Here is a 72,089-nt window from a genome sequence, read left to right as displayed (position 1 = left end):
TTATAATTAATCTAAATTAAGTATCCATTTCAGAATTAATTAAAATGATATCCAATTTTTTTGTTTTACCTTATCAATAATTTGTTTTTTTTTTTCAATTTTATTTTAATAATTATAGGCATGGAGAGTAAAAATGTATATATTGTTCACTTTTTTCGTGCTTTGATGTATGTGAACACTTTTAAAAAAAAAAATTATTATATAAAAAGAAAGTAAAAACACATTTACACTTTTTTAGGTGCATGACTGTATGTGAACACTTATCCAAAAACAAACGAGTTGGTCTTGGGTGAGGTCAACCTCACCCCATGAGACGGGTCGGGCGCGGGTCGAGTGGGTTTGGGCGCGGGTCTGGCGGGTTAAGGTGTGGGATGGGCGGGTCTGGGGTTGCATATAATATATAAAAACTGTTTCCTTCTTAATTACAAAATTAAATGTAGTGTAGTGGTTGAGGGAAGCTTTGCATTTATTGTCTACCAGAGTTCGACTCTTCACTACAGCATTTGGTAGTGTTTTATTTTTATGCGTTTTCTTTTCTTTCTTTTTTTTTTCATTTTTTCTATTTTCCTTTTTGCATTAGCGTTTTTTTTTTTCCTTTTTTTTCTTTTTTTTTCTGTTATAAATGATTCTTTTTGCATGAGCATTTTTTTTGTTTTTTTTTTCTGTTATTACGTTTATACTATATATATATTTTTTTCATATCAATGATTAAGTTTTTTACAATAATAATTACTTTAGTAAAGTGTTTTATTTATTTTCTTTTGCTTTTTCGTTTAATTTTTTCTTTTTAACATTTTATATATACTTTTTTTTCATTTATTTCATTTTTTTTAAATTACCTTTATTCATATCAATGGTTATTTTTTCTTACAACTGTAATTACTTGACCAAGTCATTAAAATTACAAATTTTCGTAAGTAAAAATAACATTTTTTTGAAAAAGTAATAGTTTTGAAATATTACATTTCTTCATATGAATAATTACTTTTTATTAAGACAATAGTTACTTTTAATAAGTATAAAATATACATTTGTTAGCAGCACAAATATATACTTATGTTAATATAAGTATTTCCTGTCATTCTATATTTTGTAATTACCTAAACACTGAATACTAAACCCTAAATAATGAATACTAATCCCTAAACCTTGAATACTAAACCCTAAATAATGAATACTAAACCCTAATGAAGATATTTACTTTTTGTAGTCTAACATATACATTTCTTTGAACAAATGTATACTTATGTTTCTATAAGTATTTTCTGTCATTCTATATTTTGTAATTACCTGAACACTGAATACTAAACCCTAAACCTTGAATACTAAACCCTAAATAATGAATACTAAACCCTAATCCTTGAATACTAAACCCTAATGGAAATATTTACTTTTATGTAGTCTAACATATACATTTCTTTGTACAAATGTATACTTATGTTTCTATAAGTATTTCCTGTGATTCTATATTTGTAATTACCTGAACACTGAATACTAAACCGTAAATAATGAATACTAAACCCTAACCCTTGAATGCTAAATCCTAACGGAAATATTTACTTTTATTTAGGCTAGTATATACATTTCTTTGTACAAATGTATACTTATGTTTCTATAAGTATTTCCTGTCATTCTATATTTTGTAATTACCTAAACACTGAATACTAAACCCTAAATAGTGAATACTAAACCCTAAACCTTGAATACTAAACCCTAAATAAATACAAAATATACATTTATTGGCACAAATATATACTTATGTTAATATAAATATTTATCTTCGTTTAATATAAAGTATTATATTTTCTAAACCTTAAACCCTGAACACTAAACCATAAACCCTGAACATTAAACCTTGAACACTAAATCCTAAACTCTAATGAGAATATTTACTTTTAATACGCATAAGATATACATTTGTGCTAACAAATGTATACTTATGTTAATATAAATATCTACTTTCATTCAATATAAAGTATTATATTTCCTAAACTCGAAACCCTAAAGACTAAATCATAATATGAATATTTATTTTTAATAACCATAAAATATACATTTGTTCTCACAAATATATACTTATGTTAATATAAGTATTTACCTTTATTCAATTTAAAGTATTATACATATCAATAATTACTTTTTTCTTATGAAAATGCTTAATTACTTGACAAAATAATTAAAAGTACAAGTTCTCGCGAATAAAAATAATATTATTTTTCAAGAAACTAATTATTTCACCAAATAAATAAAATTATTTATTTCTACATTATTTCAAACCAAAGTAAATATTGTTGTGATAAAAAGTAATAATCAACATGAAGAAAAGTATTGTTTTCGAAACATTACCTTTTTTATCTAATAATTTAGAAAATTTACATTTCTTCATATCAATAGTTACTTTTCTTTACGACAATGATTACTTGAATAATTTATTGATTATTTTTTCGCCATTCTATTATTTATTTCTACGTTATTCAAAATAACTATTGTTATTATAATGAAAAAAATATTGACATGAATAAATGTAACATTTTTGAAATGTTATTTTTTTATCATCAATATTTACTTTTTCTTACGATAATAATTACTTGACTGAATATACAAAATTACAAATTATAACGAGTAAAAATAACATTACTTATATATATATATATATATATATTAATAATTGCATTTTCTTACAATAATAATTATTTTATCAAATAACTAAAAGTATAAATTCACAAAAATAAAAGTAACAATAATAGTTAACAAATGTAATAATTTAGAAACATTACATTTCATTGTAATAATAATTATTTTTTATTCCGACAATAATTACTTGACCGAATAGCTAAGTTTAAAAATTCGAGCCAGTGAAAATAAAATTACTTTTCTTCACATCAATAATTTAGAAAAATTCACAATAATTGTTATTGTCACTCACGAGAACTTATACTTTTGGTTATTTGCTCAAGTAATTATTGTCGTCAGAAAAAGTAATTATTGTTATGAAGAAATGTAATATTTTAAAATTATTATATTTTCACAAAAATATATAAAAATGCAAAAGAAAAACAGTAAAATAAAAAAAAATGCAAATGAAAAGCAGTAAAAAGAAATGCTAAAAAGAAAAAAAAACTGAAAAAAAAAAATATATATATATATATATATATATATATAAATACAAAAAAAATAATGAAAATAGGAAGACAAAAAAAAGTAAAAACAAAAAGAAGAAAAAAGGAAACAAAAACCTAAAAAACGTAAAAAAAGAAAGGGAAAAGAAGAAGAAGAGATGGGGGGTAAAGGGGATTCGAACCCTGTACCTTTACGGCATAAGAAAGGTAGGTGACTATTACCACTGCACCAGCTCAAACTTTTATATTCATTTGTTAAAAACTCGATTATGTATATTAAATATCGCGGGTCGGGTCAAATGGGTCAAACCCGTCTCATAGGGTGAGGTTGAACTCACCCAAGTTTTTGCGAAAACAAAAAGAGTATCTCGTTCCGTACAACTTATAAGATGTTAGCTTATAAAATTTAAAGTTTCAAGAGTTTATAAGTTATTAAAGTGTTTGAATAGTTGAGTTTGAGCTCATAACTAAAGAGAGAATTTTGTGCTAGAGAGAAAGAATTTTGTTAGAAAGAAAAAATTGAATAAACATGAACTTGGAAGAATATATAATACAAATAACAAATCCTAATTGAAGAATATTTGTAAAATGATTGTTACATACTCCCTCCGTCCACGAAGTATAGTCTCGTTTAAAGGTGGACACGGATTTTAATAAAGTTGTTAAAATTGTTGTAAGTAGAATAAATGTATACTACAAGAATTTCGCTCATACATAACGGAGATTCTCCGTTATCTATACCTGAAAAAAACCGTTGCACGTACAATTTATAGGGGTAGTGTTAGTATAAAAAAATAGAATAAAAGTACAGTATTAGTTAAAAAAAAAAGGGAAAATTGCACCTAAATACACAAACTTTGCCAAAAATCCATATTTGACGCGAAGTTAGGATTTTACATTTTAATACACCAACTTTCGTTGTTGTCCAAATTTGACACGACTTAATTCTTAAAAATTCAAAAAACAACCCTTTTTTATAAATAATTATACAAAGACCCACTTATGTTATAATTTGGGACATTTAAACCAAAACAAGATATTTTCTTATGATATTTTCTTTTAAACAATTTTAGGCGCGGATGAAAGATTAAAAGAAAACATCATAAGGAAATATCTTGTTTTGGTTTAAATGTCCCAAATAATAACATAAGTGGGTCTTTGTATAATTATTTACAAAAAGGGGTTGTTTTTTGAATTTTTTAAGAATTAAGTCGTGTCAAATTTGGACAACAACGAAAGTTGGTGTATTAAAATGTAAAATCCTAACTTCGCGTCAAATATGGATTTTTGGCAAAGTTTGTGTATTTTCACGCAATTATCCCTTAAAAAAAATAGAATAAAAGTACAATTTATAGTTATATATAGGTCAAAATGTATGATTGATGGTTCAAAAAGTTAAATGTGACTCTTTTTTGTACAAAAAAAGGGTAAGACTCTTTTTTGTGGATGAATGAAGTATAAGATTATGAAAATATAAGTTGAGGTTGATGAACTTCAATTTTTACAGCTTATAAGTTGTTTATGAGTTTTTTTTTGTCAAACTGTACTTTGAACTAACTTATAAACTCTTAAACAACTTATAAGTTCGGCTAAATACCCTCTTAATTTAATTGAATAAATATTGTTTTATGGCCCATTATTAAAATATTTTTTTTAATGTCTCAACCTAAAGGTAATTACAAGACAATATCTAGCGTTGCATTTTTTTCTTGTTTTTGGCCTGCAAAAAAAAAATTTATGTTTGAGTTTTGATATGTTTGACGGATGTCCATCATTATTGGATTTGACCATGAGGCATTCACATGTTGTATTTATATAATTTCGATCTCTGGGTTTTGATTTGTTCTTTTTCTGTTCTTTTTTTCTTTTTCTTTTTCTTTGTTGCTCATGTATGCACGTTTTCGCGATGATTAATGATTTATTAATTAAAGTATAAGTTCATATTGTATATTGTATTTCAATTTTTAAATTTACGTTGTCTTTTGTGTTGTACATTTTCTTTAAATAAAAATAATTTTTATTATTAACTAACTTTTTAGTATATATTCCTTCTGTTTCATTTCACTTTTTGAACTATCACATCCTGCTTTCTCTTTAAATTATATAGTTATTTCATATTTTAACTAATAATGCACATTTATTCTACTTTTATTATTAAAATGAGGTTTATTATAAAGTGAAAAAGAAAAAACATCCCTTGAAAGCACAAGATGCAGACTAAGGGCACAAAACTAAAAAAGCGAAGGAGAACAACTCAAAAAGGAAAGTCAGGATCATTATCCAAATCATCCGACCAACGCCTATGGACGACATTATTCATTGCAATCATACTAGGCCTATTGGTGACGTCAACCACAAACTCCCTCGGCTTGTTACCCATTTCTTCCGCATTCCTGAGACGACTTTTAATACAACCTTCCGGAATTGCATGTATAGGCTCTCGTCCCTTTACCGAGCCCTTTGGACGACCACGTCCGCGCTTCTGGTCCGAGAGCAACTGCATCCCCTGATTAACTTGCTCCTCTAACCTAATAATACGACTCGCCATGTCATCCGGAGAAGAAATGAATTTATTATCAAAATCAACTTCCTTAATCGGCGAATTAACCCGCTGGCTCGCTGAATCTTCTGCCCCAACTACCGGTTGTTGCTCTACCACAGCTCCACTATTCGTTCCAGAATCCAACTCCAAAGTTCCCTCTACATTCGAGCCCTCCTTATCACTAGCCTTGTCCGTGTGAGGCGACCCATCATTTTCTTCCTCATGTAAAGGCTCTGCTTCATAATTGGAGTCCGCAATGATAGTCTCCTCCACTTCCTCTTCCTCATCCTCATCTAGCGCTTGATATCGGTTAGCATCCCCCGCCAGAGGGAGATCATTTTTCTTAAAAGGTACTGTAGCCGCGTCTTGAAGATCAGTACCTGATAGAGGTTTAAGAATATCAACTTTGGGCTGCCATGCAGGATTCGGACCCTCTCCCTTATCAAGATTCTTCACAACCACAGCAGGAGGCTCAGTGATCTTTTGCTTGCTCGTGGCCCTATCAGGTCTCCGGCATTTATCCGGTGAATGACCTGTAAGTTTACAACGCGAGCAAAAAAGGGGCATAGATTCAAAACCAAACTCAATGTAGAACGATCTATCGCCGTCATCAATGTACATTGAGTTGAGAATAGGCAAAGCCATGTCAAGTTCCACCAAAACCCGCGCAAAGTGTCCCACATGACCAGTTGCGGAGGCATTATCAATTCGCATAGGATGACCAAGCACTCGACCTATACCAGCAATAATCACCGGAGTCCATAACTCCACAAGGAGATAATATATCCGAACCCATACCTGAGCCAGAGACGACACTTCCTTATACGGATCGAAATACCTAGTCCATTCACGGAAGCGTACGTGGCCGATTGACAGTTGGAGAAAAGAACTCCCCTTAGCTTTCTTTTTCGCTTCCATCGTCAAAAATTTAACAACGAAGAATCCCTTAGCCATGGGCACCAGTTGACAGTCGGCGCACTGCCATATGGTTCGAAGTTCATGAGAGAGGTCGGCGAACGTGCGTGGCTTGTCCCCTTTACGTTGGATAAGTCTACCGATTAGTGCAAATTGAAACTCTTCCAACTTTGTTTGATATTCCGATTTGGGCACTGATAGGGTGACAACCTCTCCTTCTCGTTGTATTTGAAGGCCTCGGAGGCCATACGCTGCAACATCCGGCTTCTTAAGGGATTTGGGTAGGACTTTATCAGCTACTTTGGCAGCGAAAGAAACAGCCGGAGCAGAACCCGGGACCTTCGCTACTGAAGTAACAACAGACGGCAGCGGCTGTATCAAACCAGGGATGGCCTGGTTAGGATCACCGATCAAACTCTGCGCCGGTGAAAAACCCGACGAGCGCTGCCCAACAGCCACTGTGCCGGTAGAATAACCCGGCTTTACGAGAGGCAGGTGCTGAGACGGAACATTGACAGGGGACTTAGATCGAGACCTGTCAAAATTAGAAGAGACCAGGGGAAGATTGAGGCCCCCTTGTCACTATGGATTTCCGGCGAACTCGAATCCATCACCAGCAGCAGAGCCTTGAACGCCGGTGGATTTGGAGTCGCGGACGGCCGGAGAAGAGCATTCGCGGTGGGGAGTCTGGATCGGCAACTGGACGCCTGGAGTCGCGGCGTGCTCTCGGCGTCTGGTCGGGTGCACTGCGAACGGGGAGAGGCGCGACGGCGAGCGGCGGGGTGGCGCAGCTGAATGAATCAGAGATCTCAAAGGGATAATGCTCACAGAGCACATCTCTCTCTCCAGTCAAACCTCGATTATTCTGACAGCAGAGCCTTGAACGCCGGTGGCTGGAGTCGCGGAAAGCGACGTGAGACTGGAGCAGCGACGGGAGGAGCGATCGAAGCTTGCCGTTGCGAACTCGGTCAGCTGGAGCGAGTTGACTGCGCTTGCTGCGGAGGCGCGAGCGGCGGTGGTGGCCAGTGTCCGGCCAGCCAGCAACGGCGAGCGGAGCCAGGGTCCGGCCAGCCAGCAACGGCGAGCGGCCCGGCAGCGTCGAACGGTCTGGGGCGTGCTCAGTCAAACACGCGTGCTCTCAACTTTTCTTTGTCTCTCACGCGTCACATTTATTCTACTTTTAATTTTGTACTAACACAACCCTTACAAATTGTACTTTTGTTCTTCTTACATCAACTTTATTAAAATCAGTGTTCGACATAACATGTTTTTTTTTGTGAACAAATGGAGTAATATTTATGAAATAATTTAATTTTTTATATAAAAAAAATTAATAAGTTATTTTATATCCCTCGATCCTGGAAAATATTCTTAATTTTTCATTTTGAAACTTCTACAAAAAATAGTTTCATTCCATTTATAAATACCATCTCGATCACAACATATTATCGTCAATATATCAATTTATTTACCATATGATGGACCTTTTTTTCACTTACATTATAATTAATTATCATATACTCCATCCGTCCACGAAATGAGTACCCATATTTCCTTTTTTGTCCGTCCACGAAATGAGTACTCATTTCCCTTTTTGGCAAGTGTACCCCACACATCTCTTTAATTAATACACTCAAAAAGTGGGACCCTTAAACTATTCACACTACACTCCATACAATTCTTAAAACCCGTGCCGTCCACAAATGGATACTCATTTCGTGGACGGAGGGAGTACTATTATTAATACTAATTCTAAGATGTACAGTTTTTTTCACTTATGATATACTCAATTACTTTTATTAAAGCATCCACAGTGGTTGAGTAAGCTCCTTACTCAACAGAGTGAGGGACCACTTATGAGTAAGGAGCCCACATTGGGATGACTCATTCTCTTACTCATTCTTTTTAGTTTTGATTTTTGTATTTTTCATTTAACTTTAATTGCACAAACTTAAATAGCACTTTTTACTTCAAATTAAAAATTCATTAATTTTAAAAACCTACAAATTACATAAAAAAATTACATAAAATTTAAAAACATAGCCTAAAATAACTATTCCGGCCCTAGAGGTCCAAAACGTGCTCAAACGTGCTCGATCAAATCATGTTGGAGCTGGGCATGTATCTGCCTATCTCGGAGAATTGCATCTGTTTTCACGTATTCCTCGAAGTTAGGCGGGGTTGCTCAAGCACTCTTCGTCGAGTCACTACTAGACGCCCCGTGTTTTAAGTTGTCATCTCTACAGTGGGTAGCTCTTTCACATTCGTTCTCCACAATCATGTTGTGGAGAATAATACAAGCCATCATGATGTCCTTTAGATGCTCGACGTACCATTTCTGGGCCAAACTTCGAATGATTCCCCATCGAGCTTGAAGCACTCCAAAGGCATGTTCGACATCCTTTCGTGCCGATTCTTGCATCTTCTTAAACCTCGCCTCCTTTGGATTGGTAGCCATTGGTGGACTCTTGACGAACGTTGGCCACTCCGAATATATGCCATCACAGAAGTAGTAGCCCATCTGGTAGTAGTTCCGGTTGGCCCAAAGATCACCGGCGATGACGTTCCTCCCAAGGCGTCAGAGAATAGAGGCGACTGGTTCAGAACGTTGATGTCGTTGTTCGAGTCGGCGACATTGAAGAAGGCATGCCAAATCCACAAATCGTGGGATGCAACAGCCTCCAAGATCTAGGCGGGCTCCCCTTGATCACCGCGTGTAAATGAGACATGCCACGCTTTTGGGCAATTCTTCCACGCCCAATGCATACAATCTAGACTCCCGAGCATCCCAGGAAATCCATGTCGCGCCTCGTGCATCTGAAGAAGGCGTTGGACATCTGCCGCCGTAGGACATCGAAGATTCTTGGCACCGTATGCTCGGATGACAGCTTTGCAGAATTTCTTTAGGCATACACACCTCGTCGTGTCAGCGATCTTAAGATACTCGTCGAAAGTATCTGCACTAATGTCAGTGGCTAATTGACGAATAGCCACCGTGCATTTTTGCAAAGGTGTGATAGAGTCTCGGCCCGCAGCATCATGGCTCATCCGGAAGTAACCATCTTCACCTTGCACAGCATCGACGATGTGCAAGAATAACTCCTTATGCATCCAAAAACATCATTGAAAAAATGTTGGCCCGTAAGTCGGATTGTCGTTGAAGTAGTCTTGCATGAGACGTAGATGGGCAGCCTCACGATCATGATAAACGTAAGACCTGTTGTGAATAACGTCGTTCCGTCTCCGGTTGGGAGAAAAATTGAGCAACTACTTTTTTTGACTCGACGATGATATGCATGATTTCTTGGGCAATCTCGTCGGACGAAGACGACGAAGTATGCCATTCGACCATTTTTTATAGGAGGAGAATGAATTGAAGTAGAGAAAGAGAGAATGGATGTAGATGTGAATGTAGTTGGAGAAATGGGAGGTATAGGAAGAAATGAGGCTGTTTGAAAAAAAGAATAAAAAAAATTGAAAAATCGGCTAAAATAGCCGTTGCATTCAAAAGTTTCAAATTTAACTTTTTTTTTTTAACGCGCTCAAGAAATCAAAGAATGAGTCATACTCAATTAATCAAGTAAGACTTGAGCCGCCCACCACCCACAATGACTCATTCGATGGGTAATTTACTCGAGTAAGGTCCATCGAGTAAATCATTGTAAATGCTTTTAACACTCGTGTCATTTTCTTTTAACATATTTCTTTCTAAATTGACAGAGCATTAAGTTAAAGATAATAAATGATAAATTTAAATGAAACGTTAATAAATATTGCGTTGAAGGTGGATCTATAATAATATTGACTAAGAGCTGAATTTGAGAAAAACCGAGAGATGCTATGGAGATGTCCTATGAGCTGTGGTCGACAAAAATGCATGGGCAGAAGCAAATCACGAGATTTGACAACATATCATAGCATGCCAACATCCTATCCTAATACACCACATATCTTTTGCTATTTTATTAGTATTTCATTGTATTGAATATCAACAAATGAAAAGGAGATTTTAAAATCCAACAAAGTATCTATGTAATATACATATATAGGAAGAAGATCACATGAAAATGAAAAAATGTGCGTTTGCTTTTTTATCCCCTCTAAATAAAAAAAATAATATAATGATATAAACTTATCACTTAAAATAAGAATCATATTTGTTACTCCCTTCATCCCAATAATCTTGTCCCACTTTTTTTTTTTGGTTTGTCCCAATAATCTTGTTCCATTTCCTTTTTAGGTAAACTAGCATTTGCATCCCGTGCAATGCACAAAAAATATTTTTATATTTCTAAATTTATATAAAATTGATAACAACTCAATATCATATGTATACATATAATAAAAAAATTAACTTTAACTAATTAAATATATTTTATTTGAATATTGAAAAATAAAAAAAATAAAAAAAGAATCCACAATAATAAAAAAATGATATTATGTAAAAAAAAGTTAAAACATTAAAAATTTAAACAACTAAAAAATTATTAAAAAAAAGATGAGAGAGGAGAGATAATTTTTTAAAATTTTAATTTTTAAATAAATATAAATTTTATATTTAAAATAAAATATATCAAATTAAAGTTTTTATCACAATCTTTAATTTGATATGCATATTAAATATTTTATAATTAAACGAATTTCAAAATTTTAGAAAGGAAAAAACAAAGAAATAAGAAGATAAAGAAAAAGAAAATAAAAACCTTTTTATAGATTCAAGAATTGTAAATAAACGTTTGTTAGAAATGTGTGAGTTAGTGGACTTAAATATTTTAATATTTTTTTAAAAGAAAATTGAGAAATGCTTTATATAGTGAGAGATAGTGGAGTTGTGAATGGGATCATTCAATTCCTAACCTTCATATTAAATATATTTTGAAAATTACCATTGAAACTGAAAATTGTTGTTTTAATATAGTAAAGATTTTCACCCCATGCAATGCATGGGAAAATATTTTTAAATTTTGTATTTATATAAAATTAATACTGATTCAATTATCATACTTATAAATATAATAACAATAATAATTTTAACTGAATATATTTAAATTTAATATTAATAAAATAAAAGATAAAAAATAATTTACAATTATAAAATTTGATATTATGAATAGTAAAAAAAGTTTAAAAATAAAAAAAATAATAAAAATGAATTAAAGTATAGATTTAGTCAAAAAAAGATGAGAGAGGAGAGAAAATTTATAAAATTTTATTCCCTCCGTCCTACTCCAAATGTCCCATTTTCTATTTTGGGTTGTCCCACTCCAAATGTCCAATTTCCTTTTTTGGCAATACACTCTCTCTCTATACTTAATATTTAAACAATTTTCACCAACCCACTTTATCTACTTTATACCACTTTATCTACTTTATACACATTTCTTAATTTCCGTGCCCAAAAGAAAAGAGACATTTGGAGCGGGACGGAGGGAGTAATATTTAAACCAATATAATTTTTACATTTTAAATCTTATATTTACATAAACTATATCAAATTAAAGCTCTTAATGTGATTTTTAATTTGACAGGTATATTGAATATTTTATAATTAATCGAATTTCATAATTTTAGAGTTTATTTATGAAATAAATCTTCAATTTTGTCATTAACTATAGAATCGCCATTCAATTTTCAAATTGATTTGAAATCAATTTGAAATTGAGAACTCCCTTTTTTTAATATAGTATAGATTTTAAGGGCTAATTAATTTTTAATTACACATGATTTTAATTAATCTAATTAAACCAATCCCCCATTATTATATCGGCTCTCTCTCTAATCTCTATACTCCACCGGCGCCGCACCTCCCTCTCCTAGAAACCCTAAACTCCATTGGCGCTGCCTCCCTTCTTCCCCCTCTGTTCCGCCGACGCCGCCTCCCCCCTCTGTTCACCCGGCGCCGCTTCCCCCTTTCCCCCTCTGTAAATCTGCCTCCCCCTTTCCCCCTCTATTCCGGCGGCACCGCCTTCGCCTCTCGCCTCTTCGCCTCCACCTCCGCCCTCTCGCCTCCAACGTTCGAGCCGCCTCCGCCTCCGCCCTCTCGCCTCCACCGTTCGAGCCGCCTCCGCCCTCCTGCTTCATCTTATTCTGCCGAACAGCTAGAGCCACCACCTATAGAAATGAAGGTTTACAGAAGAAATGAGGGTTAGCAATTTGGGGGTTGGGGTTTACAGAGGGTCGCGTTGCCGCTTGTGTGTGTTGTTGTGAGGTGTTGCGCTGCTCTGAATCTGAGATCTGCGCGGCGGCGGGCGGTGGCGGCGTTGCTCCGCTGCGCTGAATTTGAGATCTATGTCGGTCTCTGAAGAATGATCAGTGAAGAATAATGGTGTGTTTCTTTAATTTCTTGAATTTCTATAAACACTTCTTGAATTTGGGGGAAATGATGTGTGTTAAATTTTTTTGTTGGTTGTTTGAATGATGGTGTGTAAGGGGTGGAGAGAGACAGACGAGGGGAAAGGAAGGATGCCGGCGCCGGCGCCGGCTTGCCGGAGTTGAGAGCGACGTCGGTAGCATAATTTTGAAGAATTAGTTGTTGCTTTGTTAACAATACTTAAATCAATTAACAATATAATTAAACATGTGGGTCATACAACTTAACCTCTAATACAACTCTCCTTAATACCCGTGCCGAAAAGAAACGAGACAAGATTACTGAGACGGAGGGAGTATATCTTATTTAGTTTGAAAGATAATATATTTATTCACCCCTTATAATGTGGTATAAAATTATATTACACTCTCTTAGGTATAAAATTATCCCTTTTTCAAGGGATAAGGGGCTGTCCGAAAAAATATACAATTTATCCGAATTTTTTTATACATAAAGCAAACGGAGTATAAGATGGTAAATGTACTTTATCCATCCCTTATACCTCAAAGCAAACACACATATATATCTTGCATAAGCTAATTGTAATTATTGCATAACAAAATTCAATTAATTAGATAAAATTTTCGCTCCCTTCAGGATTCGAACCCAGATAAAAATTTGTGCAGTATTATACTACAGCTTATGCAACACTATATACTGATTTATGCTACATTCTTTTTTTTATGAAAGATAGCATTTTTAGTATAATCCAACCCTATATATATACTCCCTCGATCTCATATGAGTGTGCATCACTTTTGGTGGCACATGTTTAATAAAATGTTAGATGAATGTATTAGGAGTGGAGAAAGTGATCCATTATAAAATAAGGGTGTGTTTGCTTTTTATCCTTCTAAATGGAGGGATAATATAATAAGGTATAAACTTATCACTTAAAGTGGGGACCATATTTTTTATATATTGTTTGGTTTGAAGGATAATATATTTATTCACTCCTTATAAGTTGTCCGGATTTTTTCATACATCAAAGCGAACGAGGTATAAGGTGGTAAATGTAGCATATCCCTTCCTTATACCTCAGAGCAAACACACCCTAAGAGTAAAAAATAAGGAGTTAGTGATAAGATAATGTCCAAAAATGATAGATGCACACTTTTATGGACGTCCCAAAATAGAAAGAAATGCACATTCTTATGGGACGGAAAGAGCATATATATTAGAGAGAGATAGAGAGATCCAATAATTGGCTTAAAAACATGCATGGACAATAGCACATGTTGAAATACGTTTATAGTAATTAACCTAATCTTCAACATAAACCAGTCTTTTATTTTTGGGCACTATCACATCACAAATCTCATATTTTTTTATTTTTATTTTATTAATCTTTTTTATAATTTTATCACACATAGTCTACCACAAATCTTTTTATCTCATTATCATAACATTATAAAAAAAATTAGCTTTTTCTTCCACTCATATAACACATTCACTTAATTTTTATTAAAATTTGTGTTACTAACAATCATGCACACTCTTATGGAAGAAGATAGTATATATTTCTTTTCTTCATTTAATTGAAAGTGCGCACCTACAAATACTAATTGCTCTCTTATAAAGATGGTTCATTTTTATAAATGATAGTAATATTTAAACTCTTGGAAAAATGAAAATTATAAAGCCTATTATTTTTATTTAATTTATAGTTTTTAATTAATTTTTATGTTTGAAATAAGTGAGTCATGATTCATGACGGTGAGATTATTATTTTCTGGGCATGAGAGGACCTGATGGAATGCAATAATTGATTGAGAAATGCAATACTAGGTGCTGTAGGCAGAAATGTATGCTCAAACTGGTCAATTGAGCTTATTTGAAAAAAAAAGAAAAAGAAATTGTCAGTGGGCCCGAATTAAGCTACAATCATGAAATTGATGATGGAAACAACTAGCTTATTAAAGTTGCTTGGACAGGGGACTTGATTTATATAAACGTCCCCACCTCAAAATATACTTTGTCCGTACCGATTATATAAATTAATTAATTGAACTTTTTATAAAGATTTCAAATATTATTGAAAACTAAAAATTATAGATATTTTAATATATTTATATTTTTTTAATAATGAATCAATGCTAAAGTTAATGTTAATTAAAGAATTATATATATATATATATATATATATATATTAATCAATGAATAAACTACTACTCCCTCTTTCCCGCCAAGTTTGAGCAATTTCTTTTCAGCACGGTAGTATTTTGTGTGTTTATGTGATAGGTGAAAAAGTGAAAAAAATGAATATAGGGGAAAAAAATTTGTCATATAAAAAAAGCGTCCAAGTTTCACGAGACAATCCAAAAATTAATACTGCTCAAACTTCGCAGGATAGAGAAAGTATTTTTATAGAAACTAATCTATATATTTGGGACATCTAATCCAATAGAGGAAAGCAAGTTATATAATTCAGATAGAGTGAGTATCAGGGGCGGAGCCAGGGGGCCCCAAATTTTGAGATTTTTAAAAAATATATATAAATATATGTCTATATTATAAATGAAATATGTTTTACAAAAGTTGATTTGCTTGTTTTATTCTTTCATATATAATTAATTTAAGGATAATTATGTTATTTATTATTATTAAATTGCGATTTTATTAAAGAAGAAAGAAAAAACCTAAGAACCCTTGAAAGCACAAGAGAGCAGACTAAGGGCCGAGCCTCATTAAAACCTCTCTAAAGAAAAACCCAAAGGGAAAACCTTAGAGAGGAAAAAGAGTACTCGTCTAAGACGAAACCAACAAAAGAGAAACAAGCGGGAATGGAACCGCTTCCAGAACTCCGGCCTAACCATCGTCCTGAAACAGCCCCGGCTTGTTTCCCTAACCAAAAAACGCAGCCCAGAGACACAGAGAACAAAGAAGAAAGAGATCATCTCAAGAAAGAGAAGAAAAAACAAGCACCGAAAAAAGAAGACGAACAACCTCAACAAAAAAGAAGACAACAGCAAAACAAACCAAAAGGCGGCTCCACCATCAGCAACGAAGGACACGGCAGAAGCAAAAGACCACACCAAGATCTTGCCAGAAAACTCATGTCGCTGTCTGAAACACGACGCAACCAAAGGAATCCGACTCCATATGGCCCAGTATCTAGCGCACCAGAAAACTGAAAAAGACCATATGGAACATTCCCACCACCAACCACCAACGCAAGCCATCAGCGCATACGAGTATGACTGTGAGAGGCCATATCAAGCCGCACAGCTTCCTTAATCTCCTCAATAGCATAAGGCCACCAGCCTTCCTCTCTACTATAGTTAGCCATAATATCAGCAACTTTGTTTCCTTCCCGATAGATGTGAGAAATCTGAAGATTAAAATTAGGAAGGAGACAAAGAACCTTACGCCATAACGCAATGAAACGCCAAGGCACCGCAGTAGAACGCTCCCCAAGCAGATGAACAATGTACATAGAATCAGACTCAACCCATAAATGAAGCCATCCCCGATCATGAGCAATGAGGATAGCTTTGATGACCGCAAGAAGCTCCGCTTCAAAGGCAAAACCAACTCCACCCTTATAATGAAAACAACCACGGACCCAATTAAAGTTATCACGGAAGACTCCACCAGCCGCGATTTTTCCCGGAACACCCATCGCAGAGCCGTCCGTATTAACTTTAATCCAGGGGGACGCAGGAGGCCACCAGTGCACGTCGATGAAAACCGGAGGAGGAGCAGCACGTGTAGCAACACCTATCGATCTGAGAATGGTATACTCTTTCCAAGAATTATTCATATGGCCAAGCCTAAAATTATCCTCCATCTCCTTAAAAGCAACTTTGACAACATGTATGATCCGTCTTTGTTCAAACCGTTTGTTATCAAAGATGCAAGCGTTCCTCTGAGTCCAAATCGCCCAAAGAATAGTGATAATGCCAGCACGCCAGAAACTGTCCAGCTGAGAACTCAACTTGTACCCCCATGCCCAAACCAAGAAACTATGCAAATCAGCAGCATCAACAGCCTCAGAAAAATGAAACCAACTCAAGAACTCGATCCAAATAGGTCTAATGCAACCATAAGACCATAAAACATGATCCATAGTTTCACCCGAGGAGAAACAAAGAACACAGTGATTGGGCATGATCATACCATATCTAATCAGGCGATCATAGGTAGGAAGACGATCATGGAGAATCCTCCAGCAAACTAAAGAACGTCTAACTGGAATATAATTCTTCCAAATCCAAGAACCCCAGCTAACACGAGGGAAACGATGACATTGATTCGAAAACGCAAGGGCAGCAGTGACCGTGCCATGCATAGAAGGCTTCCAGTAACGAGTGTCAGAATCCTCACCAATAGGAAGCACCAAAATATCACCAACAATCTCAGGGAAAGCATTAATAAAATCCTGGGTGAAATGCCACACCCCATCATAGAAGTAGTCAGCAACAGAATGTCTAACCAAATCTTGGACATAATGAGGAACCCTGCATTTCTCAGAGATTCTGTAACCCAGCCAGTCATCGCACCAGAAGTTCGTGCTCGTGCCATCACCAATATAGCTGTAGGAATTCTCAACCAAGTCACTCACCTCTTCATTGAGACCAAGCCAAACAGACGACGAGATCGAATCACATCTCACCTGTCTGAAATTGTCCAAGTACCTCTCCTGCAGAATCGAGAACCCGAAGCCCTTGCCACAAATAAGCTTCCACGCCATCTTCATCAAGAAACACTTGTTCATTAACGAAAAGGACCGGATACCCAGCCCCCCCTCCTCCTTGGTGGCGCAAACACGGTTCCAGCTCACCGAACAATAAGGTGTCTTTCTAACATCACCCGTCCAGATAAAATTGCAGCATTTCTCATCCAAATCTTTCAACAAGGATCTAGGCCATTTGTACACCATCATAGAGTGCGTGATAGAACTCTGAATGACCGACTTGACCAGACAAAGACGACCAGCCATAGAGAGAAGACGCCCACGCCATCTGGAAAACTTTGCTAAAATCCGGTCATGAATCGGCCTGAAAAAGGAAGCACGGACACGCCCATCAAAGATCGGAACCCCCAGATAAGTAAAGGGAGCCACTCCCTTCACAAAGTTCAAATCTCTCAGAACTGAACGCTGAGTCACAGCATGAACTTTAGTAGAAAAGTAGATATGAGACTTTTCACTGCTACAATTTTGCCCAGAGATCCAACTATAGTAGTCAAGAATCTTCTTAATCGTCCTCGCATTCCGAACAGAGGCTTTACAGAAGACCAGAATATCATCCGCATAAAGAAGATGCGTAGGAAAGGACCGCGAACGAGTCAAAGACATGGGAGTAAGATGGCCAGAGGTAACACAGTTGCGAAAAAGAGCACTAAGAACATCCTCAGCAATCCCAAAAAGAATAGGAGATAGAGGGTCTCCCTGCCTCACACCGCGCGAGCAACCAAAATAACCATAAAGCTTTCCATTATAAAGAATGGGGAGCCGGGCAGAAGTAAGAATGATCTTGATCCAATCAATAAAGCGCACATCAAACCCCATAACCTTAAGGACGTTCAAAAGAAAGCCCCAACGAAGAGTATCAAAGGCTTTGCGAATATCAATTTTGCAGGCCATATTTTGCCCTCTGCCCGTACGTTTCAAACGGTTAAAACCTTCAGATCCCATCAGAATGCAATCATGAATCGATCGACCACTAATAAACCCAAACTGATTCTGAGAAACATAAAGCGCAGCAATCCCGCTGATCCTTGTCGCCAACACCTTCGAAATGATCTTGAACAAGAAATTGGAAAGAACAATAGGCCTAAGATCAGAAACAGAAATGACATTCTCTTTCTTTGGAATAAGAATGAGAGTGCTGGAATTGCATCCCGACGGAAGGTAAGCCCTCAGAAAAAAAGTACGAACCGCCGCCCAAACATCATGCTTAATAATATCCCAACAAACCTGATAAAACTTCCCAGAAAAACCATCAGGTCCAGGCGAGCTATCAGCATCCATGCTAAAAACAGCAGCTGTAATCTCCTCGTCCGAAGGAGAAGCCGAAAGAACCGCATTATGATCATCAGAAATAACAGGGTCAATAACAGCCTCAATCGCCTCAATACCAATATCAGAGCCACTATCCTCAGTAAAAAGAGTGGTGAAATAATCCACAATATGCACACCGATTCTGTCCTGGTTCGAGTCTCTGGCCCCATTAATCATAAGCTGTGGTATCTCCCTGGGCTTGTGCTTATAGCGGAGCGTAGCATGAAAAAAAGTAGTGTTCCTGTCCCCATCCGTGAGCCACGAAATGCGGCTTTTTTGCTGGAGCAAACAGTTTTTGCGAGACAAGGCCACATTAATTTTAGCCTGGGCTTGAACCTCCTTGTCAAACAGCTCATCCGTATAACCATGAAGCGAAATACTCTTCTGAATATCCATCAAATCCCTCTGAGTGTCGTCCACCAGCGCATCAACGTTACCAAACACGTTCTTGTTCCAAATCTTCAGCTCCTTCTTAAGCCGTTTAAGCTTAAACATAACTTTATAAATCGGACACAGGACCCCAGTATCATGTCTCCAAGACTCCTCCACTAAAGCATGAAAATTCGGATGCATCGCCCACATGTTTAAAAATCTGAAAAATCTATGTCTGGTCTGGGGCGGTAAACTGCACTGAAACACAATCGGCGAGTGATCAGAAGTCAGTCTAGCCAAGTTCAGAGTATGCACAGAATGCAACAAAGAAGAGAACAAATCCGAGTATAAAGCACGATCAAGAAAAGACTCCACATGGCGAGGCATAAAGTGCCGACCCGACCAAGTAAACCGCAGTCCAGAAGTAGCCGACTCAATAAAACCAGTGTCATCAATAAAGTCACAGAACTCTCTGCAAGAAGTCTGATTAGGCGTACAACTACTGATCCTTTCGTGGGCACCTTTAACAGCATTAAAATCCCCTAAAATCACCATACTGTCAGCAGTAAAGTTAATAAGATCAGCCCACAAAGACCTCCTCTCGGTATGAGTAGAGGCACCGTGAACAATGGCCACCCGAAAATCAAAAGAATTCCAGTGACAATCAGCAATGACCGTCTGCTCCGAAGAAAAAACCAATCTGAACACCACATCAGGATGGTGTAAAACCCAAATGTTCGAACACCTGTCCTGTCGCTCATTCTGAAAAGCAGGGATCAAATTAAGGGAAGACCAAAAATTTTGGTTAGACTTTCTGAGATTTGACTTAGGCTCAATAATACCCACAACAATAGGTGAGAAATTGCGACAATGCTCCCAAAGGAGGCGCTTAGACTCGTCCGTCAGACCCCGGACGTTCCAAGCAATAACATTCATGAAGTTATGGAAAGAAGGCGGGGTTATTCCCCGCTTCCACTTCATCCGCCCAGCTTTGCGAAGCGATGTTACTCATGGATCTAGCACTGGATGATCCGCTTCTATCCACCACATAATCTCTAGGGTTATTGCCGGCATCAAAGGAAGCTTTAAGCTTATTTTGAATAATCTGTTCCGATCTGGCATTGGGCACCTCCGGAGGCTTCCTTAAACGTCCTTTAATACTATTCTCCACACAAGGCTTACGATTTTGGTCCGACTTGGGAGGTCTTCCTCTCGGCCTCTTAGGTTGCTCCGAAGAATTTTGCAAAACCGAAGAGGCAACTTTCTGAACCTTTATTTGATTAATCGTCCCCTGATCCTGTTGTCCAGCAGCTGCGCTCTGAACATCGAACACGTTCTGACCCTCGAGCTGATTTTGAGAGTGATCAGCCGTCACCTGCTGCTGCTTCTCGTACATAACCTGTTGCTGCTGATCGAAAACCCTCACTTGCGTCTGCTGCATTTCCATGCTCGGCATCTGACTATCAAGCTGAAGCTGATTTTGAGGCTGCTGATCGGGCCTCTCCAGCTGCTGCTGTTCGGACATCACCTGATGCTGCTGCTCGTACATAACCTGCTGCTGCGGATCAACAAACATCACCTGCTGCTGCTGCATTTCCTTGCTCGGCTGCTGCGTATCCAAGGGAGAAATAATGTTAGTCGCATGAGTCCGCTGCCTCTCCTCCCTCGGTTGTTGCCTATCAGAATTCCTCTCGCTGATAAGTTTCTCGGCCTTAGCATCAATGTCCTGGATTAAAGCTCCCTTCGGTGTGTGCTGTTCCGAAACTGGAGACGGCATCTGCTGCCGGTCGAAGACAGCAGGTTGAACTTCCACCTCCTGTTGGCCATCAGCATGCTCCAATAAATCCAGCCCTTGCTGCTCATCTTCATCAACACCGCTGTAGTGTATCTGTTGCCGCTGAAAGTGAGACACTTCTTCCTCATGATCCTCCTCGTCTGAAGAACAGTCCTCAACAAATCCCTCACTTTCCCTCCCGCAAGGTTTAATAACAGCATGGAGCAAATTCGGTCCCGACTCTTGCATCATATGCTCCTCCTCAGCGAGCGCGGTAAATCCATTATCCGCAGGTACATCATACGTTCCTCTAGGCTTCCAGTGCGAGATTTTCTTTGCCCTCCTGAAACCATCGTCCTTCGTCTTATCAAATTTTGTCAACTGACATTCCCCCTCAGGCATCTATATAATCTATAAAAAAAATATTATACATTATTATTACTATTATACTTGTCTTTTAATAGAAAATGCCTAAAATGTATGGAATGCCCAAAAAAAATTTGTTTGCTACTATTATTATGCTTGTCTTTTAAAATCAGTTCTCTCTCATTGACGAGAGCTTGTAGTAGGCGCAGCCCACGGGCTTTGACCTTCACGTGCTCCGGTTCCCATTAACCGGCGACCGGGCCGTCCCCACCGCCACTCGGCGTTCGACCCCTCCGCCTCCGACGTCTCTCTGCCGCCACTGGAGAAGGTCCGCTCCCGCCGCCGCCGCTGAAGAAGCTCCGCCGCTGCTGTCGCTGAAGAAGAGATCTGCTCCTCAGATCTCCTCCATCCAGCCTTGGATTCTCGTTGCCGGCAGTTGCCCAGCAAAGTAGCCGCCACCGTCTGGAACTGTTGCTGCTTCGCTGAGGTCGACGGATCTGACCTCCAGCAGTCCGTCTCGCTCGGAGCCGCCGCCGCCGTCACCAGCTGGAAGTCCGGCAGCCGCGACCACCCTGAAACGCCACCTGCTGCCACAGCTGCTGCCTGAGGTTGACGGTCAGCAGCTCGATGGATTGAGATCGGTTTTATCACTCTTGGCAGCGCCGCTTTTCGGCCTCTCCGTGCCGCCGTCCTCGCCGGCTTGCTCAACCATCTTCCGATGGTTTTGACAGCGGAGATCTCCGGCAACTCTCCACGAACGTCGGGTGCCTCTCCCCATCAGTTTCCGATGGTTTCGACGGCAGAGGTCTCCGGCAATGTTTCTCCACGAACATCGGGCGCGTCTCCCCAGCAGCGCCCCCCGACTGTTCTTTCTCCCCAGAAGTTCCCTCACCCTTCTGCTCTGCGTGAGGCTGAAGACTCAAGCGCCGTTGCTGCGCCGATTGCTTCCCCTCCGACATCAGACAGAGGGGCCCTCAATCTCCCTTCGGTTTCTGCAAATTTTGAACATCATTTGAAACCCTCGAATGGGGTTTCTAAGCAAAACTTTCAAGTTAATCTCAGGAGCACGGTGGATGTCCCTGCTGCACCTGTTTCTGTGAATTCGACTGAACAACAGAACGTTTCATACGCTCGGATTACTGCCCCTCAAAAGTTTCGACAGCCGGATTTACCAGCGCATAATTTTCGTGCCCTCCGTCCGGTTAGGCATGGTGATCAAGGTACTCTTGTTATACCACGTGATATTCAGGATTCTCAATTGAAGAAGTTTAAGCATGCTCTTATAGGCAGACTTTTGTTAAATAAAGGCGATAAGCCGAGGCAATCTCGTGAGTTAAAGGCGGAACTTCAATCACTTTGGAAAATTTCTTCTCCCTGGCACTTGATGCCGATGGGTAAGGGTTACTATACTCTTAGATTTCAGTCGAAAGAGGATAAAGCCACTGCAAAAGCTAATCTTTTATGGAATTTGTCTGTTGGATCGCTTCGGTTACGTGATTGGGTTCGTTACTTTAATCCCTACAAGGAATCTTCTTCTCTCGCTCAGATGTGGGTTCGGATTTATCATTTGCCTGTGGAGTTTTGGCATCCTGAAATTATTTCGGGTATTGGAAGTTGGCTTGGACAGCCGTTGAAAATTGATGGAAATTCTATGACTGAAGATGTAGGACACTTTGTGCGTATGTTGGTTGAAATTGATTTGGCACAGACTTTGCCGATGACGCTTAATATTGATGGAGGGGACTACGAGTTTTCGGTGGAGTTCAGTTATGAATATATACCTATTTTTTGTCATCGATGCAAGATTACGGGCCATTCGATGGAGAAATGTCGCAAGAGTGACAAATCACAGGGAAAGACAACAGATGAGGTGGAAAAGAGGAACAACGGACCGGAATGGCACGCTATCAGGAAGGCGGTGGTACAAGATTCGGTGTTGCATAACACTGAGGCTTTGGAAGCGGTAGATAATAATGACTCCTCGGATCATTTAAAAGTTACATCTGTTAAAGCTGTTGAGGTGAAGTCTGCTCTGACGGAGCGTGCTCAAGTGGAGCAGACCACGGTAGAGCAGAAGTCTGGGAATTCCTTTGCCCCTTTGGTGACGGCAGAGCAATCAAGCGAGATGGCTGACCATACAGTTTACGGGCCGGATACGGATGTTTTGAAGCAGATTATTCAGCCAGCTAATAGTGACGAGGAGGTGGACGAGGATCTTGAGATGGAGACCCCGTCTGGGAAGAATGTTAAGGACTCTCCTACTCCAGATTTTGCAAGTCGTATTAATCGGTTAGAGAAGCAGGTTAGCCAGGGAATACGATTACTTGTTGATCAAGCACCGACTAAACGACGGGGACATCCTCCAAAGGGTATGGAACGCCCGCGCGTCCCACAACCTTTGGAAGATAGCATAAAGAATCGACTCCGTCATGCGGAGGAAATGGGTTATAAGCCGAGGGAGTTTGTTTTCAATAAAAGCAGAAGTGATAGTATCTGTGTTATGAATAATATCTCCAAAGGACGTTGGTCGGATGAAATAGAGATGGACGACTTCTGCAACAATATGGATCATTGTTGAGATTGAGTTTCTGTACGCTGAAGTTTTAGGCTTTCTGCGTTTCCTATTCTGGTTTTTTTCTTTCTTTTGACGAGCTCCTTCTCGAGCCTCGGGGCCCTTGTTTGCGTACTTGTGCTTTCACTGGTTTTTCCTTTATCTTTTTAATAAACTTCAATTTAATAATTATGCTTGTCTTTTATTATTATTGATTCTAGCTTGTAATTTATTGAAACTATATAATCTATGAAAATGTTGTTCGTTATTATTGCTATCATGCTTGTATTTTAATTTAAAAAATGCCTAAAATGTACGAAATGACAAAAAAAAAAGTTTGTAATGTATTGAAATTTTTGTAATATATTGAAACTATATAATCTATGAAAATGTTGTTCTTTATTATTACTATTATGCTCGTCATTTAATAAAAAATGCCTTAAAATACAGAATGCCCAAAAAAAATTATAATGTATTGAAACTAATTTGTTATATATTGAAACTATATAATCTATCAAAATGTTGTTCTTTATTATTACTATTATACTCGTCTTTTAATAAAAAATGCCTTAAATATACAAAATGTCCAAAAATAAAATCTCGGGGGCGGCCCCTGTACAAATTCAGCCCCCTCCCAAATTAATTCCTGGCTCCGCCATTGGTGAGTATTAGACTTTATGACTGCATGTTAGATACTCCCTCCATCTCAGCTATCATGAGACCTTTTTTTGCACGAAAATTAAAAAAATAGTGTTTTGTGTGTAGGTGAAAAGGTGAATAAATGGTAAAACTTTTGTCAAATAATGAAATGTCTCAAGATAGGTGGGACGCTAAAAAAGGAAAATGTCTCAAAATAGGTGAGATGGAGACAGTATTAAGGAATCCGGTAAATATCACTTTAAATTTTAAATTATACTCATTTTATCAAAAAATATTCGAACTAAAGAAATATTTATTTAAACCTTAAATTATCAATTTTGTGTCAAAAATGCCCCGTGTTCGTTTCTTAGCTCCCGAAATCTTGATGTGTATTTTTTGCTTTTATTTTTTAAATAACATTGTGTGTTTGAAATTTTTCACGTTTTGATATGATCTTATTGTTGTATAGTTCTACAACTTATTTGCTATTTACGAAAAATTAGGTTGACTGTCAAGTTCCATATAAGCCACAGCTCAATCGATCCCCAACTTACAACAGAGCATTAGCTAAAGTGCAAGAAGAAGAGTCAATTATTTTATGAGCCAACCATAGAAAGAAGCAACCAAGGCGAATCACAAGTTTATAGAGTCAGTTAATAAAAAAGTAGCTAAGGATAAACCAGCTGAGTAACAGAATGTTACATATCAATCTACGAGAAATATTCTAGTGTAGTATCCCTTCTATCAAATAAGAATACTTGATTCGGTCCCATTATAAATGAGACTTTTTTTTGGGACACGAGAATTAAAGAATGTGTATTTTGTATGTAGGTGAAAAAAATAAAAAAAGTGTTTAAAGAGTAAAATTTTTATCCAACAAGGAAAGAGTCTCACTTTGGGACACCTAAAATAGAAAGAATCTCATTTATAGTGGGACGAAAGTTGTATTATTTATCTTAGAATTATATCTTAACTATCCAACACATAAATAATAACAATTTCACCTTGTCACTCTTGATCTTAACTTAAATACCAAACACATCCTTAAAAGTTTACTAATTATTTACACTCTTCGACTTAAAATCAAAACAATGTGGCCTTCTTGAATTTAATATTTTCATAAATGTGAAATTATCATGAATATTTTATATTATGAATATTAATTTTTTTAATCCTCAAAAGAAAACAAATATTTTTTTCCACGCTGTATCATATGTGTATGTACCAAAATCGAATTTATAATATATTAAAAATATAATATTCATTTCGACTAAAAAATATATAATTTTCAATTTGAATAATTTGAAATTGATTTGAATAATAATTTTGCCATTTCTTTGGAAATAACGGCTTATCTATACTATATTAAAAAGGGAGTTTCCAATTTAAAATCAATTTCAAATTAATTTCAAAATTGAGTGACAATTTTGTAGTTATAATAAAATTGAAGGTTTATGTTTAAACTATATATTTTTCTTCTTATTTTCATTTTCTTTAACTTCTTCTTTGTTGTTACATTTCTTTCCAAAATTGTGAAATTCAACTAATTATAAAATATTTAATATGCATACCAAATTAAAGATCACGATAAGAGCTTTAATATGAGATATTTATGAAAATATTTGAGTTAAAATGTAAAAATTAAATTTGTTTAAATATTAAAGTTTTATAAATTTCTCTCTCCTCTCTCATCTTTTTTGAATAAATATATTTTTAATTCTTTTTAATTACTATTATATTTTAATTTTTTAACTTATTTTTTTGTTTTTGTTTTTCATAATATCAAATTTTATAATTGTGAATTATTTTTTATTTTTCAATATCCAATTATTAATTTTTTTATTATATTTATAAGTATAATAATTGAATTAGTATTAATTTTATATAAATATAAAAATAGGGATGGAAATGCTAGTTATATGTATACACGGATTGGATTAAATTAACTTAATTAAAATTGCATCTAATTATTTGCATAGTCGCGATTCTTCTATGAAGCAAAAATTGCTCTATTCTTTTCCTTTCTTCTACTATAATTTATTTTTTTCAACATGCTATTTTGTATTGAAAATTATATGCAATATGCATTTTGAAATGAAGATTGCACCAGACACAAGCTTTAATTTAATATATAATATGTTCAAAATTGATTGATCACTACAAAAAAATATATCGGACACTGACGGAATTACCGACGAAAAATAATCCGTTGGTAATCACCGACGGAACAGCGATGGAATTTCGACGAAAATATTTTCAAAATATTACCGACGGATTCCCGACAGAATAGCGACTGAATAATTAGCGACGGATAATAATCCGTCGTTAAATATTATTCATTATTTTTCATTTATTTTTTTATTTTTTTTAATTTACACCGACGGAGTAATTAGCGACGGAAAATAATCCGTCGTTAAGTATTAGTTATTATTTTTCATTTATTTTTTATTATTTTTGTTAATTTAACGACGGAAATAGCGACGGAATTATTAGCGACGGAAAATATTCCGTCGCTAAATATGATTTATTAATTTTTTTAATTTTTTTTAAAAATATATATATTTTTATTATTTTTCGTAAAAAAATAGCGACGGAAAATATTCCGTCGCTAAATATAATTTATTTATTTTTTTATTTTTAATTTTTTTTTATTTTTTAATTGGTAATCCGTCGGTAATTCCGTCGGTAAATATTATTAATTTTTTTTGTTATTTTAATTTTTTTAAAAAAATATTTTTATTATTTTTTAATTAATATTCTAATTTATTCTTATTTTTAAATTATTGAGAATATTTTAAATTTATTGTTATTTTCAACAATAATATATATTTTTTAACTAACTATAATATTAATATTTTTTATTATTTTAAATTCGATCGTATATTTACCGTCATTCTTTCATCGGCACCACAAGTCTTAGATATGACTTCAGCATATTCTAAGGTTATGAATAAATGATATTGTATATTAAAATAGAGTTTAAATGAATTAATAGGTGATAGTTATATCAATAATACGCATATTCTGTACTGGTGACCACTCGAAAAGAACTTCAAGGTTAAGCGTGCTTGAATTAGAGCACAACTAAGATGGGTGACCCACTGGGAAGTTCGTCTTAACGTATGAAATTAAGTTCAAAATACATTAGAAATACCAAAATACTTGTGGAGAATAAAGCTAGATTGACAAATAAATAAATAAATAAAAAAATTTATTTTTATTTCGTCTGCAACGCCCGGGTGCTCGTGAAGCCTTACAGAGATAAAGGGAAGATCCCAGACAAGCATAGGTGATTCTTGTTATTACTGTTGCATCATCCCTTTTTACATTTGAAGAAGATTTCTTCAATTTATGTTTGTGTATGCAAGGAACACAGCAGCAAGATTTGGCCTCGAGCCCACCGGAGTTGACCTCATGCTCTTTTGGGGCGGCAGCGGCCAGCACTGGAGCTGCTCCGTCAGTGATATCTACGGTGGTATCTGAGAACCATAGTTGCACGGATGGAGATGAGAGAAAGAGAGAGGTGAGAGAAAGCTTAAATTATATATATAAAAAAATGGTTGACTAGGTCAGAGGGGCCTAATTGCACGGTTTTTTTGAGTTCGGCGGTTTAGTTGCACACACAGTGAGTAAGGGGGCTATACGCTATAAGGGCTGCAACTTAAAAGGCCTATCTGCATCTTTTCCCTTGAATATATATATAGGAATGAGATCATAGAGTATCCAATTAGTCTTAGGTAGTATGTAATATCAATTTGGGATCATGTAGCGCACCAAAATTGTAACATGCGGCAAAAGTCTTGGATCAAAATCCACACAGGGGTAAAATTGAAATAAAAATTTTAAATATTAAAAAATAATACTCCCTCCGTCCCGCTATTGTTGGACACATTCTTTTTGGCACGAAAATTAAGAAATTGAGTGTGGCCCACCAAAATTAGTGAGTAATTTTGGCATTTTTAGAAAGTGACCAACAATTGTTGACTTAATTAGTGAGTAATTGTTGACTTAATTAAAGTAAACTTTGCCATTTTTAGAAAGTGGCCAACAATAGTGGGACAAACCAAAAAGGAAATGTGGCCAACAATATTGGGACGGAGGGAATAATATTTTTAAAAAATTGTTGATTTTTTTTTTAATTGTTGAACCCGACATATTTTTGATATATAATTTCACACAAAAATGCATAGCATTACACACACAAATTCATAACATTGTACATAAAAATGCATTATATTTTATGATCGGTCAAATATTTCTCGCCATCCACCCCCACCTGGAGGGGTCAGCGACAAGAAATACCATGAATTTCTACGCTAAAAATAATTATTAGAGTATAAAGTAGGAATAGATTTACACCATTAATTTTAGAGAAATCGTAATTAAATATATGAATTCTATGTAGAACACATATGAATTCGCTGTATAAATGTCTGAATTGCGATAATTAAAAATTTCGCTATTTATGAGATTCGAAGTCTGGACCATGAATTCATCCAACAAGGTGATGAATCAACTGTAGATCTTGATTATCTAAGGACCTAAAATGATTCCTATTTAATATCTTGAGAGATGTTTTTATTTTAGCCTCCTATATATGTAATATATAAGGTATAAACACTTCTTAACATATAAAATACGAACTAGCTAAAATGTATGAATTCTATGTAGAACACATATGAATTTGTTGTGTAACTGTATGAATTGCGAAAAATAAATTTTTTGCTACCTATGAGATCCGAACTCGGGACCATGAATTCATCCAACAAGGTGAATCAACCGTAGATCTTGATGATCTAAAGGCTGAAAATGGTTCCTGATTTATATTCTAAGAGATGTTTTTATTTTAGCCCACCCATATATATATATATATATATATATATATATATATGATTAAATCAAATAAAAACCTCCCTTAAGGTATAAACTATAAATCTCTTACACTCTATCAAGTATTTGCACTTAACCTATATGTATCTCCGATTTTTTACTATTGCTTAAAGAATAGTAATGATTCGCTTAAACGATATATACTTGATCATGGCCAAGTAATTACAATTTATGTTTTGTAAGTTCTGTGACTAAATGACAATCGTCATGTTATTTCAGATTATTTATATTTTAAAAACCCATATAAAAGGTACACGAGAATATTCATGTTTCACGTGCTCAAGAACACAAAAATATTTATGTACCGTTTTTCCGTTTTTCCTCTCATTTTGTGTGTAACCTTTGTTCTATAATGAAAATAGAGAATATTCATTCTAAAACAAAAGAAAAAAGAAAAAGAAAATAGAGAATATTCATGTCTCACGTGCTCGAGAACACAAAAATATATGTTAGTACCGTTTTTTTCTCCTCTCATTTTGTGTGCAACCTTTGTTCTCTAATGAAAATAGAAATACAATTATATATTACTTATATATTGAATATATATATATTTCACATGGTTCGAACTTTAATGCTTCATGCTTTTTATATATGAAATGCTTTACTTAATTACTATAGGCATGATGTTAGACCTCTAGAAAGCTGATTGACAAGACACGTCGGGTCCGTGCGACGTGTCTTGGTGGAATGACGCAAGGTTGCTGAGAAGCTGGACAACGGAGCCAAGTGTTGATGCAGAGCAACACGTGCGTGTGCCAAGCCAATGCTCGAGGCAAGTTCGAATGCGGAGCGTGGATGCCGGCCAGGCGATAGGAGTTGCGTGCGCCAAAGTGGAGCAGCACGAACAAGCGAGGGGCCGGCGTGTGAACTTAAATTGCTTGGTGCATAAATTGTGAGCCTCATACATGAATGTTGGGATTGAATTAGGATAAGGGCTGGTTGGATTGTGGGAAGACAGGGCGAAATTTTATAGTGCATTGAAAACCTTGTGACACATGTTTGCTTAGTATTAAGAAAACATAATTATACTCCAAATTTCAAATATAAGTTCGGCCTACAGAATTAAAGACGATCAAATAAAAAAAAGACATGCAAATTAACGGGATGTCAATCAACTTTAATAAAAGTCTAAAATAAAAAAAATAAAAAGAAATAAAAGGCTCATTAACGGTTTGTTAGATGACACGAAAGCCCTTTAACGAATCCAAAAGGCTTTCTGTATGTATACTTTACCATTGCCTCCGATCCTATTAATAATTTTACGCATTTTTTTCGTATTGGCCACTTTACTACAAAACATATATATATATAGGAAGGCCACTTGTAAATTTTCTCCGCCGAAATATTATTTTACATAAATACATTTACCAACTGCAAAATGTAAAAAGAACTCACCATCCCTAAAGTAGACAAAATAGAAAATAAAAATGAAAAAAACGGATATTAAGAAAAAAAAATTATAGCCCAGCTGCTTCCAGCAAGACCCAAAAGAAAAGAGAAATAATACATAGAATAAAGTACTGCACCTCTCGCCTAAGATAAACAACAACATCCTAGCTAGCTAGGGTGACGTATTGGTCGTGCCAAATCTATCACAATTCACCGCATCAAATTTCGTTTGAACCGTTGATGTTAGGGGCACATATTTATTTTTTTTAATAAATTACATAAGTAAATAAAGAAATTTAAAGACTGCACGATAGATGACTCGAATCCAGCACCTCAAGTACATTATAGGTCAACACACACACGGGGCACATAATATTTGAATCGAGTTCGAGAGGCTTGCAGTGCGACTTAAATTTTTTTGTAACGCAGGCTTGAGGGATTGAAGCCCCCGCGGAATATGGGTCCAGTACGTATTAGTTGTTATTTTGTTGCTCATTTTGTGCCCTATTTTCGACATATATTATAATTCTCGCATTTTCTTGTGATTTTCTCCCTTTTCGGATTTTCATGTAAATTTGTGTATTCCTTTCGTTTTGTTTATCATATCTACTTTTCAATTCATAACATGAAGTTACTCCCTTTTGGCTCGAGAGCATAGCATTTTTGTGTTTTCATGACATGTTAATTGTCAAATGTGTATTTCTATTCTACATCAATATATTTCACATTAATTAATTGCTCAAGAAATACCAAGGACGCATATAAAAGTGTGTTGAATTTAAATGATTATATTATATATGATGTATATACATACATGAAAACTAATGGTAGTGATAATTAAATGAAAGAGAGTGTGCATGATGGGTTTGACAACTAGCAAGTTTTGGCCATTTCCCCTGCCCTCCTTCACGTGCTAGGGTTCTTTTGTATTCTTCTTCGACACTCTCTCTATTTAACTCCTCCATTCCTTCCTACCAAATACCATTCTCTTTTTCACGTCATGGATTCCTCCAAGATTTCCGCCCTCCTCCTCCTCCTCCTCCTCTCCCTCTCCTCCGCCGCCCCCATCCTCGACCCCCAATGCGGCTACTGCTCCCATCCCCGCCCCCGCCCCCGCCCCAAACCCCCCACCGTAAAACCCCCCATCCACCTACCCCCCACCGTAAAACCTCCCATCAACCTACCCCCCATCCACCTACCCCCCACCGTAAAACCCCCCATCAACCTACCCCCCGCCGTGCCCGTGCCCGTGCCCGTGCCCATGCCGCCGGTGAAGGGGAAGGGGTGCCCGCCCCCCGCCCCCTCGCCCCCGTCATGCCCCATCGACACGCTGAAGTTGGGTGCATGCGTGGACCTTCTTGGGGGGCTGATCCACATAGGGTTGGGCGACCCCGCGGCGAACGAGTGCTGCCCGTTGATCGCGGGGCTGGTGGAGATCGAGGCGGCGGTGTGTTTGTGCACTACGCTTAAGATTAAGGCTCTCAACCTTAACCTTTATATCCCTCTTGCTCTGCAGCTCCTCCTCACCTGCGGCAAGACGCCGCCCCCCGGCTACACTTGCTCCCTCTAAATTCACCTCATTTCATCTCCTATTTTACTATGGTATTTTTCCCTGCATGTGAATTCCAAGTCATGAGCTACATAATGTCGTAATTTGACTATGACTTTTATTCAATAACTTGTTATTATCTAGTACGACTAGCTACAAATATTGTTGTGATACTGGATTACAAATCCAAAATGTGTGTGCGTGTGTGTGTGTCTTGTCTTTTTTCATTCCTACAATCATATTCATATGAATGATGGTACTACTATTAACGTGGCATTTCTTCAAATTAAATATAAATAGAATGAATTATATTTGATCTAATAATGTGTTTAATTATTTCATTTCGAGAAACCATTTCTTTTTAAATTTAATTTCTTGAGCATTTATGGGATTTTGGACACTGATATTTTGTATTCTTTTTCATTGACCATTTTGCAGATTGTAGCAAGATGTATCAAAATTGGAATCGACATGAGGGGATGTCGAGTTATGAGTTAACTTAATTTAGCTATTGTTGCGATCTTTCAAAATTTTCCCATTGTTCAACGCGTACGCCTTCTCATTGGAAATTGATCCACATAATCAATGTGTTCGACAAGGAATTAGAAATTAATTACAAGATTATTGATATGTTCTTCTTGCTTTCATTTTTTTTTTTTTGGTGTTTAAACTTTTGATTAATTGGATAATTAATATGTGGGGGTGTATAGTACATTTAAAATGACGAAATTAAATTAATTTGTACTGGATAATATAGAGAGAATAATTTGAATAGACTAATTAATTAAATCTTATGCACATCTAAAATATGTAAAGAATATAATGGAGCAATAGTGATGCATCAACTGTGAGTGTTGCGATATGTCACGATCGGTTCACGAGAAAACTTTTGACATATTATTCAAAATGTCACTTTATGAAAAGCTAAATTTGATTTCCATCTTGAGTGGATATTGAACGACAATAAAATATATGCATGTGGGGAACCCTTCATATCACGGCCCACATTTCATATCTCATCAGCTGCCAATTTTTATTTTTATTTTAAAGTTAATTAACAAAAAGGTGATAGGTCTATCAAAAAAAGAAAAATCTAACATATATTTTCCTTCATATAAATCGAGGCGTCCCTATTTAACAAGCTAGTTATATCGAAAAGTATAGATTAAACTGCCAGCCAATATTTTTTTTTTTGATAAGGAAAGTAAATATTATAGAACGAAAAGGCACCAGTAGTACCAAGAAGATTACAAAATCATCGGGGATTCATCGTTCGACATCCACCTATGAATCCCAACTCCATCATTAACAAAACCAAAAATTCTACCCCAACTCCACACTCTAGCTTTGATTTCTCCAAACAAGTTTGCACTCTCCCATCTTTTGTTCTCAAATCTACTCTCATTACGCATTTTCCAAATAAGCCAAGTAGTACAACACCAAAGTGCCATCAAGAGCTTCTTATTTCTTTTCCGGCCACTCAAACTAGTAAAGAACTGAAAGTGCGAGGACACGTCATATGGCTGCGCCATGCTAACTCCGAGCCATTGAAAGATTGCTTCCCATACCTTTGAGGTCTTTGGACAGTGGATCAACAAGTGGTTCGTGGATTCCTGCCGATGAAAACAGGCGTTACATCCCACCTCGACTTCACACAACATCACATTTCTTCTCAAGAGATTGTCACACGTCGGAATTCTGTTCTTCAAAATTCTCCATGCGGTAAGCTTGACTTTGTTTGGAATAGGGATCTTCCACACCTTCGTACTCATATCAGTTTCCTCCACCGCCTCCGTAGTCTCGTTTGCTTGATCTTTAATAGCTTCATAAGCGGACTTGGTTGTAAAGCCTCTCCCGATGTCGCCACTCCATGTCCATCCGTCCTTGTTACCTGCACACAGATTAGTACCAGAAACAAGGCTAAGCAACTCCGAAACTCCTTCCCTCTCTCTCTCAAATAGCTCTCTTCTCCACCTTAAATCCCAACACCATCCAGTATCAGTCCATTCCCCAACTTCACAGATTGCAGCTTCTTTATTATCACTCAACTGAAAAAGTCTAGGAAAAATAAACTTCAACGGCTTTTGTCCAACCCACCACTGACTCCAGAATTTAAAGGTCTTCCCATCCCCCACCTTTGGCTTCAAATTTTGAACAAACCAAAAATTGCTCACCCCTCCCGCCGCAGAAACGATCTTCGGCCACCACCCATCTCTAAATCTACCTTTCCCCGTGTTTTCCAGACCTGTCTCTCCCCACTCAACCTCACCATAAATGGACCTAACAATTTTAGCCCAAAGCATGTCCCTTCCAGTAAGGTACCGCCACAACCATTTAACGACAAGTGCCTGATTAAACCACTCAATATTTTTAAGCCCCAAGCCTCCTTCATCTTTTGAAGCATAAAGCACCTTCCATTTCACCCAAGCAATCGCACTTTTACTATAACCCCCTTCCCACAGAAAATTACCAAGTAAAGCATTTAGAGAACTCACAATTGATTTTGGTAAACAGGTAAAAGAGAGCTGGTAAATCGGTATAGATTGAAGCACAGCCTTCACCAAGGTCACTCGGCCCGCAAGAGAGAACTTCCCATTTTTCCACGAATCGATTTTCTTTCTCACCTTCTCAACCAAGTACTTCCAATCAGCAACCTTTTTGCCCTTGCTACCCACTTTAATACCGAGGTAATTGAAAGGTAAGGAGCCTACATCACAACCCAAAACAGCCGCCATCCTCTCGATCTTATCCTCCTCGACCCCAACTCCGAAGAGACAACATTTTTTGAAATTCACGGCAAGCCCTGACAGTAGCTGGAACACTCTGAGAATCCTTTTAACTGCCACTGCATTTCTTTCATCATCCTCCATCAAGAAGACCGTGTCATCGGCGTATTGGAGGTGCGGAATTGAAATGTAATCATTTCCTACCTTTACCGGCTTAATCAGCTCCTTCTCAACAGCTCTCGTGATCAAAGAGTGGAGCCCCTCCGCTGCAATAAGAAAGAGAAATGGGGACAGCGGATCCCCCTGCCGTAATCCTCTTTCTAAACACACCTCACCAGATGGAGATCCATTCACCAAAATATTCGTCGTCGCCGAGGAGATACAACCTCGGATCCATTTCCTCCATAATGGTTCAAAATCCATTCTTTCAAGCATTAAATCCAAGAAATCCCACTCGACGGAGTCATATGCTTTCGCGAAATCCACCTTGAAGATAATCCTCCCTTTTCTCTTCTTAGTAGCCTCCGCGATTACTTCATTTAGAACCACGACCCCATCAAGGATGTAACGGCCGCCAATGAAGGCACTCTGATTATCCGAAATAACTGAATCCATGACCTGTTTCATCCTATTCGCCAAAACCTTCGCAATGACTTTGTAGAGGCTACAAATAAGTGAAATAGGCCTAAACTCCTCAAGTGAGCAAGCTCCTTCTTTTTTAGGAATGAGAACGATGAATGAAGAGTTACATCCCCGAGGGATTTTGCCATTGGAGTGAAATTCAGTCATCACCTTTAAAAAATCTTTTTTGATAATCTCCCATGACGCTTTCCAGAACTTGAGGTTAAAGCCATCCGGTCCCGGGCTCTTGTCACCGTCACAACTCCAAATGGCCTCTTTAATTTCTGATTCTGAAAAAGTTTTGATCAGCTCCGCATTATTCGCTGCAGAAACTTTCCGAGCAGTGAAATCTCCCGGTATCATAGGTAGGACGCGCGGCATCTTCTTGAAGTGATTCTCGAAGAACGTTTTGACGTTCTCCTTAATGGTCTTTGGATCCTCGATCCAGCAGCCCCCAACATCAAGCCCTGCAATTTCATTCTTCTTTCTTCTCCCAACAATTGCTTTGTGATAAAAACTAGTATTCAGATCCCCCTCCTTGACCCATTTGACTTTCGCCTTTTGTTGGAGAAGACTACATTTTTCTTTGGATTTAAGGAAAATCTTTGCTCGTAATTCATTTCTCCTGATTGTCTCACTCTCCTCAAGACCAAATGTGTCATCAAAAATGTCCAGCTCCTGAAGTTCATCCTTAAGATCTGTCAATCCGTGCTCAATGTTGCCATAAATCCTCAGATTCCACTCTTTCAACGCACTCTTCACCAATTTCAATTTCTCTTTGAACACAAAGCAGCTCCATCCTTCAATCTTAGCTTCATCCCAAGATTTCCTTATCAACGCGCAAAAATCTGGGTGGGAGAGCCAAGATTTGAGGAACCTAAAAGGTTTGGGTCCCCAGTTCTTGGTTTTTGTAGTCAGGAAGATCGGACAATGATCCGACACTGATCTCTGAAGCCCCCTTCCGACTGTGTCCGGCCATTCCTGCATCCATTTCTCGTTGACCAAAAATCTGTCTAGTTTGCTCTTACATCCTCCACCAGGTTGATACCACGTAAACTTTCTCCCCTGTGTTCTGATTTCCAGCAGATTACTTTGCCGAATAAAAGCGTCAAAAGACCTTGCATCTGCTTGATTAAAGACAGCACCTTTCCCCACCCTTTCTCCCGGATCACGCACTGCGTTGAAGTCGCCAAGAAAACACAGGCAAGAGTCTTTGTTTTGAAGAGCAATGAGCTGTAATGTATCCCACAAAGATTCCTTTTCGGTGGTTCCCATGGGCGCATACACATTAACAAAACAACAATGCAGGCCTCCTTGTAGCCAAATCCCATTAACAATAACAGCCCCCGTCACGTTCCATTTACTAGTTGCCACAAACTTATCCTTGTTCCAGACCGATAGTATTCCACCCGATCTGCCTTCTGACTCCCTCACAGCCCAATCAAAATTACTCCTCCCCCACCACTTATCACACATTGAGGAACAGAAAATTTCCATTTTGGTTTCCTGAACAAAACAAAAATCTAAAGCATTTTTCCTAACCAATTCTCCAATATCACTCTGTTTAATGGAACTCCCCAAGCCTCTAATGTTGTAAGATAAAATATTCATTAAAAACCTGTTTCAATATCACCCACGACCTTCGGATGTCCTGCCTTTGCTCTTTGCTCCTTCAATTGCTCGATCATGACCGCGTCTTGGTGATTGCTCGACAAAACCAACTTCTTGGCAAAGAGCCATGTTCTTGTATCTTCATCTCTCTCCGAATTCTCCCAATCCGCCTCAGTAGATCGCGAGCCGCTTCCATTCTTGCCCATCTCACCCTCTGATTCAATATCAGCAATGAAATTACCCCAAACTTGATGCTGATTTTCGGTGGCTTTTGATTTCTGAGTTTTCTTCCTCGAACCTCCTCCTCGTCTGTTCGTCGTTCCTTTCTTAGAAACAACCCCCGCAGTGAGAGAATCTGGTACCCTCGAGGTATCGCACTCCTCCCCCTCAAGTTCATTTTGAAATTCCTTCTCTTTCTCGTTTCTACTCCCTTCATTGATCTCTCTACATCTAGCCTCTGGCTCATTTGAAGGCGATTTATCAGTCCCTTCGGAGGAAACCCGCTGGACTTGGCTTCCTTTATCTGTGTCAGAGTAATGTGAGAACGGGCCATTAGTTTCCACATCCTTCCCCTCGAGTTTCGAGATGCCGTTTTTTTGAGTAACCGAATCGTTTCCTTCACCGTCCTCTGTTTCCGACTCGACGATGAAAGCCTTCGCCGAAGACTGTGAGATATCTTGTAGCGAACATTCTGAGTCAGCATCTTCGTCCAAAGACCACACCTCCTCCTCCGGGGAAACGAAATTATAGGGCATTTCTTCCACCCGGATTTGGAACGAAGCACCGTCAATTTTACATTTCAGTATGTTTCCGATGGAGTTGAACCCAGTAGACATTTGTATAAAAGCCACGTCCAGCCTCTCTTTCGTTCTTGTTTTTTCTTCAATTTTCAGAAGCAACCCGAACCTCGCGCTTGCCGTACTGAAGAAACGGGAATTCCAAACATGTAGCGGGACTCCGGTCCATTTAGTCCAGACAACTCTTTGATAGTTGATATCAACAGATTTCCAAGGCCTCCACCACTGCAACCAGAAGTCTCTCCATTCGTTAAGCTTATTGAGATTTTCCTCAGTCGTCTGCTCGTTGCTGCTTTGGATTAGGACCATGTTGCCACCGAGGGAGTTCAGCTTAAAACAACCTGCGCATTCACTATTTATTTCCTCTCGAACTTCCTCCCAGAGAAACTCAGATTTAATATAACCTGTAAAAGCCCCATTAAGCCAAACCAAGTCTTCTTCCGTCGTCTGGAACTGTAATGTTTCATCATCAAGTTCTTTATCATCTTTAGCACCTGTAAGAGCTTCCTTAAAGGAGACACCTGCTTGCCTATTATACACCTTCATGGTGCATGGCTGTATCTGTTCCAACTTCTTTTCTTTGACGCTATTCTGCTCATTCCTTCTCTTCTCATCAACCCTTTCGAATTTATGTTTATAATCCCTTTGGAATTTAGGCTTATAAACTCTAACCTTATAACTGCCAATCCAAAGTTTGTTCAGGTCCACCAGTAAAGTCTCAGACCTCTCCACCTTTTCAAATCGAACAAAGCCGAACGGTCTTCCCCAAAGATCTCTCTTCCTTGGGCAATATACATCCACCGTCTTCGCAACCGTCTCGAACTTACGTCTGAGAAAATCAAGGCTGCAATCCTCTGGGATGTTGTTAAAGAAAAAGGTTGTAGTGTCATCACGTTCATTTGAACTCCAATCTCTCCTCCCATTCAAACTGCTCCGATTCCAGCTTCTTGCCTGTTTTCTCTCGACATGTTTTGGACCAATCCCTCTTCTTCTCACCACTCTCCACTCTCTCTCGCTCTCTCTAGGCTCCATTTTAGAGAAAATGGCCTGTTTTATGAAGTAATCAACTACAACGAACAAAACCAATCTAACCAAACAACTGTAAGATAAGCTCTGTCCTTAAACTTTGCTAATTTCAGTTCAAGTCTTGTCCATTCGTTTCAACATGGTACATTCAATTCATTACAATTGTCCTACAATACATTCAACCCCAACAACAACCCATCTGCTTGAAAACCTTCAAGGTAATTTGCTGTCTCAAGTAGTAAATTCAGTTCGCATCCATATCAACTGCACATCACCCGAGATAAGGAAGTAGAACTTAGCTTTTGAATAGGAAGGGCTGACTTGCGTATCTGGACGCTGATCTTTCATAAAGAGTCGGTAGGCCTGGCTGAATGCGCGTTCTCGCCGGACTTGAGGGCTGCGTTGGGCCTGGAGGCGTGGTCTCGCCGGAGTGGATAGTCTCGCTGGTCTGGAGTCGAAGGTATCTACCGCAGGTTTCACCGGAGAAAGGTGTCGCCGATCTGGAGTCGAAGGCAGACTACTTCTGGGCGGCGGATCTGTGGGCGGATCTGGCTGATAACTATGCGCGGTAGGGGAGGGCTCAGCCTAGAGGACGTGGCCGGCAACGACCTCAGGGCGGCGGATCTGGACGCTGATCTTTCGTAAAGAGTCGGAAGGCCTGGCTGGAAGCGCGACCTCGCCGGACTGGAGGGCTGCGGTGGGCCTATACAGCGAGCAACCTTTGATTGGGAGACGGCGGTGGCTGACTGCAGATCCTCGGCGGTGGCTTCAAATCTAACCTCAAATCGGACTTCGAGACGGCAGTGGCTGCTGGCGTCGGACGGCGAGCGGCTGCTGGCGTCGGGCGTCGGAGGTCGGCACCTCCTCTGCAGCGGCGACGAGGGGTTGGCGGAGGTGGATCTACACAGCGGCGGCAGATTGGTCCAAACGCGGCAGTGGCTGCTGGCGTCGAACTGCGAACGGCTGCTGGCGTCGGGCGTCGGAGGTCGGCACCTCCTCTGCAGCGTCGACGAGGGGTTGGCGGAGGTGGATCTACACAGCGGCGGCAGATTGGTCCAAACGCAGAGGCGTGCTATTCAGAGAGAGAGCACTCTGTGCGTGAAAAGGACACTAATCATAATTCCCCGGTGCTACTACCTTGTGATGTTCGAAATTGCATCCACCACACCTACACATCTCTTGTGTTGATGTGTTGAGAGAGAGAGAAACATCAAAATCATACATTCAGACTAAACAAAGATAAAACTAAAAATAATACTAAAATCCATTTCCTCCAATAATCTTAGCTTAATTTCTGTAAATTAAGGTTGAAACCCATATTTCCCCATCCCCTATTCTTCTCCGGCGACGCCTCCGTCTTTACACTGCACGATCAACATAGTCTTGTTTTCTTGGATTACAAAGAGATCTCCTTGTTTTAACTGCCAGCCAATATGATAGAGATAAAGGATTAATTATTTGTAAATACACAAAATATATTTAAATTTTGTTTTTTAACTAACACCACTTAAATTATTTGCCAATAGAGCAGCTCATGCGCTGACTCGTTTTACTATTTATGTTTCTGATGTAATGATCTGGAAATCGAGATTCCCTTCTTAGCTTCTCAATATTGCTCATTTTGATTTACCTTAATATAAGCTCATTTTCTGCCTCAAAATAAAAATAAAAATAAACACTAACCACTACAAAAAAGCGCCGATTTACCGGCAAGATTTACCGGCGGCAGACTTGCCGCCGGCGATCACCGGCGGCTTTCCGACGGCGGTGCTGCCGACCCGTATTTTTTGAATATATGGCGTTGATACCGGCGGCAAAGTCACCGCCGGTGATCACCGGCGGCATAGCGGCCGGTAAATATTCAGGCCGCCGGGAATTTTATTTTTTAATTTTATTTTTTAATATTTAGCAAATAGCAGCGGCAGATGCCGCTGGTGATTAGCGGCGGCAAGTTGCCGCCGGTAAAAAGAGTGCGGGTCGGGCTTTGGCGGCGGTAATGGGCCGCCGCTAATTTTAAAGCCCAAAATCGGGTGCCCTAACCCTCTCTCCTCCAGAACAGATCCCCCCCCTCGCGCCTCCAGCCCCCCTGCCCCTCCCCCCCCCTGCCCTGCCGCTGCCCTGCTGCTGCCGCCGCCTGTCGCCGTCGCCTCCGTCAAGGTAAGCCCCTCCTTTCCTTCTCTCTCTCTGTCTCTCTCTCTCTCTCACCCTCTCATCCTCTCTTCATCTTTCTCCTCCTAATTGCAGGCCAATCCTGCCGTCTCACCGCTCCTGCCACCGCACGGTTCCGCCGTCGACTCCTACGGTACACTTTCGTTTTTAATAGACTTTTATTTATTTGTTTATTTATTTATTATTTATTTGTTTGATTAAAATTAACATAATTCTAATTACTTTATAGGATGTTTAAAGTATGATTAATTGAAATTAATTTGGTAATTAGATACTTTATAGGATGTTTAAAGTATGATTAATTGAAATTAATTTGGTAATTAGATTAATTATGAATTGATTTAACTATAGTTACTTTATAGGATGTTTAAAGTATGATTAATTGAAATTAATTTGTTAATTAGATTAATTGAAATTAATTTGTTAATTAGATTAATTTTAAATTGATTTTCTTTTTTGGATGAAATGATATGTTATTATATATTGTGGGATAGATTTAATCAATTTCTTAAGGATCTTCTCCCTTTGGGATAGAAATTGATTATTTCTTAAGGATCTTCTCCCAACAAATGATTGTGTTTGCTTTTATTACTTTATTTTTTTATTGTTTTATATGTTATTTTATTATTGTTTCGACATTGGGGGGCCGGGTAGACCTAGTATAGGTTTAGTAAATTAGGACCACTATGGTCACTATAGTTGCTGGTAGAGTCGAGCACTTGGTAGTTAGGATAGTGGGGTTATGCTGTCGAAATTTTCTTAGATTCAAGTAATTTATTGTATTTGATTTATTTTTATTTTCAATTAGTAATTTGCTGGTAGAGTCGAGCACTTGGTAGTTAGTAATTATCGATTAAGTATTTATCTAATAAATATAAATATTAATATATATATATATATATATATATATATATATATTACCTTATTTTTCTTATATAAATGCATGAACAGCTCGTGGATGGTGAAGTCCCCCCAACTGCATCTAACTACAGCACTTTCCTCCGCCTACACATGTACGCAGATGGAACTTTTGTGTCAGAAAAGGATGCCAACCTTGATGTAAATGTTTAAGTTTGAACAAATATTAGTAATACATAGTAAAATGTATTTATTTTATAATAATTGTGTATTGTTATGTATGAATTAGGCGGAGATTCATCGTGTTGCTGCTGAGACAGGACGAGAGGACCGACTCGATGAGGTCTATTTGGAGCTCGTACGTCCCGGTAGGTCACGACTGTACGGCACTGGAAGTGCTGGTGTGAGCCAGTTTCAGTAGGGGGTCTACCAACAGTACATGCTCTTCCCAGATGTCTCAGCAGATGTATGAGACTCGGATCTCCACACTGGAGGAGCGTCTCCAAAAGGCTGAGGAGGATAGGGCGGCCCAAGAAGCAGCACGTGAGGCCGAACAAGCAGCACGTGAGGCCCTTGAGCAGCGGATGAGTCAGTTCGAGGAGATACTGAGGCGGTCGGGTCAGCTACCTTGAGCATCACTTCTATGTATCTATATCATGTTGAACTTTTTTTTTATGTTATGTTTCTGAACAAACACAATTACACTTGAACTTTGTTTAACATTTGTGTTTTGTTGAACAATTTAATTGTTTTATGTTTTCAAATCGTTCTATTTATTGTGAGTGAATTCAAGGTATGCAAATGAATTCAAAATACATTATAATTACAAAACGAAAATACTTATATTCTATAACGTAGATTGATAAAAAAAATTAATAACATATTGATTAATAAATAGATATATTGTTTCGACATAAAAATAAAGACATATATGCAAATGAATTCAAAAATACATTAAAACTATCAAATTAAAATACTTATGATTAATAAACTATATTGATAAAAAAAATTTAAAAAAAATTTTAAAAAAAAAAATTAAAAATTTAAAAAAAAATTTAAAAAAAAATTAAAAAAAATATTTATTTGCCATAAAAATACGGGCGGCACGAGACTGGTCCGTAATTAACATTACTTGGATATAATCTCCTCATATTCAAATGTTATGAATATATGATATATATTGTATATTGAAATAGCCTTTAAATGATTTAATAGGCAATAGATATATCAATTATACGAGTGTTCTCTACTGGGGACAATTCAAAAGGAACTTCAAGGTTAAGCGTGCTTGACTTAGAGCACAACTAAGATGGGTGACCCACTGGGAAGTTCGCCTAAGGTTTGAAATATTGTATAAATACGAAAATATTAGTGGAGATAAATAAATAAATAAAATAAATAAATAAATAATATAAATAAATAAATATTTTAAATAATTAATTCATTACCGGCGGCACTATCCCGCCGGTAATTGGCGGCGGCAAAGGGCCGCCGGTAATCCCCAAACATCGACGACCATCGGTGTAGTGGTGGTGATCACCGGCGGCAATGCTACCGCCGCTGGTTACCGGACGGTAAACGTTCGGGAAACCACCTGAGCTTCCCGAGAAACTCCACCGGCGGTAGGGCCGCCGCCAATCTCCGGCGGCTGAGCTTCGCCGCCGGGATTCACATCTCCGACGAGATGAATACCGGCAGTAGGTTGCCGCCGGTAATTGAATCGCCGGCGGCCGTCCCTTTTTTACCGGCGGGAAATGCCGCCGGTAATCACTTATTTTTTTGTAGTGAACACCATTTGGCTTCCATATAGGATTAGTTGTTTTCAAAATTTTAATTCATGTAAAATTCCAAAATATTGAAATTTCATACAATAATTGACAAAAAAAGTAGTGCTCGTTAAAAACTACTTCCTCCGTCGCACGCTAATAGGTTCGTTTTCTTTTTTGAGACATCCCATTAGAATAAACTTATTTTCTATTTTGAGTAAAAAATATAATTAATTGATGTAGACCACGTCACTTTCCTCCTAAAAAATAAATTTTTAAATTTTCGTGCTCAAAACAAGTGAGTATATATTAAAGCCGTAGGAAGAGAGTAAAATTTAGATATATTTAACTCTATAAAAAGAATAGGGTAAAGACCAAAATGATGTATTCAAGTTACAGAGTGGTACACAGTAAGTGTACGTATGTGTGTTAGGCGATGGTTGTCTTTTACTCTCTCTCTCTCTCTCTCCTATATGTATATATATATAGCTCTAGCTTTCTAGATCTCTCTCTCTCTCACACACACACCCCTTGTCATAGCATAATACTACAAATCGCATGTTTTATATGCACGCATTATGCTAAGAGGTCGTTATTATATATAGATTTGTGTGTGTGCGTCTATTTTAAGGATTTGCGTTATTACCATATACATAATACGTGTATTATCGAATACGGCTAATTGACGTGTCATTAACGATTTGGTCGCATTTAAAAGTTTAATATATAACACTTAAAAGAAGAATAATGTGTATTTTTCATGATAAAGGGGCACATGATCAACTTAGTCAATTTGTCCTATGCTTCGTTATCTAGGCTTTGTTAATGAATATTTCCCAGAATTTTCGACTAATTTTCTATTTACTTTTGTATTTTTCATCCTAGGTACGATCTAGTCAAAACTTAGATGTCCAAATATTCTTACATAACCTTTAGGTGCAGGAAATGTTCCCGAATAAAGCTTCTCTCTTTCTTATTTATTTTATGTAAAAAGAGAATCTTAATTAATTTAGCTAGCTGTGCACATTTTAAGATGGTACTGTTTGATTGTGATTTATAATGGTATATATATATCCTCAGGGACGGAGCCAGGAATTAATTTCGGGGGGGGGCTGAAATTGTACGGGGGTTCGGGGGCGGTAGTCCCCGAGAAAATTTTTTTGGGCATTCTGTATATTTAAGGTATTTTTTTATTAAAATACGAGCATAATACTAATAATAACGAACAATATTTTCATAGATTATATAATTTCAATATATCACAAAATTTTTTTTGGACATTCCGTATATTTAAGACATTTTTTATTAAAAGGCAAGCATAATAATAATAATAACAAACAACATGTTCATAGATTATATATTTTCTATATATTATAAATTAGTTTCAATACATTATAATTTTTTTTAGCATTTCATACATATTAGGCATTTTTTATTAAAAGACAAGTATAATAGTAATAATAACAAACAATATTTCATAGATTATATAGTTTTAAATAACGGAATTATCCTTAAATTAAGTATATATATAAGAGAATATAATAACCAAATACTTTTTTATAAAACAAAATTATTTTATAATAGGTATAAACATATATCTATATATATTTTAAAATTAAAAAAAAAAAAAAAACTCAAAATTTGGGAGGGGGCTCTAGCCCCCCCTACCCCCCCTGGCTCCGTCCCTGTATATCCTTATAATATGATAGGGAGAGGTTCAAATAAGAACCACTAATAAAATAAGAACGGAGAACCATTTTAAGTCATTCGATCATCAAGATCTACGGTGGATGGATGCAGGTGCTGGGTTCGAATCCTGAAGGGAGCAAAAAAATTATTTTTTTCGGATGCATTAAATTTAATAGCGGATGCATTAATTTGTATAGCAGATGCAGTAATTTTATTGGTTCTTATGTTCTCACGATAATTGTGGTTCTCACTATAACCGCACCCTAATATGATATTCCCTTCGATTAGTATCTTTTTTTGATGAAATTACATTATAAATAATACAAACCACACACACCCCACCTAGTGGTTATTGTGGCCGAGAGTATTTGAACCTGTGACCTCTTGGACAACAGGCAACCACCTCAACCACTAGGTCATCCCAAGGGGACCAAAAAGGAAATAACAACCACTAGGCCATCCCAAGGGGACAACAGGCAACCACCCCAACCACTAGGCCACCACCCCAACCCTTCGATAAGTATCTTGTGTTCTTTTTGGGTTGTCTTACTTCAAATGTTTTGTTTCTCTTTATGAAAGAAGTTAGTCTTAAAAAGTGATAATTTTTTAGGTCTACATCTCCTTTTCAACTCTACACTACACTACTTAATAATCTAATTAACATTTTTCTAAATTACCGTGCCAAAAAGAAACAGGATATTTGAAGTGGGACGAATGGAGTATGTTATATCTAATGTGAGCATCGCTTTCGTTTAGTTCACATTAGCATTATTTTTTTTATTTTATACATTTAGTTTGACTTTAATACCTAAAAATTGTTATTGACATAATTAATTTTACAAATTAACGTTTGCTTTTGTTACTAGGCTATCGTTTATTTATTTTTATTTTTTTGTGGTCTTTTGCTTCAATTAATTTCTTCTCATTTTTATTCTATCACTTCGACTTATTTTTCATTTATTGCCACTTGGACTACGTTTTGTAATTTGTACTCCTTCCATCTATCAAAATTGTAGTAATTTTTTTTTAAACAACCAAAATTGTAGTACTTTTTTTTTCTTTTTTTTGAAATTATCTCTTATATTTTAAATCTCATTCATACTTAATATTAAAAAAAATCTAATTATTTAACATATCAACTTTGATGTCTCCCCATCTCCACTCAACTTAGATGGATCCCTTTATGTGTTCCACTTTAGAAGTTTTAAAATTCAAGAAACTACTATAATTCCCTTTTATGCTTTTTTCTTTTTGTTATTTTTAGGAACATTTAAATTTAATGCCTCAGCTCGGGGATTTTTATTTTTACTTTAAATAGGATATTTGGTTTTGGTACTTTTGAAGTTGGAAAGGATTAGACAAAAAAGTGATAAAAAAAAATTAAATTGAGGTGATATAATTGAATACTCCATAAAATATATAAGCAGACAATCAAATTCTTTATAATAGAGGAACTTGAGGTGAGAGAAAATACCTAATTGACAGTCCAAATTAAAAATATTTTTATTTGAGGATATACAAATTTAAATTATCAAACACATCAATTTTGCCCCTTAATAATCGTTATCAGTTTTTCTCATTTCATTAATTAAAACTCAGTAAACGTAAACCAAAATGGAGTGATTTTCCTGGTCTGGTTTATGATGCTGAATGAAAATCACGCAAACAATAGATAATTCATTCAATGATCTGATTTTCATTTCAATTCAAGAAAATGTAACAAATCTTTAGGAAATAAAATTTTGCAATTTGCGAAACATAATGTACAATAACAACAAAAGGTATATTTAAACTACATATATTATCATGTTTACTGACACTTTTCGCATCAAAGAGAAAAGAGAAGCTCATACTTTTCTTACGACACAAACACACACTCACACAAACAAACAACAATCGGCCATCAAAGGGATACCTTCAAGTTTCAGAAATTTCTGCAGCATGAGGACTACTGCTCTGCGATGCCTTATCCACCGTCGAACCTCCTTCACTTGGTACAGATTCCGAAACCACAGATGCCTTGGACGTTAGGGAAGGGGTACTGGATCCGGAGAGACGTTCATCGGCCTGCTTTGGCCGATTCAAAGCATTGCAATGGGGGCAGTAGTAAGTGATATACGGGAAATCCTCTTTCCTCGCCAGCCCTACGAACGCAAGCATATATAGCATATTCACCTCTGTATACCTCATGGATTCAGTTTATTTAGATAGATGCACGAAGATTCTATTTACCGTTGTGCATATGGCAGTTTCCACATATAAGAGCATAAGATTGGGTAGGATCCTCTCCCACAAGCAATGCAGCAAGTCGAGCAATCCAGCCTCCATCTTGTGTGTTCGGGCCTGATTGAGGATGATGGTCGACAACCATTGGATGTTTCGGAGACAAGCCTACACCTTCAACCCCAGAGGGGGTAAGCATAGCTTCCTCAGGATGATCGGTAAATCCACTGTCCATGCTGTAGGTTCTTGAGTGGGGCTGCTTTCTATTTCGTAGTCCAGTAGTAGCTGCAACTTCCATATCATTGCTCTTTCCGACAGAGGCAATTAGGTTAGAATCATCTCCTAGATAAACTTTCAGGCCGGAATCTGCACCCAACTTGGACGCAAGTACAGTGGCAGCTGCTGCCTTGGCTGCAGGGTCAGGGTCATACCGCTGCACTGAAAACTCCATGTAAGAATCTAATAAATCTTGTCGATAACCATAGCTTGCTCCCTTGAATTTTGGAGTGATACAATATACCCTCTGAGGGTCTTTACTTTGAGTGATAGCTTAGACATATAAAAGTTTTATAGACTAATCCACCACATACTTTGATTGATTGAATAATTTTGAACTTTTTTATTGTCTAATCCTTCAAATACTCAATCCTATGTATTGTCAATCTAATCCATTATATAAGTAACGCCCCCTTTCAATATTGTAATTGGATATATCTAAGCACAAGTGTTGTTTGTAGCTATCTACCAAATAAAATCACTCACTCACGACAACAGTGACAATTCTTATATTCTGCGAAATGCAAATTCCCCCCGACATATTGTCTAAATGGAAGTAAACATCGTTCTTCCTCCCATGAACTTTTGTCATTTTACAATAATCCTAGCCATTTGTTACAAACATATGATATCGGCAAATAGAGGTGTATATTACTAGGGTAAAAGCCACAAACCTGAAACAATGTTTTTGAGTAATCTTCAAAAGGGGCAAAAGAGCTTCATAAAAAACAGAGTTTTCAACAACCATTAGAGTGAAGGGAGGTGGATATAATTTTGGTTTCAAGATAAGGTCCACCTAGTCATTAAATGGAAAGACAATGATTCTTAATTCCATGATCTTAATATAATCTAAGATAAGAAAAGGGGCCTTTAGATCATACCTATTAAGACCTCCTTTTACAGATAGCAAGTTCTATTTTAAGACTTCATTTCTAGCTCATACATTTAGGACAAAAAGGAGCTGATCATAGATGCACAAAACAAGGTATGAATCATCACTTTTAAACAAGAAAGCTAGCTAGCGTTCACTCCTTACCTGTATTAGCTGTTGAGTTGTGTAGTAATTTGTTTTTTCTTTCAGTTCATTGATTTTTGCCTGTCTCTCGGCCCGAAGGTTATCCAAAGTTTTGTGGTCCTTTGTATCACCTGTAAATAAGATTTCCCAAAATGTAATACTGCCAATAACAGGGTACCTCGAATCAATGTTTCATTTGGATTTTATGTATGAAGTACCAATGGCTCTACCATATCTTTCCAAAACCAATGACATGAACAAAAAAAGAGCAGGTAATGGGTCGAGCAAGACAAAGATGGTAAGTAGTATGATCAATTGTGGGGCATGAAAGTTTGGCTAATAAAAATAAAACCAAGTGGATCATGGTAAGGTATATGAAATGAAAAATGAAGAAAGGGCCTGAATCTGCCCTCTCTCTGCCATTTAAGAGACGGTGTGCACATTTAACTACATTCTGGGTTTGGCTTCAATAGAAGCCCAATTTTATCGAAATCTGTTCCAGATTTTGTTTTTTTGTTTTTTTAAACAGTTCCCATAAGCCAACTGGATTTGCTACAGGTGCAACTTTGCCCATACAGTTTTATCTGCAGAAAAATCTCAAATCTATCAACATGTAATGTTTTAAAAACAAGGAGATCTATCAATATCCCGATCATGAAATGCAGAAAACATAATGGTGATTCATTTGAACATTTTATGCAGCCATATTAATTGACTAATTGATAATGTCTTCAGAAGGAAGAGCAATCCTATTATTCCATTAATCTTCTCAGGAGTTTCAACATACATAAGCACCACAACATTGTTCTCATGGCTCAAACTTATGGCCCCCTTCTCAGAAGAAACTTCACCACCAACGAGCATGTTTTTTAAGCGTCTCCCGTATACAAGTTATAACAAAACTATGCAATTTCATAGAATTGTATCCACAATCTTTAAAAAAAACTAAGTTGAATTTGTTTTGCATCAACAAATAAATTCTAGCATAGAAAAACAAGCAAATAGCAAAAGCCAAAACTGAAAACAGATATCCTTAGTCTATTACAGCCACATTGCAAGTTTGGTGTTTTGGCAAAAAACATATTTTAATAGTTACCATAACCTTGCGGTAAAGTCATAACAAAGAGCACTAGAAAACACTTACGCATCTTTGTGTAGCTTCTAAATGCTGAGTAGGTAATGAAAAATAATACTGGCAGCAGAAACATAGGTAAGACCCGCAATGCCCTTATATGCCAATTCAAGTCTAACGATCTTGTGGTCATTATAGCATAACCTACTGCAATTGCCTGGAAAAAGGAAACGGGGTAAAAAACGATTCTGTGGATCAACAATACTCAGGAGCAAGAGGAAGAGAATGATAACACCCCATTCATTTCAAACAGAAGCATATGGATTAGTAATGCCTTTTCACAACAAATAAGTCAAGGTTGAGTATGAATCTCTCTCTAATTTTTTTGCACATATTTAATGCTTCGCATATTTCTCTGATTTAGCGTGTCATACCCTTTTTTTTTACCTCATAAGATATATAATTTGTAATCCATTGCAAAGCTAAGGTAGAGAGGAAGAATCAGGAGCAGTCCATCGAGATTAAAGGGGTACTTGATCTTCAGAGTTAACAGACACAGGAGCACTTTCAAACTAATGGAGAAATAGAGTGCACAAAAGTATTTCTACCACAAATACAAAACCTTAGATTTAAATGAATATGCGTCCTGGTTAGTTGAAATTAACCACAGTTAATAATTGCAACAAATGATACTTAAATCATAGACAACCATTTACAAACATTAGCAACATATGGAACAGGGACATTACCCACTAAATTTCTCAAAAGGGAATATAGTAACCACCCTACCATGAGTGAACTCTACTGATATCAGGTAATAGTGATACAAAATTGTTTCCCTTAAATTAGTCGGTAAAGGTATAGCTTACCTCTGAAACAACAGAGAGTATAATAAATTGCTTAGTTGTTCTCCGAGAACTTTGAGAACGCCTTGTAATTCTGGCAAGAACAGTAGCCTCTTCCTTTGATATATGTTGCAATCTCTTTTCAAAATCATCACCACCTAATCTAAATACTGCTCTCCATAATCTAGATAGGACTCCTTTCTGTTTCTTGGTCTTCTTGATCTCAGTATCTGTAGATTTCACAAGCTCCCCTTGATCATTCTTGGATTCTTCGGCCATCTTCTGCATATTACATGCCAAGTTAGCACGTTTCTCACATATGTCAAATTAGCAAGGAAATTGTTTAAAGTTTCCTCAACATGATTATACCAAAAGCATCACATCTTTTGATCCTCTACCCAAGATATTCCATGTCCCATTCAGCTAAAAAAACCAGTTGGAAATAATGGTCAAATACCATGTCACTAGTTAATTTGATATTCTCAGTCAAAACCAAGTCACCATAATATTTTTTTCATCAGAAAAGGAAACATTCAAAAGAGATCATAATATGCAACTAGGAGTGGAAATGAATTGAGAAATTGAAAAATACCAAAAAAAAGAATATGTAATAAATTAATATCATGTCATCAACCAGCCACCACCAGCATAATGTTTCTTTTTTATCTCATAAATTGGAAGAATAAAGAAACTGAATGATACAAGTAGTATCTGAGAGCTGCAGCTCAAGCTTCATATCAAACATCGCATCGAGCATGGATTATTTGAAGCAAAACAATGCTAGCATCAAGAGCTAGGCTCAGAAAGCTGAGGCAGCCAATTAGCCAATCATTCCGCAGCAGCAATATAAAACGGAAGACTAAACATGAAATGCACATCACTTACTAAAATTAATAAAAAGCAGTAAGCAGACTTAACCAAAAACATTATTAACAATTGGGCTTTATCATTTAACCTTTGGCCGTTTCTCAAGGTGTCCCAACATTTAACAAATTACAAACTGATAGCCAACCTTTGAATACTGCCACAATTATGTCTCGAGGTGATTTTTCCGGTACCGGAAATCCCACGTGGCTATTCGGAGGCTGATGTGTTTATTCAGTCCCAAATACTGGAAATTAGTGGGAAATATCAGCACACCATGTGGATATGGTATTGAAGAGAAAAAAAAAAAAAAAAAAAAAAGAGAGAGAGAGAGAGACATGAAATATCAGCTCGCCACATGGATATGGTATTGAAATTTTCGATCTCCATAACAATATCTTTGAAATTAAAAATCATAATTTCATCTCCTTCTTCCTCCTTTACGGTAGTCACCAACCGCCATGCACCCTCTGTTACTGATCTTTCTACAATCTTGAGGTAATCCATTTTGTTTCGATTAGAAATTTATCATAACAAAAATCAAAAATCAAAAATTGATATCTCTCTAATCAGATTCAGCCTAATATTCTCACCCCTAGGACAACATATTATCTCAAGCAGCACATGTGATGTGGAAGTTCTCCTAAAAATGAACCTTGAGCTTGAGCTTGGCTTAATCAAATAATCACTCAGCTCAAGTTAGGTTCCACAGTTAATCAAGAATTATTCAAGCAGGCATGAAAAGCTACAGGCTGAATCCATTATTGCATCGTACATTGAACCAAAACCTTTCAATAGCTCTGGGTTGCTTTCACAGCCAATGGCTAGGTAAAACATTTGACTGAAATCAGTTAATAGGAAAGCCCCCAGATTCAATTACATAAAGAAACTCAAGTTAGTTAAAGGAGAAGGTAACAACACAAACCCAAAACAAATAAACAAATATAAATAAATGAATTCAGTGCTGCAAGGAAAAGCAAAAGAAACGTAAAAACCCAAATCTATCCACTGATCAGAAAGAAGGAAATAACAACAAAATCGTGAATCATCACAACCAAAAATTGTGAAATCCAACAAAGAAAACAAACACAAAAAGACGAACCCCACAAACTGCCATATTCCAAGAAGAGAAACAGAATCTCAGATCGATCAAACAAACAAACTAATCGCATTTAACAAATCCCAACCGAATTAAAATAAAAAAAAATATCACCTTTTCTCCACAAGACGAACATAGCTATCCCCAAACATGTAGAGCAAAAACCATCCCGTTCATATAAACACCGATATGGAAAGGAGGGATCAATTATTTGCCCACAAATAGAGATAAACCCCCAACGTGCAAAATTGTACTATTTCATTTTACATTTACCTTTGATCGAATTCGGCGCGGCGGAAACGCGGCGCTGAAAATGGACTGAGCGAATGAGAGATGCGTTTCAGATAGAGAGGGAATGGATTACGATGAAATTCCTTTTTTTTTCTTTCAGTTGAAAAATGATGAGAAAATGGAAACAGAGCTTTGAATGAACAGTTTAGGTCCCCCAATGAAGAAGAAAAGGAGCTTTTTTTTCTTCTTGAAAATCAAGTACATCCCACGTGCGCAACACGTAATCTCATACTATTATCATTACAATTTTCCATCTCCAACACACTAATATTGCTTTTAAAATCACAAAATACACACATAAATCGGTTTCCTAATACTTTTAATCCCAAGTTCATTTAACACATTATTTATTCAAAATTTTACAAACTAGTTGTAGGAAATTGGTTTTAAATTAACCAATGTTTCACCAATTTTTCGAGTAACGAGATATCTAATTTTGTATAATTAAGTGATATATGATCCATCTACGTTTTGAATAGATGATCGTAATATATTTATCTACTCAAAATTGATTTTTGGTGAATGAGAAATAATTAATTAAAGTTTGTTAGTTGAAATGTGAAATTGTGAAATAAAGTGATAAACATTAAGGGTCCGTTTGATTTTCAGTATTGGATTAATCAGAATATAAATTATCCTGATAATTTAGTGTGGATTAGTCATGATTTCTAATCTCAGATGGGTGTTTGATATCATTGGTAATTAATCCCAAAAAGTGTTTGGTATCCATTGAAATAGGTTGGATTAACATATCAAATACCTAAATTAGTAGCCTATGGAGGGGGTGGAATAATTAGTGTGGGTTAATCCCATGGGGGAGGTGGGATAATTAGTGTGGATTAATCCCACAAAATAAGCTAGGGTCTTGGGATAAACCTGGAGTTGACCATATTAATAACACATAATATCAAACACTACATAAATCCATATTAATTTAACTTATCCTGCTTTTAAACTCATATCAAACAGGCCTAAGAGTTTATTATCTTTAGTTGTAAAATTACGATGAGAAAATAAGAGATAAAACAAAATTCTTCAAGATCAATGTCAAATAATATACTATTTTCTAATGAATTTAAAATTAATAAATATTAAGTTATACTCCCTCTGTCCTAATAAAATGTATTTAATTTGTCTTTTTCGTCCGTCTTCATAATATGTATCTAATCTATTTTTGGTAAGTTTTCCACACACAATATAGTGGGACCCTTACTCCACTCTTAACACATTCAATTACTTTATTAAAACTTGTGACATTTATAAATGGATACTTTTTATAAGGACGGATGAAGTACTGGTTAATAGAACTATTTTTTAAATTTGGGCATTGCAAATTTGGGGGCTTTAGGCCTTTGCCCCTTTGTTTGTGAAGATCAAACTGAGGATATTAGACGACTACAGGAGATTGTTTGTTTAAATTAAGAAAAGCTTTGCAAAGAACTTCACAACACTATCTTGGTACTATTAGCATCTACACTTCATCAGTTTTTCGAAATTTGTCTTAATGGATTACTGCCTTTCTTAATTTTCGTAGTAGAGTTTTTTTTTATTCAAATTATTACTGAGATCCTTTATGTTTCAGTTGGTGACCTTTTATGCTAAACTTGGGTCTAGTTGTGTGTCGAAATAACGAGCGACCTCCTGACGTAATTTAAATACGTATGTTTCGAGATCCATTCAAATCATGTTGAAATACTATTTCAATGCGCTCACAAGCTAAAGGATCCAATTTGTGATTCAACTTAACATGCTCTTGCCATATGTAGAGCTGTCAAAATGGGTTCATTTCGGCCCATTTTGATAACTCTACCTTCAGCCGCATTCTTCTTTATATTTTTCGTCAGAGTTCTTCACATCAGGAGATAAATATGAGGAACTTGTGCGCCGTTTTTGATTTTGGGCCTATGTGTGAGAAGGATATTTATGTCTTAGATTTAACTGAGGATGGTGGGGATATCGACCACGCGATTATCAATTTAGATAATCTATATTGTAGCGATAGAATTGTGGTGAAAACGCCGAATACACAGATACAAGGATTCAGTTTCCGTTGTTTTTGTGCTGGGCCTAACACAAATATAGTCATATTTGAAGGTATTACGAAAATGTAAGTCTACAACTTTATGAAGGAATACGAAGTGAAGGAAGGGGACGACATTGATTTTAAGCTGTACATGCCCTCATCCTCTTCTTCGATCTCACTTCCTCCACTGTGTATCCGACGCCTCTGACGATCGACAAAACTATGTTCTTTCTATTTGGTAGATTACAGATGGGGTGCTACCACACTGAAGGGTGTTACCAGACCGAAAACTCTTCTTACTCTTAAGTGGATTTGGTCTACTCAGTCTACTTGCCTTGCAAGTGCAACAACAGCTGCAAATTTATATGATGTGTCTCATATTTTACTATCAAATCATTTTTTTTATTAATGAAACTCGGACTTCTGTTGTCCACACCAATATTGGAAGAATGTGCTTTTGTTTGAACATCCCCGACCCTTAGTGGAAATTGTTCTTGGAAAGTATACGACTATCCGACACTTTATCCTACACCTCTTAACACCTATGTTTAGAAGGGTGTGGTTATGAGTCCGCATGGATATTCAATAGATAATGGTCCATTTGTCAATTTTTCACTGTCATTTTATTGATTGGCTCAAGGCAAAGAGATTGTTTCATGGAGTTGGTTGTTCAAGAAGGTGGAGAGGAAGATGTTTTTGCTATACAAGTGGGATATGATGATGCATTTAATGCATATTGGACTTTGGACGTAGTTCGTCTCAATTTCCGTTTTCGGGAGAGTGATGGAGAATTTGCTACGCTCACATAGCCTTTCAAGTTCTCTTTTGAAACTGGGCTGTGATCAGTTTATTCCAATTTGTTTGTTAGAGCTGTCAAAATAGGCCAAAATGAGTCCATTTCGGCTCATTTTGATAGCTCTCTTTAATTGTCAGGTTAGAAAATATGAGTGTTCCCATTTTCATCATCGTGTAAAATATAATTTGTTAGAACTGCTAAAATAGGCCAAAATGGGTCCCTATTGTAGCGATTGAATTGTGGTGAAAACGCCGAATACACAGATACAAGGATTCAGTTTCCCTTGTTTTTGTGCTGGGCCTAACACAAATATATTCATATTTGAAGGTATTACGAAAATACAGGTCTACAACTTTATGAAGGAGTACGAAGTGAAGGAAGGGGACTAAATTATTGAGAAAATAGAGGAAGAGGCGGTGCATATTCAAAAAATTGATCATGATCAAATGAGAGAAGTTTATCGTTTTTAGCAATCACGGAGCAACTCAAATTCATTGCTTCATAAAAATACAATGACTCCGGAGGGGGAGGTAAATGGTTTTAAACTCTGACCTTCTGCAACTCCATTTGGCGAAAACATCTTAGTGTTTTCAAAAATGATTTCATATGTCAACTGTACATACCCAATGTTGGAGAAGGACATCAATTTTAATATTGTTGATTTTGAGCTGTACATGCCTTCATCCTCTTTTTCAATCTCACTTCTTCCACTATGTATCCGACGTCTTTGGCGATCGACAAAACCATATTCTTTCTATTTGGTAGATTACAGATGGGGTGCTACCACAGTGAAGGGTGCTACCAGACCGAAAACTCTTCTTACTCCTAAGTGGATTTGGTCTACTCAGTCTACTTGCCTTGCAAGTGCAACAACAACTGCAAATTTTGTTGATGTGTCTCATATTTTACTATCAAATCATTTTTTTTTTATTAATGAAACTCGGACTTTTGTTGTCCACATCAAATTGGAGGAATGTGCTTTTGTTTGAACATCCCCGACCCCCTAGTGGAAATTGTTCTTGGAAAGTATAGGACTGTCCGACACTTTATCCCACACCTCTTAACACCTATGTTTAGAAGGGTGTGGTTCTGAGTCCGCATGGATATTCAATAGATAATGGTCCATTTGTCAATTTCCCACTGTCATTTTATTGATTGGCTCAAGGCAAAGAGATTGTTTCATGGAGTTGGTTGTTCAAGAAGGTGGAGAGGAAGATGTTTTTGTTATACAAGTGGGATATGATGATGCATTTAATGCATATTGGACTTTGGACGTAGTTCGTCTCAATTTCCGTTTTTGGGAGAGCGATGAAGAATTTGCTACGCTCACATAGCCTTTCAAGTTCTCTTTTGAAACTGGGCTGTGATCAGTTTATTCCAGTTTGTTTGTTAGAGCTGTCAAAATAGGCCAAAATGGGTCCATTTCGGCTCATTTTGATAGCTCTCTTTAATTGTCAGGTTAAAAATATGAGTGTTCCCATTTGCATCATCGTGTAAAATATTATTTGTTAGAACTGCCAAAATAGGCCAAACTGGGTCCCTATTGTAGCGATTGAATTGTGGGGAAAACGCCGAATACACAGATACAAGGATTCAGTTTCCCTTGTTTTTGTGCTGGGTCTAACACAAATATATTCATATTTGGAGACTAACATGAAATTTTTTAGCAATATCTCATATCCTATCGGTTACATTCGTTCCACGATCTTGAATGTAACTGGACTGCAGGCCGGGATAAAGACCTTAGATGTCAAAGGACATCTTGGTATTGTTCGGCACTTTGTGGAGTTAATAAATATTAATAAACGTTTGGTAAATGTATTGTAAGTGGAGAAAGTGATCCATTTTATTGTAGTGTTTTGTAATAAGATAGTGTTCAAAAATAAAAAATACACACTATCTAAGGAAGTATGCATATAATAACCACAAGCTTAATTTCCAAGTACAAATCTAATCCCTCGTCCTCAAACTCAAGAAAAGATCTATAATGATCAATAAAAATTGTACTCCATCCGTCCCTCAAAAGTTTGTCATCTAAGATGTCCTTTGACATCTAAGGTCTTTATCCTGGCCTGCAGTCCAGTTACATTCAAGATCGTGGAACGAATGTAACCGATAGGATATGAGATATTGCTAAAAAATTTCATGTTAGTCTCCAACATAGGCACGTTAGTCCCCGGAATCAAACAAACATCAAACAGGCTGCTGTACAGTTCGACTGCAACCCGAAAATAGTCCCCAATGCCCAAACCTGACCTTATACCGTGAACGTCCCATTGTTGTTGCCAAAACCTTCTGTTATCCCGGAATCCCAAAGCATCCCGGAATCTCAAAGTCGGTCACACGTGTTCCATCACACGGCGAAGACCAGCAGGAAGATCATCCTAACAAAAACGGTAAAAAATGTTAATTCAATATAAATTTAAACAAAATATTAAAAAAAAAACTTACAACTGAAAATATGTTTTCGATGGGCTGTCTATGCTGATCATTCGGCTCAGCAGGCACATTCGGCCATAGGCCATGAATGAGAAAGCACTGGTGTTCACTCGACCATTGGAGCACAAGTACCATGTCATGGAGGAGCTGTATTTGAACCTTAAGTCCATTCACAACAACAGATACATCAGGCCGAAAATGAGGTGCGCGCGTGTGCATCATCCTGCAATAATAAATATAAATATCCCCGACCCCCCTAGTGGAAATTGTTCTTGGAAAGTATACGACTGTCCGACACTTTATCCTACACCTCTTAACACCTATGTTTAGAAGGGTGTGGTTATGAGTCCGCATAGATATTCAATAGATAATGGTCCATTTGTCAATTTCCCACTGTCATTTTATTGATTGCCTCAAGGCAAAGAGATTGTTTCATGGAGTTGGTTGTTATTGATTGCCTCAAGGCAAAGAGATTGTTTCATGGAGTTGGTTGTTAAAGAAGGTGGAGAGGAAGATGTTTTTGTTATACAAGTGGGATATGATGATGCATTTAATGCATATTGGACTTTGGACGTAGTTCGTCTCAATTTTCGTTTCCGGGAGAGTGATGGAGAATTTGCTACGCTCACACAGCCTTTCAAGTTCTCTTTTGAAATTGGGCTGTGATCAGTTTATTCTAGGGGTGGAGCAAAATACCGAAAAATCGGTATACCGCACTTACCGTACTGAAAAAATACCGAAAATACCGAAATTTCGGTATACCGAAAATTTCGGTACGGTATTGTACCGTACCGAAGATTTTCGGTACGGCAACGGTATCATTTTCCTCATACCGCGGTATACCGATATATACCGATACCGCGGTATATGCCGAAAAATCGGTATATACCGTTGTTTAGGTATATACCACTGGTATATACCGAAAAAATCTGTATGCCGTCGGAATCAATTATATATATATATATATATTATTAGTGGTAAATTATTTGTTTGCTTTGTTGAAGATGTGGTGTTTAATTGTTAGAAAGTTATTTATATTTGTTTAATGAAATTTCAATATGTACAAATATACGGTATATCTTAATGGTTTGGCAATTTAGGCATGAAACGATATAACAATAATTTCGATAATACTGTAAGGTATGGTATACCGACTTTCGGTATGGTATACCGCACTATCGGTACGACAACGGTATGAAAATTCTCATACTGAAATTTTCGGTATGCCGATCTTTGGTATACCAAAAAATATGGTACGACAACGGTATGAAAATTCTCATACCGCAATTTACGGTATGGTATACGGTATGACGAAAATTTTTCGGTATACCCCGATCCATCCCTAACCAAAACCAACATCAACAAAAATACGAAAAGGAAGCAATCTCATAAACAATAGCAAGGGGCCAAGGGCACAGTTGATATTTTCTGGAAACTATTTGATCAATGATAACAGAGTTTAAATTTCGAAACTCAAAACTGGTCTCAAGTGCGAAGCAGGGGACCAGATCCCATGTTGTCTCCTCTATCGAGGCTCTCACTATAAGCCTAGTCCTCATCATCGTCAAACATGGTTGCTCCTGAACCTTCACCTGTTGACAATATATGCCCAAAACATGAATACAAAAGGTTGGGGTCTGATCCATGATGGTGTATAAGGAAATTGATGAGGAATGATTTGGACAAACTAAGTCGACAAAGTAGCATCTGCCCTGTGTGATGCTCTAAGAGCATGAGGAAAAATTACATGGTGATTTAACTTTAGCTCGCAATCGGATTTATAGGAAAAATTACAGAAAAAATAAAACATGCAGGAAGCGTACAACTTTATTTCTTTATGGATCACTTGATAGGCACACCAGAGAGTTTATACATGACCAAGTAAATCAGGCCAATGGTTGTTTACCATGTAACCAGGGGGCTTAGCCCACTGGCCACCGGGTCCTCACTTAAGTGAAGTGACCCGGGTTCGATCCCTCTTGGGAGCGAATTGGAGATTGGAGATATAAGGTGGATTTGGTGAATGGAGAGATAAGGTGGTTCTTGGAGTGGATGAGGAACTAATTACTAACATCTAACATGACTTTGCCCGATCAAAAAAAAAAAAAAAAATGGTTGTTTACCATGTCGTTTGAAGCTTTTCCAGCCACTATTGAATTACAATTCAACTCTGTGTGTTGTAATTACTAAAATCAAGAAAGCTTTTATAAATATGTTCCAAATAACATTAATGCCTATCCTAGATCTCAACAAATCGGTACCCTTTTCCTAAAAGATGTTTGCACAAATTTTAAATCAATATAAATTCACACATTCTTAGATGGATTATAAGACCAATTAAATTAAGTTCATTTAGATATCATTGGAAAATCACATTCAGAAAGTAGAAATTACTCTAATATGATGCTAGACATTGTGGTTTACACAAGCTAACAATTACCAGCTAGAATTCAGGAATTTTAATAGTAATTATAAGCATCGACATACCTTCAAAAGGTAACAAACAAATTGGAATAAACCTAGAGCCGTCAGATGGGGAAAAGATCTTGAAATTCTTTGTGAGGGTGGCAAATTCATCGTCACTACCCTGGAAATTGGGATGAAATCTCACCACGTCCAACGTCCAATATGCATTAAATGCATAATCCAATCTCACTTGTACAATAAATCCATCTTTCTCTCCACCTCCTTTGGTAACTAATTCCATGTAACAATTATTAAGCTCTGGGAAAGCCAAATAAGAAGATAGAGGGAATTTGACAAGCTCGCGATTGTCTATTGAATATCCAATCGGGCTCAAAATCATGCTCTCCTTAACATAAGTGTTAAGAAGAGTGGGATAAAATGGCGAACCCTTGTATTCTTCCCAAGAACACTCTCTACTAGGGCAATTGGCGACATTCAAAAGAAAGCACATTCCTCCAATATCAGTTTGAACAACAAAAGTCGTATTTTCATTAATAAAAAAAATGATTTGATAGTGAAATATGACATGTTACAGCAATTAATAAACTTGTCAATTTCCATTTCCGGGAGAGTGATGGAGAATTTGCTATCCTCACACAGACTTTCAAGTTCTTTTCCGAAACTGGCGGCTGTGATCAGTTTATTCCAGTTTGTTTGTTAGAGCTGTCAAAATAGGCCAAAATGGGCCCATTTCGGCTCATTTTGATAGCTCTCTTTAATTGTCAGGTTAGAAATATGAGTGTTCCCATTTGCATCATCATGTAAAATATTGTATTTATGATGATGCAAATGGGAACACTCATATTTCTAACCTGACAATTAAAGACGTTCATAGTGGCAAGGAGGTTTCTGACCTCTTAATCTGGGCAGTGCAGAACAGGTAATAATATACATTTACCCTTGATTTGATCCTCTTCTTTTGCTTAGTATGTGACTGTGCTTTCTATTTATTAAACTTTGATTTTAGGTTCACAGGAAAACTGAACATTTCATCTTGATCCTGCGAATTACGGGGTCTAAGGAGGTATTGTTATTTAACAACTTAATAATAAAAGATATTACTATTTTCTTTGTACTTTGTGTTATTAGAGTAGCGAACAACGAGTACAAGGTGTCGTAAATTTAATTGACATTGCTACACTGGCATACTTCAACACCTTAGTAAAAAATCTGGAAAAGGAAAGCCTCGAGTCGACCCGACCCGCCCGTAGTTTTGTTAATTTATTTAAACTATTATGTTACGTTTGCATATGGTCAAGAGCATGTTAAGTTGAATCACAAATTGGATCCTTTAGCTTGTGAGTGCATTGAAATAGTATTTCAACATGATTTGAATGGATCTCGAAACATCTGTATTTAGATTACGTCAGGAGGTCGCTCGTTATTTCGACACGCAACTAGACCCAAGTTTAGCATAAAAGGTCACCAACTGAAACATAAAGGATCTCAGTAATAATTTGAATAAAAAAAACTCTACTACGAAAATTAGGAAAGACAGTAATCTATTAAGACAAATTTTAAAAAACTGATGAAGTGTAGATGCTAATAGTACCAAGATAGTGTTGTGAAGTTCTTTGCAAAGCTTTTCTTAATTTTCTTAATTTAAACAAACAACCTCCTGTAGTCGTCTAATATCCTCAGTTTGACTGAGGAATGATCCAACTCTGAACTGGGATCTTGAATGTTGGTCTTTGGGTCAGATCTTAAATTCCATTAGACTAGAATGTGCCCCTATTGTGAATAATCACTCATGGATTCGAATACACTGAAAATCTTGCATGCACAGCTCTCTGCATACTATCACTTCATATAGTTGAAATTGTGTTCTCGCTTTATCTCAATTCGTCGGAGCTCGTCAATCTGCAAATATGCTACCTATGAGACGAAGTCATTTTATATTTGGAGATGACACGTAAATCTATGAGCATTAACAAAGTATATCTCGTCTTGCAATTAGAGAGATTCACTGACACGCCTTATTGCACTTGATCTTACAAGTTTTTTTAGTTGTAATTTTTAATTCAATATATTTCATTTGTAATCTCATTTTCTCCATTTTTGTTACATATGTATTACGTCCGCAAAACACTATTTTCAGCATTAGTTTGACCATTAATGATTTTGTATGCTAGAAAAATATCAAAATCGGCTGTCTTCATTTTTTGTTTTTTCAAAGCAAGGAAGTTGAATAGAAGTGGGAAATCAATAATCACGTAGGTGTTGTAGGAGGTTCCCCACTAACACTAGCATTAGGCCATTTAATAAACATTTATTTCTCGACTTTGACAAACCGAGGATGTAGCTGTCGCTGACAGTAATTAATTTGCAGAACGTTATTTTTCCATCATTTTATTACTGCACAAATTTCGTTGTTAATAAAATTGAAAATTAAAGTGATTAGAATGCTTGTAATTTACAGAATGACATACTGTGCCTTCGATCTCCCGCTCGCGAAAATTTATTGATGGAAACAATATTTCTATATTGCAGTTATTTTTTCACATTCAAATAATAATAACAATAACAATAATAGCACGTCTCTTCAAAGAATGAATATTTGATGCTAACGATTTTATTTATTTATTTAAGTCGTAGTTCACTACAAGAGTAAACTCGATCATTATTTAATAAGAAAAAGAAGCAAAACATAGTTGCCATTGAACCTAATTTTCATGTAACTAGAAGTGGGAATACATGAATCAGTGTTACTAGTTAGTAACATGCAAGAATTGAATATTTACAAATAAAAGTAAATGAACCTTAATTTCCCCAGAAAAAAAAAAAAAAAGGTGCGATGACTTACTAAGCAAACTGTAACACAAAAATACTCCAATTGCGGTAAACATCATACTACTACGTATCAAGAGTTCCCTAAAATTACTTAAAAATTGCATTCTCAAACATCAAAAAGGATTTTTCTAAATAAGTTTTTCTCGAAATAACGAATGTTCTGAATATGCAACAACTAGTACACCAAATGTGCCTCTGTCACTTTTTAAATTTTCTAGAAAGGAAACAATCATTTATGAAATTGAAACTATACAAGAAATATCAAAAATAACATGTGAGCCTTCATTAGCAACAAAAAGTTAGTGCTCGAACCCATAATAACAAGTTAACGCATAGAAGTCTAGCAAATAAATTGAAATGCCTGAATATTACCTCTACAAGAAAATTGAGAGTAATCTGCTTTCTTGCTGCTTCCCGAGAGCCCCTGCGCCCTATGTAACATTGAACTCGAACCCGATTCTACTTCTAACGAACTACGAATCAAAACCTACAACTCGAATTCTAGAGGGATAATCACAACCACCAAAATTAAGCCACAACACCAATCACTAAAATCCAATTGCAAAAACTTTTCAAAAAAAAGAAAAAGTAAAAGAATTGAACCAAAAACTTATTCCCTGAATCGCGCTATATATATTTTACACATCCTTCTCTGTAAAGGATTGTCAAGCTACCTGCTAACTCAGAGTCAGGTGTGGGCTGGAAGGATCTAATTACCATCAAGAAGAGCCATTTAACGAAAAGTTGCTGGGGAGAAACCTAACGGCACCATGATGTTTCAACTTGGCAAGAGCATCTTGTGTCTTGCCGCGCTTTAGATCCAGATAAATCGCTGTAAGAATAGCCTGGGGACTGTTAGGTATATCAGATAATGCCTTCAGTACAAAATGGTGTGCCCGGTCAAAATCTCCCAGCAATGCAACATTTGCAGCGAAATTTGCAGCAAAAGTTCCACGTGCCTCTTCAGGACTGGAAAACAGTACCTGGGGTTCGTCAGGGGTTGAGACACCATTAGAGGCTATCGCCCCTCCATTTGAATCCTCATTATCGATCAATTTATCTGCTGCCCACTTTTCACAGTCCTCTCGGCTATATGGAAGCTCAATGTTGTTCCCACCAGAAACATACACTCTCAGAAGATCGGCAGCTTCCTCTGGTCGGTTGAGCAGGCACAGAGCTTCAGCTGCATACATGGTCCCCAAAAAGATGTACATTCTTGAACACTCGGGAATTTTCAAAAGAGACTTTGCTGTAGATAGGGCTTTCAAGGGATTTCCAAGTGCCAGCTCCACATAAGCCAAATCAGCAAGTATGGCTTGCTTCATCATCTGGTTCTCTTTCATACAGATATACTCATAGTCAATAATAGAATTGTGAATTGATGAACTCTGATTGTTTCCCTTTTGTTCTTTTACTTCACCATTTGAATTAACTTGACTCGAACCAGATGGCGCATCAGATTCCTTTTGATCGCCACCACTGACATTCTTGTCATTTGTACTGTGAGAAAACGTTTCTCCCGACTCATTTTGCTCGGTACTAGGAGCAGAGCTAGATCTAGAATATTTTCCCTCAGAAGAGTCCAACAAATACAGAGCATTTACAAGACACTGCCAGGCAAGAGACAGGGAAAGATCAGGTTGTTTACCATCACCTGGACCTGAATCAATCTTTCCAACATCGCACTGGCCATTTGGCGGAAACCCATACCTCAAAGCAAGATGTCTCCATTTACCCTTTCCAATAACATTAACTTTAATATCAGATCTGTCAACAGCAGAGGAATTAGACTTTATCAGTCCATTCTCTAGGGCCATCAGACAGCACTCAGAAATTCGGAGCCACAGAAGAGGTCTGTTGTAAAAGACTATGCTGGCCTTTTGAAAGCAGCGAGCAGCATGGAAAGGTCTACCACAAGCCAAAGAATGCATACCGCAGTTGTATAATATCAGATGGGATTTATCCTGTGACAAATTTAGGAGTTTTATAGGTTTTTCCTTCTGTACAAGTGAGCTGTTCTTCAGGGCTTTGGAGAAGAATACACCTGATGTCTGATGCTTCCCCATTTGGTAATAGATGCACCCAAGGTTGTTGTAATACATGCTTGATATTCCTATCTCTGTCCGGTTGCTTGATGCCATCAAAAGCTTGATTGCCTTACGAGGATTTCGGCGGGCATATTCAAGCTGTGACTTCAAATAAAGAGCCATGGGATAATCTTTTCCACGGGCTAAGTTCATGGCCATCTTAACTTCACGCTTAGCTGCTTTGAGGTTCCTTGTGAGAAGCAAAAGTCGAACCTTGTAAAGATGCACCTTAAGCCTTAAATCAACAACTGAAAGGGACTCCTCCGCTTGGCTTCTTGAAGGATCATTAGAAGACACAATACCAGAAAGTCTTTGAAGGTTTTGTCTACTTATTTCCAAAGAAGATAGTAACTGCAGTGACTCGTCTTCAAGTGCTTCTTCAGATAAAGTCATAGATAAAGAATTTTCAAGCGTATTTGCATTAACAACTGGATCAGGGTGAGAAGAATCAGAGGTGGTTGAATTAGAAGGAAGTGAAGACTTTGATGCTAATGCAGGTTGCTGCTGCACTGAGATTCCATTCTCTAGTTGATTGGTCAAGCTATTCACACAAAAAACCTTCTCCATGTAGCTTATCACATCCTGAACCATAAATTTGAATCTAATCACATCCAAACAACATTACGAAAAATGAGGTAGAAAGAAGTCTTCAAAAAGCTGAGCTCAACTGTTCAAGTGATATCAGTACATGACAAGCAATATCAGCATTCCACACCCCCCCCCCCAAAAAAAATCCAATAAAATAAAATGCAATAAAAAAGAACAGTTAAGCATTGTGGGGTAATTATCCAAATCATACATCAGGGCTGTCCAAAAACTACCCATACTGTCTGAAATATTAGCCTTTCCAGACCATGTTCTCATTTGTCAAGAGCACATACATAGCATATCAATTTTCAAACATCCAGATGCAACTTGCAATCCACTCTGAGAGTCATCAGAGCCATTTGAACCATATGATTAGTCATTGCAGCCTAGCCACTGATACTGAATGAAGCCATGGTGTGTCTGAAATAATTTACATATTCAGTCCTTCCATGACTTATAATGGACTTGGGACAAGCTATATCTTACCTGACCACTGGCTTCTACAGGGTATTTGAAATTCATATCATTGTATTGGACATCCTATACCTTTCACAGGGGGACACCAGAGGAAATGAGCCACTCTATTAATTACTTATAGAAGTACATAACCAGAAATACCTAATAAACTAGTTTCATTAAGATATGGATTAGTGGAATGGCAATTAAACTCATTGGTTATCAATACTCTCATAACCAAAACTTATGCTGCTATGAATCTGAAGATTTCCCAGCATTCTCCATTTGACCCCATAACCGAGATTGTTCTGTCATAGTGCGCACCGCGGATTTGTATATCTTAATGTTTTTCATAATTTAATGCATACCTTGTGCATTCCTTAAAATGAAGTCTGTCTAGCTAGACATGCCCAGGGTTCATGAACTGGTGACGGGTTCATGGTTCAAACCGACGGTTCTGTTTCATGATTAACATGAACCTTAATCAGCCCTTGGGAAGATGGTTACAGTGCCAATCTCACTTAAGACTTAACCATCGGTGTGACCCATGTTATTTCTTATATTCTTTTATTCTTAAAATTTTATTTCTAGAGTTACATTAGACACAGTTTTCAAGGTAGTGTGTTTTATCCAGTTCAACACAAATTTTAAAAAATCTACGAGATTAGGATATAGAAGTTTTGGAACATCAAAATAAATGATATTTGAACTCAAAAGTATCAATACACAAAAACAAAAATAAAATAAAAACAATATCTTAAACTTCAAAATGTTAGGTTAAAATAAATTTTAGTAACTTTAAATAGTGAAAGAAACAAGAACAAAACAGACACTTGTAAGTTAAAAAATAAAGAAAGAAAATAAAAATGACTTATTAATCACTGGTTTATCTGCTATTCACGCTATTCGCAGTTCATCTTGAATCTCTAGATCTAGCACCATTCTTCTGTATGTTTTAAGATACTTTTTGCTTTATTAGTTCATGCGAAGTGATATGAAGATGTGCTTTTTGGGTCTGTGCTAACTCTTTTAGTCATTTAATGTGACATGCAGAACCCTCTAGCTCTGATTTAATTATCGAGGTGTCTGGCAACCATCATAATCAAATGCACGTTTTTGGTATGTAGTGTTTCACAAGAATCACTCTATGACTAACTGACTTCCCATCCCAGATCAGATTTTTAAGGACTACTTGACTGACATGGTGGCCAAAACAAAACCCATGTAACCAACAAGTCCATAAAAAGGATAAATTCCTCCAAAATGTTAATGAGTTGGTTTAAAATGTGTAATAAAGAAACTACTCAGTACTCACTATTGCATCAGAGAAAATAATCAACATTGTAGGAGGGGTCTTACAGCAGATCTTGATGTGTGATGAGTAAGCAACGCAACATCCAACAACAAAAGGCATATACGAAGGGCTGTTCCCTGCATATTACATTGCAAAAGTCAACAGATAGACTCCAGTATTGCTAAATGTGAAAAGTGATAAGTGTGCGATTGTCACCTCATCAATCGGTTCAACATTCTGATACAATGCATCCAAATACGAGAATGATTTTGCATATTCATGAAGATGATACCAAACCACAGCCTGCAATCAGATTTGTGCATGAAATATAAGAATATAGACAAAAAGATTATCAGCCTAATTTAGGAACCGGCAATATCCTGTGGCATAAAACATACTGTGTTGAACATTGCCACTGAGGCATCAAACTCATCGTTGTAGACAACTGATGAACTAGAAAATTGATGTGAAGCATGATTCGTGTTCTTTGGGCCAGCTGGAGGTGTTCTTCCATCATTAGTAGAGAGCTCTAAGTGTTCTCCAGATGTATGAGCAAGCCGTTCACTTTGTTTCTAAATTGAGGATGACAACACCAATGAGACATTGAATACAAAAATTGCACGTATAGACAAAGCTTTTACTGAAACAACACATCAAGGCAAAAGAGAGTCATGAGCTAAACTGTTCCATGCAATGCTAAAGGCATTTCGCCAGCCACCCATATCCTGTGGCATTTGACATTGTTGCCTGAGAATGACAAATATTTATGGAAGTGGACAGAGAGGTTGATAGTTAAAACTAGAAGAAAGCTAGAAAATAAAACATCCGCTGCCCTCCTCCAACTCACTTTCACACATGCATATTCAATTGATAATCTCAACATTCATTTACCTACACACATGGGTGCATGTGAATGTGTACCTGAGAATTTATCTAAACGTGCATATATGTACACAGATATATCAATTTGCTTATTTGTGTGAGCATAAATGAAATTACATATACCTGGTGAAAATTTAAGAATCGTTCTTCAATATATTTGCAACATAAATGGAGGAGAATATAAGTTAGTAAAGATTTTATAGTAAAAAGATGTAACATAATCATTTTTACAAGTCCAGTGTTGTCATATATGCCTTTAGTTTGACGGAACTGAGGCTGCATGTTGTTGTCTGGTTTTATAGCTCTAGGTTATTTTCTAACATGGTTGTATTTTTGAAGTTAAAATCTCAGAATGGCGATGGAGGAATTGTCAGTATGGATATGGATGCATTGAAGGACACAAAGACGAATCCACAAGTTAGCATGCATAATCAATGGATATGATTAGTAAATGTTACTTGCACTTCTCATAACCCATTATCAATGCTATCAATGGGCCATTTCTTTCCATAAAGAAATGGCATCAAATCGGTGTCAACTGCCATATGATCTTTATTTTCTTCATCTACTTCTTGCTAACAAAATGAGATAATTACTCATTATCATTATATATCATAAGAACATGCCCGCACAGGCACAGAATATAAATGCTACTGGACAAACCAATCTCATTCATTATGTGTGATGTGTGATTTGAGTGTGTGTTTAAGAGAGAGAGAGAGGAACACACAGAGTACACTAATTGATTAAATACAAACCTGGATTTGTTGAAGTGCTTCAATAAGCTTTTTAGGATCTGAAAACCCATCTTGAAAACTCTCGGCAATAGCTATATTATGAAGAACCTATAATGTGAAAAGAATAACAGAAAATGCATCAGTAACTAAAAATGTAATGCACCCACCTCAACTTTATGCTGCAGCTTCTGTCTTGCAGCGTGTGATAAAGATTGAACTCATTCAGCATATCTTATCTTCTTTAAACTTCAAAATTAGACACTTGGATAGAACAGTAAATCAATTATATCAACAACATATCAGCAAAATCTCTTTCACCATCTCAGTCCTTCCATAACTTCATTGGGCCAGGTTAAGCTATACATTCAAGTGAATTCCTTCGTGTCTGTTTGCAGTGCTGTATTCAAAATTTACTCATCTCATTTTGGGCATGAAGGTGTTCACCTTTTATGTCAGTATTAAGAACTAAGAATAAGAAAAAGTTCTACTGCTCGCAATTCACTATCTAAATGAGACACAAAAATCCATTCGCAGGACGTCATGATTATTATTACAAACATCGGCATTAATTGTCTATCCATTCAGTTACCCCGTAATGTCAGACAACAAAAAAGGACATCTGCTAACCAGTAAACACCCCCCACCCCCCCCCCCCAGGCCCCAACAAGTAAATTAAACTCGACCATGCGCCTAATTTCCAGCAACAATAAAAAAGATAGCTGGATACATCCCGCAAAAACTATTGAAACCCAAAAGCAGCAAACTCAAAGTCAATAAAACAACGCCTATTTGTTTCATCAACTCAATCAACTACAAGTTTACCAGCATGTGTAATTGTGCAATACTCAAACCAAATTAAGTTGGATTCTCAGGAGAACAAAGTTAAACAACAACACCAATCCAAATTCCTGAGCTTCAAAAGGGGACCAAAAAAGTTAAGTATTTTATAAAATACCTTGGGATCGTCCGCTTTCTTCTGCAACAACATATTCAAGACTCTTAAACAGTCCAGAAACTTGTCAGCCTGAAAGAGCAAAGCAGCCTCCTTAGCCAACCCCGCCACAACCGTCAGAGTGCTGTCTTCCTCCACCGTCGCCGCAGCTCCCGGCGACCCATCTCTCCCGGCAAGTGGCAATGACGAAGGTAGTGAATCCATCGTAGCAGATCGACGAATGGGGGACGAAAACCGTAGCTTGGTGAAATCCTCAAGTCTCTGTTAACTTCAATTTCACTTCCAAATCTGAAGTGACATTCAACTCGTTCCTAAATGTGCGGTTGAGTTGTGTATTCTAAACCCTAGCGATTCAAATACAGGCGGATATGGTTTTGAAAGACAGTAGCAATACATACACTTATATGTATATGTATATGTCTGTGTAAATGTGCTTGTACTGCGCTGCGTCGATTTGGAGAGAGAGTCTAGAATAGAAAGGGGGAGAAATAGAGGATAGAGAGAGAAAATGTTGAGATGAAATGAAGAGTGAGAGTGGTAGAGGCTGAGCGAACTGGCCTCAGCAATTATCAGCTGTATCGAGCGCATTGGATCGGATGAATTTTTGACGTTGATTTATTAGACCCAGCTTTTCTATTTTATTTTTTCTTCACAACGTTAAGTAGGACTATAATTATATTCGATTCAATTGCTCGTCAAATTTAAGTAAATTATTAGTAATAATTTTTCAAATTTTTCATACTCCCTCCGTCCCACCGACTCACCGAGCTTGAGTCGTATTTCTTTTCGGGCTGTCCCGTCGAGCTTGAATCATTTCCTTTTTTGATAAAAAAATTAGGCAATTTAAAGCACTAATTTACAAAACTAATTGAACACTTTATTACCCTATCCCTCATACTTTATCACTTTATTATTTTCTCTCTTATACTTTACTCCCTCCGTCCGCCAAGATTATGTAAAAATTACTATATTTGGCGTCCGCCAAGATTATGTCACTTTCCTTTTATGGCAATGGTCCCACCATCCTCTTTAATATTTTATCCCTTTATTTACAAAAAACCCACTCAAAATTCAATCTCAACCACACATCTCATAAAGTGGTGGGACCCTTTCTCCACTACATCAAAATCATCACCAATTTTATTAAATCC

General features: G+C 37.0%; 4 protein-coding genes and 1 long non-coding RNA gene across 12 annotated transcripts; 2 read left to right on the top strand and 3 right to left on the bottom strand.

Annotated features, from left to right (window-relative positions):
• Positions 1 to 31,916: 31,916 nt before the first annotated feature.
• Positions 31,917 to 33,110, top strand: LOC130988254 (36.4 kDa proline-rich protein-like). The gene is made up of 2 exons (XM_057912056.1): positions 31,917 to 32,533; positions 32,919 to 33,110. Exon 1 carries the CDS (start codon positions 31,932 to 31,934, stop codon positions 32,499 to 32,501), a length of 570 nt encoding a protein of 189 aa, XP_057768039.1. The 5' UTR covers positions 31,917 to 31,931; the 3' UTR covers positions 32,502 to 32,533; positions 32,919 to 33,110.
• Positions 33,111 to 42,364: 9,254 nt separating this feature from the next.
• On the top strand, positions 42,365 to 43,052 carry LOC130988253 (uncharacterized). The gene is made up of 2 exons (XR_009090030.1): positions 42,365 to 42,489; positions 42,578 to 43,052. It is a non-coding gene; the product is annotated as an uncharacterized LOC130988253 (long non-coding RNA).
• A 4,367-nt stretch (positions 43,053 to 47,419) lies between these two features.
• LOC130988252 (uncharacterized protein At2g24330-like) lies at positions 47,420 to 53,630 on the bottom strand. 8 transcript variants are annotated; one of them, XM_057912048.1, is made up of 9 exons: positions 53,411 to 53,594; positions 52,377 to 52,530; positions 52,187 to 52,285; positions 51,544 to 51,597; positions 51,199 to 51,456; positions 50,402 to 50,546; positions 49,279 to 49,388; positions 47,976 to 48,399; positions 47,420 to 47,887 (listed from the first exon to the last, which is right to left on the bottom strand). In XM_057912048.1, the coding sequence occupies exons 4-9, from the start codon at positions 51,550 to 51,552 to the stop codon at positions 47,661 to 47,663; spliced, it is 1,173 nt and encodes a 390-aa protein (XP_057768031.1). In that variant the 5' UTR covers positions 51,553 to 51,597; positions 52,187 to 52,285; positions 52,377 to 52,530; positions 53,411 to 53,594; the 3' UTR covers positions 47,420 to 47,660. The 8 variants fall into 8 exon arrangements, with proteins under 8 accessions (XP_057768031.1, XP_057768033.1, XP_057768037.1 ...); XM_057912050.1 differs by having other exon boundaries at positions 51,199 to 51,453; positions 53,411 to 53,593; XM_057912054.1 differs by lacking the exon at positions 51,544 to 51,597 and having other exon boundaries at positions 53,411 to 53,593.
• A 6,395-nt stretch (positions 53,631 to 60,025) lies between these two features.
• LOC130988251 (uncharacterized) lies at positions 60,026 to 61,665 on the bottom strand. Its single transcript, XM_057912046.1, has 2 exons — positions 61,174 to 61,665; positions 60,026 to 60,278 (listed from the first exon to the last, which is right to left on the bottom strand). Exons 1-2 carry the CDS (start codon positions 61,601 to 61,603, stop codon positions 60,235 to 60,237), a joined length of 474 nt encoding a protein of 157 aa, XP_057768029.1. The 5' UTR covers positions 61,604 to 61,665; the 3' UTR covers positions 60,026 to 60,234.
• Positions 61,666 to 64,201: 2,536 nt separating this feature from the next.
• LOC130988249 (uncharacterized) lies at positions 64,202 to 71,527 on the bottom strand. Its single transcript, XM_057912045.1, has 6 exons — positions 70,942 to 71,527; positions 70,008 to 70,094; positions 68,766 to 68,939; positions 68,584 to 68,670; positions 68,433 to 68,504; positions 64,202 to 66,611 (listed from the first exon to the last, which is right to left on the bottom strand). Exons 1-6 carry the CDS (start codon positions 71,140 to 71,142, stop codon positions 64,662 to 64,664), a joined length of 2,571 nt encoding a protein of 856 aa, XP_057768028.1. The 5' UTR covers positions 71,143 to 71,527; the 3' UTR covers positions 64,202 to 64,661.
• Between the last annotated feature and the right edge of the window lie 562 nt (positions 71,528 to 72,089).

The sequence above is a fragment of the Salvia miltiorrhiza genome, chromosome 6, assembly GCF_028751815.1.
Source record: "Salvia miltiorrhiza cultivar Shanhuang (shh) chromosome 6, IMPLAD_Smil_shh, whole genome shotgun sequence".
Lineage (NCBI taxonomy): Eukaryota > Viridiplantae > Streptophyta > Magnoliopsida > Lamiales > Lamiaceae > Salvia > Salvia miltiorrhiza.
Note: the sequence above shows the minus strand (reverse complement) of the source record. Positions and strands in the feature narration are given on the sequence as shown.

Excerpts from the sequence above, each read along its gene's own strand:
- LOC130988254 (XM_057912056.1), top strand. The coding sequence starts at position 31,932 with ATGGATTCCTCCAAGATTTCCGCCCTCCTCCTCCTCCTCCTCCTCTCC.
- LOC130988252 (XM_057912047.1), bottom strand. Across the intron at positions 48,400-49,278 it reads CAACTCAACAGCTAATACAG|CGGTATGACCCTGACCCTGC; the intron begins GTAAGGAGTGAA and ends TTTTCAGTGCAG. Across the intron at positions 47,888-47,975 it reads AAACTGCCATATGCACAACG|GGCTGGCGAGGAAAGAGGAT; the intron begins GTAAATAGAATC and ends TTGCGTTCGTAG.
- LOC130988251 (XM_057912046.1), bottom strand. The coding sequence starts at position 61,603 with ATGTGCTTTCTTTTGAATGTCGCCAATTGCCCTAGTAGAGAGTGTTCT. Across the intron at positions 60,279-61,173 it reads TTGTTTGTTACCTTTTGAAG|GTGAAGGTTCAGGAGCAACC; the intron begins GTATGTCGATGC and ends TATTGTCAACAG.
- LOC130988249 (XM_057912045.1), bottom strand. The coding sequence starts at position 71,142 with ATGGATTCACTACCTTCGTCATTGCCACTTGCCGGGAGAGATGGGTCG. Across the intron at positions 68,671-68,765 it reads CAGTGGCAATGTTCAACACA|GCTGTGGTTTGGTATCATCT; the intron begins GTATGTTTTATG and ends ATCTGATTGCAG. Across the intron at positions 68,505-68,583 it reads ATGTTGAACCGATTGATGAG|GGAACAGCCCTTCGTATATG; the intron begins GTGACAATCGCA and ends TGTAATATGCAG.